General features: G+C 40.0%; 2 protein-coding genes across 3 annotated transcripts in view; both read left to right on the forward strand.

The window, feature by feature from the left end:
• Positions 1 to 1,107, forward strand: part of CAV2 (caveolin 2) — a 7,717-nt gene extending 6,610 nt beyond the window's left edge. The window contains exon 3 of the mRNA XM_045495386.1: positions 1 to 1,107. This exon is cut by the window's left edge and continues 1,139 nt beyond it. The gene's annotated coding sequence lies outside the window, so the exon portion shown is untranslated.
• Positions 1,108 to 24,781: 23,674 nt separating this feature from the next.
• Positions 24,782 to 59,869, forward strand: CAV1 (caveolin 1). Of its 2 annotated transcripts, none has more exons than XM_045495387.1 (3): positions 24,782 to 25,108; positions 26,543 to 26,707; positions 57,654 to 59,869. In XM_045495387.1, the coding sequence occupies exons 1-3, from the start codon at positions 25,079 to 25,081 to the stop codon at positions 57,993 to 57,995; spliced, it is 537 nt and encodes a 178-aa protein (XP_045351343.1). In that variant the 5' UTR covers positions 24,782 to 25,078; the 3' UTR covers positions 57,996 to 59,869. The 2 variants fall into 2 exon arrangements, with proteins under 2 accessions (XP_045351343.1, XP_045351344.1); XM_045495388.1 differs by lacking the exon at positions 24,782 to 25,108 and adding an exon at positions 25,713 to 25,823.
• Positions 59,870 to 60,948: the final 1,079 nt, after the last annotated feature.

A 60,948-nucleotide genomic window follows, 5' to 3' on the forward strand; every position in this document is an offset into this window, starting at 1 on the left:
ATACTGGTGCTATTTAATAACACTCAACATAAAGACTATTTTTGACACTTAAGTACTATTTCAACTACAGTGATTCATGGAGAAAGACTTATAGGAAAGTTGTCAATTTGTTGGGCCCATGCTATTGAGTTCCATATATATAAGTTAAAGAGTAACAGATACAGACTTTGAAGATGTTATCTGATATGGATTTTGTTAGTATAAAATTATTCTTATCATTTTTGAACTGTAAAGTCCTATTCAGTGTTATAAGTCACTATTCTTTTAAAAATCTCATTATCCAAAATGATAGGCATGTACAAAATATGTTTATGATATAAGTGGTTACTATAATTTACATATCATAAAAGTCTATAAATGCTCAAATTTCAGAATTATTATCAGAACCTGAATTAACATTCCTCTGAACATCTTCATAGATGATAAATCTTCATTCAGTGAATATTAATTTTACTTTTCCAAATTACTAGGACTAGTGAATATAAAGGATGACTGAACTGGAATACTATTGGGGCCAAAGTAAACAAATGATTAAATTATAAAATTCCTATCCTTTTGAAGATAGCTACAAAAGAGACTTCAAAATTAGAAAAGATTCTCATGATCATTACCTTAAAACATTACCACTCTTTTGACTATATAGATTTTATTATGTTAGTTAAAAAGGTCAGTCTCATGACTACAGTTATACTATAAACAATACAACTATGTATTTGAAGTGTTTTTTTTTTTTTTTAATATTTGGATCTGTTGATTGGCTAAAACTATTTGATTAATAAAATATGTATTTAAATAAATCATAAGCTTAAATAAATCATATCTTTCCAAATAGCTATCGACAAGTTTTAAAGCCAAAATAAATACACATAGTCATATAACAAAACCTATTAACTTTTAACAAGTGAGATATATGGCTTCCTTATTTCTGAATAGCATTGATTACTGTCAAAATGAATTTTTACTGAGACTTGCCATTAGCTATTTTATTTCATAGACTGAAATTCTGTACCAACTGATCCAGGTTTCATGTGCAAACATGTTAGTTCTTTTCTTCAGGGGTGGGGCAAGTAGGCGATGAGTCTCTATAATAAACTTTTTAAAAACCCATAATGTGTTCATTGTTTTTATTATATTAAATACAAAATTGATCAATAAAGAACCTTTTTAAACCTTGTTAAAACCCCATAATAGAAAAAAAATATGAGTTATTGCTTATTCAGGAATGTATTTGTGAAAAATTATGGGATTGGTAATTTGTTTTCTCAGCACTTAAACTGGTTCCCTATAAATTTTTCTATCATTTGATGAACAGTATATACAATGAATTGTTCACAAACCCATCATACTTCATCTTCCTCATGAAATGAAAGTCTCTTGCTAATCCTAAATAAACTGATAGTTCTGTTTTCAATTTTTTAAATAAGAAAGTAAAACAACATAAATCACATGTACTTGGATACTGGTGCCATGAAGCCAGACTAGAGTTCAAAATTATTTTTGGAAAGTGAGTATGTGAAGAGTAGCTGCTGATATTGGCATGGATTTTCCCATCAGTTAATCTGGAAAAATGACCAGCTTCTAATAATAAAGCAGGTGTTTGGCTTTTTAAAATGCTTTTTATAGTTTTGAAAAATTTTCCTCTTTTCAATAGTCATCCACATCCCATTGATTTATTTAGATGCCTTTCTTGGGAAGCTGTTACAGTGCAGTGAAAAGGGCCCTGCCTTCCAGGCTAGGCATCTGGATTCCAGTCTCAGCACTGCCATTACTGAGGTGTGTCACCTCCTGCAAAAGGTTTCACCTCGGGCTCTCAGTTTTCTTATCTTTAATGAAAGAATTGAACAAAAGGAGGTTTCGGGAACTTCCTATCTCATTGCTTTCTGTGACATCAGTAGGATAAAGCCTTGGCACTGTATGCAAACGAATCTAGCTGTTCAGGAATTTTTTAAAAATTAAAAATTTTCTGTCAGAGGGCTGATGTGCTATAAATACAATAACAAATACATTCACTTTTCACTCTTCAGTTGACTGTGAAGATGAGTGTGTGGCTTTGATTCTCTATGACAAGGATTCCTAGATTTTTAACAATTCTGAGGATTATTGTTACATTTTCTCTGAAAATAATGTGTTACTCTATTTTTTTTAGTTAATTAAAGTGTATTGTATTTGAAGATGTTTCTGCCAAAATCACTGCTATTGCCTTCTTCATCTTTTGCCTGGCTAGTTGCCACAGATGCTTAATGGGCCTCACCTCCAGCCTTCAATATTATCTTCTCTAATCCATCTTCCCCTTCAAAAAATAGTGATCTTATCAAGACTCCCATGACATTCTCCTGTGTTAAACTATCAATTGTATGTGGTTGCCCTTAGACTAAAATCCAAACTCTTGAGCTATTTATTTTTTTTTTTTGAAAGTGAAATTTTTTTTTTAATTTTTTTTTCAATGTTTATTTTATTTTTGGGACAGAGAGAGACAGAGCATGAACGGGGGAGGGGCAGAGAGAGAGGGAGACACAGAATCGGAAACAGGCTCCAGGCTCTGAGCCATCAGCCCAGAGCCCGACGCGGGGCTCGAACTCACGGACCGCGAGATCATGACCTGGCTGAAGTCGGACGCTTAACCGACTGCGCCACCCAGGCACCCCACTCTTGAGCTATTTAGACAAGGCCTTCACTACCAACCCATTGCTGTCTACTGTAGCCCTTACTGAAGTGCCATACTGCTCTTAAGTGCCCAACTCTCTCTTCTGTCCCCATGCCCACATCACTCCTCTCCTCATGGCCTGTCCCATTCCCACTTCTAAAATTCCCCCACATCGAGTGCCTCTTCTGTGTCTTCAGATAAAATCTTATGCAAACCCCTATTGTTACTTCCCACATGGTAAAACTAACCCTGTTAATCCCCTCTAGACTGCTAGATAGGTCGTTGAGAACCAAAAACATGACTTCCTCTTTGTTTCCTGGGATTATGAAATGGTGCCCAGCACATAGTGAGCTCAATCAATATTTTCTGAATGAATGACTATGTGAATAAATAGTTGAAAAAAACTTGGAATGACTACAGAGCTGGAATGGGGATCACATTTCAACTTCATAATTTTCTTTATAAAGAAAGAACCAAATTTTCTTTATTTGCAAGAGAGGTTTGAAATGCACTGATTCTAACAAGATTTCCTTTCTCACCATTTTCTCATTCATGAATCATCAAGGTGGGAAAACAAAAATGTATGTAAAACAGATATATTTCATCCTTGTCTTGTGATGCTTGTCTTTACTCTTAATTCTCTTATCTAAAATGTATTTTCATTTCTGAAGTGTAGGAAATACTAGCACTTAAAAACTCATTTGGAAACATGCTTCCTGGTATTCTAATATATTGCTATTTCCTTTACTATCCTATTTCCCATTTTGAAATGTATAATGCTAAAATATAGTTTTATGGAGTTTTACATTTTAGAAAACCCAGTCCCATATGTTGTCTCATTTGAATCCCAGGACAAAACAGCATGGCAGAGAAATCATATACATAATGGCTCAGTTTTTTTAGCTTGCAGCTTTGTCATTTTAGGATGTTTATTTGAGATAACATGAGCTTAAAGGATTTTTACAAGGCTACACATTAAGAAACTAAAAAAAAAAAAAAAAATGTAGGTACTGCTACAGTGAAAAATTACCACCACAATGCAACTTATCATAAACCAGGATTTGGTATATTTCCTTCCTTCAAGGTATATATGTGGGGAGGACAAGGGAAAGAATTATAGGAGAAAACATCAGAGGGTAAAGATATACTAGATATTCAGGCAATAATTTGTAGGAATCAGAATAATTTGGGCTTCCACAATTTAATCATCACAATCTCCTTTCCTATTCATCCCCAAACAGCAAATGAGCAAAAGAAGGCACTCTTTGTTGTATTTTACAACATTTTTGTACCCACTCCTCAGCCTTTTTCTTTGGACTATATCTGAACTGTCACCAATAGAACATTACACTTTGATGCTTGCTTAAGTAAAAAGTACCCTTGGGTAGGGTAACATTTACATCCATAAACAGTCATCTATTACTTTCATGTGAATAAGAAGGGCATATTGAAAACTACATGAGGGACCTGAGCATGAGGGCCTTGACCTGAGTTCCATATGTGACTACCATATACTGATTAAAAGACACAGCACCAAAGAGAAAACTGGGACAGGAAAAGGGAAAATGGAAGGCTCCCATGATACAATCATCACCCATCACAGTTTTGCTTTTGGACAGCCCTGCCCCAAACCTCTAGTGAAGGGGGACAATGGAAAATGAGCAGGGATAGAGGGAGTTGAAATCATCTAAAGACTTTCCTTTCCTTCATAAAGAAATGTTATTTATGTCTTATTGAATGAAAAGGGCTAGAAGGGGTTGTGAGGGCTTTGCTACCTCCATGGGCCCTAAAGGCAATGCAGAAAAGCAAAAGTTAAAGTATAAAGAACACTACAAAGTCTGACTATCTGTCTCTCTTCCACCTTGCCTCTCTGTGCTGTTGACTGTTGCCATGTGTCCGTAGCAAAGAAAGAAGACCATGCAGCAGTCAGAGAAATCAGAGGACACCACTTCAACAATTATCCAAAAATAGGACAGAGACACCTATCTGCCTGCACTTGGACGTGTTAGGTCACTCAGCTTGGCTGCACGGCTGGAGAAGTGGTTTTTGCCATTATAGGAAAAGGTAGGGGTGGAAAATGATGAGAGAAAGGAAGAGACATGACTCAGAGTGGGAAACAGCACGTAAGCAGGGGAAATATTTCTCCCAGACATAAATGCATCAGGAAGAGATTGGAGCAAAAGGTCATCTTTGGAGCATTCTTTTCTTTCCCTGCCTCCTAGTAGCTTGTCATCCAGCACCTGCCAGTAACAAAAGGGGAGGGAAGGGCAGTAAGCAGGACCTGCTTCTCTAGCTGAATGGCATACCAGTTCCAGCCAACTGCTGGCTCAGCTAACTGGGACAGTGAAACAAGGAGTCATTTGGAAAGTTGCAGGGATAAACACACAGTTTCCCAGTGAGGCAAGTAGCAAGGATTAACCTGCTTCTTTTACTGAGGGGGAAGCTGGTTGGAATCCTTCATGCCTTATATCAGCAGATGAATTCTGATCTCCGATACAAACAATAACATTTACATTTGGTGAGCATTTATTACCTACTAAGGTTTTATTTAACCTGCACAACAACCCAATGATATAGGTTTTATCATCATCCCCATTTTTCAGGAGAGTAAACTCATGCTCTGAGGTTGAGGGATTTTCACAATGGGAGTCAGAATTTGAGCCAAGACAATGTGACACCAAAGTCTAGGCTCTTAATCACTACAGAGATGATTTGCTATTTCTAGCATGTGTCATAGCTGTTCTAATGATTTGTTCTCCCTTCCAGCCAAATTCTTCTTTTTCATTCATCATTCAGTCATGTCACCTTCCCTGCCCTGAGAAGCACCTTTTTTTTTTCCTTTCTCCCATCAATGGAGTCAGTTCCAAGTCCTCAGTGGTAAGAGCTCCCCTCAGGCTGGTAACTGAGTTCCCTGTACCCTCTTCACTCTGCCCCCTTATGATCCCTGAGCCCTCCCCTAGCCTTAGACCATGCTCTCCTGAGCACACCTTTTCCTTCCCTTTATGACCTGTGCTCTAGGCCCTACACTCTAGCTTAGGTCAGAAAAATATTTTTCAAATATCATTATTCTTACCTTTTTTAAATTTCATAAAATTTCAGTATCTTTAACAAAGACATCCTTAATATGTATCAAAAGCACAATGATGATATTTCTCCTCAATACCTGACAGCTTGACACATATTAATAATTACAGTAATAATTTCTATTTAGACTAAGCATATATTTTTCTTTTTTTTTTTTTTTGATGTTTTTTTATTTATTTTTGAGACAGAGAGAGGCAGAGCATGAGCAGGGGAGGGGCAGAGAGAGAGGGAGACACAGAATCCAAAGCAGGCTCCAGGCTCTGCGCTGTCAGCACAGAGCCCGACGCGGGGCTCGAACTCACGGACTGTGAGATCAGGACCCGAGCTGAAGCCAGACGCTTAACCAAGCGAGCCACCCAGGCGCCCCTAAGCATATATTTTTCTAAACAGAGGGCATATTTTGTATCTTTTCTTATTTGGTTGGAAATTTCTTGTCAGTTTGTACATCTTTTAATATGTTATCCAATCTTGGGGCGCCTGGGTGGCGCAGTCGGTTAAGCGTCCGACTTCAGCCAGGTCACGATCTCGCGGTCTGTGAGTTCGAGCCCCGCGTCAGGCTCTGGGCTGATGGCTCAGAGCCTGGAGCCTGCTTCCGATTCTGTGTCTCCCTCTCTCTGTGCCCCTCCCCAGTTCATGCTCTGTCTCTCTCTGTCCCAAAAATAAATAAACGTTGAAAAAAAAAAAATTAAAAAAAAAAAATATATATGTTATCCAATCTTATTGGCAGTTGTTTAATCTTGGAAATCCCAAAGAAAACCAGATATAAATTTGTTTCCTCTTATAGCGTAATTTGCTCATGATAAATTTTCAAAAGAAGAAAAACTGGATTAATGTATACAACCATATTAATGGTGTAGTTGTATATTGTCTAACTGCTTTACAATAGGTTTGTACAAATTAAAATTGCAATAGCACTATGTGCTAGTCAGCATTTGTATATATATATATATATATATATGTGTGTGTATATATATATATACACATATATATATTAGTAAAAAGTTATACATGTATATGTAATTTTTACTAAGGTATTCAGTGTTATGTAGAACAAAATTGTAGTATTCCATTGTACCCAAATAAAAATTTAGTAAACTTTTTTTTCTATAGTGATAACAAGTATTGTGACCCTGATTCTCATTTATCCCCCTGAGTTTTCACTCATATCTAAAATAGTAATGCTGTCTGTGCTTTGCAATAATAGTTATCCTAGAGCCTACCATAGGGCATGGACTTTATATTTCCCAGTATTGGCAATGGCTAGAACAGATCTGCCCACTCTTCTCTTCCTTTTCTCTTTCTTCTCTTCCCCTTTCCTGTCCAGTCCAATGAATTGAACACTTTAGATGGTTTACAAAGTTTTGCTATGAGACAAAGAAAAACTAAATGGACGATACAATATGATCTTGATGTTTTTAGAACTTTGTCTTAAGTTATTTAATTTAACAAAATTTAATATTCTTTCTGATTAAAACTTTGTAAACTACAATGCACCCAAGTAAAGAAATCACCAAATGAATATGTCTGTAATGGCAAATATTTTTTACATTCATATTTTCTCACAAAGTAACAGCCATAAACTAATCAATATTAAAATAGGGAGCAATATTGAAGATGAGAAGTCGTAACACTGGAATATATAAAATGAAGCATAAGATAAACTGAACCTTCCTCTCCAGTTTAGATATGATCTAGCTGAGGCAGCCACAGGAATAGGACACATCATTTGGGGTTAAATAATATAAACAAATAAAAACAATGTGGGGAAATCTCCAAAGAGTATTTAGCATACTCAACCAATTTCATGGGCTCCTTGTGTAGGGGCCATGCAGATGGTGGAAACGGTATGAAAAGGGCATAATCAAAGCATCAAAAATAAAAGACCAAAAAATCATTTGCTATCATGCAAAAGAAACAAGTGAGCAATCAACTGAATTATTTATATACTTTTTTTTTAATGTTTATTTACTTTTGAGAGACAGAGCATGAGTGGGAGAGGGGCAGAGAGAGAGAGAGAGAGAGAGAGAGAGAGAATCCAAAGCAGACTCCAGGCTCTGAGCTGTTCAGCACAGAGCCCAATGTGGGTCTGAACTCATGAACCATGAGATTGTGATCTGAACCGAAGTCAGTAGCTCAACTGACTGAGCCACCAGGCGCCCCTTTTCTATTGAAATTTTATTTAAAAAATACTCCTTTAGAAAAACTACCACAAACTCGTAGTTTATAAGCCAGTGATTCTAGGATATATCTGTAATGATTTGCCAGCTTTTACTTCAGAGACTGGAATACTTAGGGTATAAAAGTCAATTGTAATTATTATTACTTTTTAATTTTTTAATGTTTATTTATTTTTGAGAGAAAGAGAGACAGCACAAGCAGGGGAGGGGGAGAGAGAGAGGGAGACACAGAATCTGAAGCAGATTCCAGGCTCTGAGCTGTCAGCACAGAGCCCAACCTGGAGCTCAAACCCACAAACTGTGAGATCATGACCTGAGCCGAAGTTGGATGCTTAACCGACTGAGCCACCCAGGCACCCTACATTTTATTTAGATGAGAGGAAGATCCTATCATAATTAAAAATTTGAAATAGACCACTGAAAAAGAGCCAGTTATTGGTACTATTTACTCTAAAAGTGATTAAAGGGCCACATGAAACATGAAAGATAACGATTCTATTAAAACTATTTTTTTCTGAGAGAGAGAAAGCCTAAGTGGAATTCTCTTAATGAAAATTCTATTACAGTAGATATATACACACAATAAGATTGTGATAATAAATATATTCAAACAAAGGGAAATGGTAAAAAGAATATTGTATAATATTGTATATATAATATTTTTCCTGCAAGAACTTTGGGGATGATGAGCATTAATCTATCTGGGACAGATTAAATGTAGGCAGGTTCAATGCTGCATATTCATTTAACTAGGGATTAAATAAATGAACCAGGAATTCTGAGGTTTGCCCAGCATGAAACACTTCATGGTTCAAGACGATGTTGGGCTACTTTAAAGCAGTCCCTGAGAAACTGCTCTGTCTTCTTATAAAGTTAACAGGCTAGTTCTGCCTCAACTCTTATTACTGGCCAATACTTTTTGGGTGTGGCTAACAGGATAGTTTAATATAGCTCAAGACCTTCATAGCAAAAAAAAAAAAAAAAAAAAAAAAAATCATGTTGGCTGCTACCCAGTTTTTAATTCTTGATTTCACAATCCAAGAAGACTTCAGTTTATAGAAATGAAAAGAACTGCCAGTTCTCTGCAAGCAACTTGGCCAACTAAGCCTGTAGGGTTCCCCCTTAAATGATGCTTCCTTCAACATGTTTACAAATATTTCTTTAATAGTATGTTTGTTACTTCCTCTTCTGGAGTTGGGATTCCCTGTTAAGTCATCTAGGCTTCAGTTCTACTGTTCTTCCCATCACATAAAGGTTATTTTTGCATGTAATTGTGGTGGTGGTGGTGGGGGGGGGTCTTCAATTATAGTTCTTATATTGGAAAGTAGTATTTGCTGTCATAACTCTTGCTTTTAAAATGCCCTCAGAGGAGTGTGCATTTTCAAGTTTCCCCTAGATCACAGCTTCTCATAGTTTAAAGTGCATACAAATAACCTGGAGACCTTGTGAAAGTCAAGATTTGGATTCAGTAAATCAGGAACTGAGCCTGAGATTCTGAATTCTAACAAGTTCTCAGGCCATGCTGATGCCAATGCTGTGGCTCCCTGGACCGCGCTTTGAGTAATATAGTCCTAGTAAAGCTTGAGTAAGACATGGAGAGAGAAGACCATGAAGCAGCTGCAGACAGAAAAGAAGAAACTGACAGAGATATTTGTTGGGCCCTATCAAAGGATTCTACAATCTGTCCATAACTATAATCCCCCACACCTGCTTTTAAAACACATTCACATTTCCTCTGAAGTGAGCTGAATTGATTGAAGGCAAAGCCAGCGTGCAGAATTAATCCCTTCCTCCAGTATGTGATTTGCAATCACAAATTGTCTCTGAAATTAGTGAAAAAACTTAATGGTCAAATTAACTTATGTGTGTGTGTGTGTGTGTGCATACACACACACACATTTTTTTAAGAGTGAAATGTTTTATGATTAAGCATCATTGCTTCAAAGGAGTGGCTGTAGAGATAAATTTCCCCAGGTAAAAGCAACTCCTGGTAAATATTTTATTTACTAGGGAAAGGGCCAAAAGGAAAGAGAGTTTCCTTTGTTATATAATGGAGCTCTGACTTAAAGCCAGATGATTACAAAACAAAGGGCTTTTGTGGAGGCATCCTCCCAAATATTTACATTAACTTAAGAAAAATATAGCATCTGTATCTCCTTATAATTTTTAGTAGTATTCAGGGGATAATGTTATTTTATTCTTTATCATTTCATTATAGTTAAAATGGAATTTTTAAATTATTTGTAAAAATAAAATATGTGATATTCTAATATGCTGTTTAAACACTCTAGCAGTATATTATAAAATGGTAAATATTGCACATATATGTTATATTACTTTATATCATATTATATTTCATTATCCTACTAGGTTTTTCTATGAGTTAGTCATAAGTTGGATAAGACTCATAGAGTTTCCATATTTCTAAAGGGTGCTCATAATTTTGTTTTGCTTGAATAGAAGGAAATGTAGTCATTGTCCCCATCTCTAAATATTCTACCTCTTCAATTAGATGTAATGTAGTAATCTTGTTCACCACTTGACCCCAGTTTTTCTGAAAATTGCTATATCCAAGCATTACATTAAATATTTTCAGTCTTGGATTAGATAAGACTGGAATTACTACTTTTATTATTGGTATAAATCTATCTAGATGAAAAAATGAGCCAAATATTTATTTACCTCTTATTTCATGCTTTCAAATGCATTATGCCTAGGTTATATTACCATTTCGCTCCAAGTTTGGACTAAGATTTTCCCTATTTAAAGAATACTAGACCAGTTATTTTCTTAGGGCTATTATAATCTGGTTATTAAAATAGTCAAGGTAGGTAGATAGCTCAATTTCACAGCAGTTAATTTGATTTCTTATGTCATCATAATGAGATCCTAAATTGAACCTGGAATTTTGCATGGATCTAAGCACAAATTAAAAAGAACTCAATGTGATTTGTGTTTGCTTATAATTTATCATTTTCTCAATATTTAAATTTACTTTGAAGATGAAAAACCAGATTGTTCTATGATTTTGTTTTTAATATAATTTGTTAAAGACAATGTCTCAAAGAAAAAATTTTACAGGTAAAAGAAAATGTAAGGCTATAGGTTTTGAACACCTACTTTTAGAGATATTTTGCTGCATTTTCAAAGAAAACCACAAGTTTCATCAGAACAATAATAATAAAAATAATCCAGAACAATTAATCCAGAATAATAATAATGGCAATGGCAATGATAACAAGAGATAGCCTAATGTTTTGAAACTGTCAACTATCTGGAAAATCATATTCTGCTTTAAGGCAAGAGAATGCATCCTGTGACTGGTCTAGGCTCCTTTCTGAGGCCTTCTGTCAAGCACCATATGTGAGAATCTTCATATAGAAGTTTGCATTTGAGACTAAGATATTTTTTTGTTACCAACTGCTTAATGGGAAGATTTTTAATATATAAAGCTTTATGAGAATTAAATAAAAGATAGCAAAAGGTTATAGCTCAGAAACTAGATTAAAACATGGAAAATTGAAAACCAAAAACCAGTCCCTAATGACTAATACATCTAACGTAGATTTGTGCTCTTCACACCTTCCTGTATTCACATCCTTGCTATGACCTCATCATTGATGAAAGTCGCTTGACTTTAGGGGATGTCATGTGACTTGCCTTGGTCCACAGAATGGGGCAGAAGAAACAATGTGTTATTTCCAGCTCTAGGCTTCTAGGAACCTGTTCATATTTTTCCTTCTCCCTTTTTGTAGCTGTGTTAAAAATAAGCCCATTGACACAATCAAAGGAGGGACACGGAGACTGGGAGCACAATGAAGGGAGGCTCTCATCAACGTTCTTGCAAGAGCAGGTATCTGAAGGACAGGCATACTCTGGGCAGTTAGGGCTGAAAATTTATCTCCTAGTGTGCAAGTCCCTCCCCTGGTTCCTCATTGGCTGAGTACTACAGAGGTTACAGCCTTACCAGGAAGTTGCCTATGCCAATCTAAGGCAAGAAGTAGTCAGATTGGAATAAATGTACATTCTCTAAGATGACACAGAGATTTTCAGTCCCTCCTCCCTCTGTTCTTTGGCGCATGCTCATTGCAATGAATATAAGCCCTGAAAATGGAGAAGGTAAGAAGAACCAGAAAGTGAAGTGTCCAAGGGTTTGGAACTCCATTTGAGGTCGGGGCAGTTTGTACATATTTCCAATAGGTTGCAAACCTATTGCTAATTAGACCAGACAGCTTTTATTTGGTATTTCTGAAAATGAATCATCTCCCTTACTTCTCATAGCTGCTACTTCTTGATCATGAGAAGAATCTTATCCAATAGCTTGCTGGTCCAAGGAGGACAGAGACATGGAACAGAGACAGCACAGACTTGGAATGAAAAGCAGAGTTGCGGGGCGCCTGGGTGGCGCAGTCGGTTAAGCGTCCGACTTCAGCCAGGTCACGATCTTGCGGTCCGTGAGTTCGAGCCCCGCGTCGGGCTCTGGGCTGGTGGCTCAGAGCCTGGAGCCTGTTTCCGATTCTGTGTCTCCCTCTCTCTCTTCCCCTCCCCCGTTCATGCTCTGTCTCTCTCTGTCCCAAAAATAAATAAACGTTGAAAAAAAAAAAATTTAAAAAAAAAAGAAAAGCAGAGTTGCCCCAGAGCCACCTTACTACTTCAACTGAGCCCCAGACCACCCAACCCGTAGAATTACATAAATAAATGGTTGTTCTTGAGCTACTCAGTTTTATAGTTTATTTATGTCCAATTATTGTAGCAATAGTTGATTGAAACACCCTAAAATTCAGTTTTAAAATATGCATTGGATATATGATGACAAAAAAAGTGTTGGTTGAGGGGCACATGGGTGGCTGTCAGTTAAGTGTCCGACCACAGTTTGTCAGTTATGATCTCACAGTTCTTGAGTTCAAGCCCTGTATCTTCTGTCTCCCTCTCTCTCTGCCTCTCCGTCCCCCCAAAATAAATCAAATTTAAAAATAAACAAAATCTTAAAAATTCTTAATTTTTAAAAAAGTTTTAAAAAGTATTCATTCTCATCATCTTTCACTTTTAATCAGCTATTGTGATATCACTCAGACATAGCCATAAAGCTTCACCTGCACTGATTTAGTGTGTACAATACAACTATACCTTTACCAATTTTAGTTAGGACACAAAAAAGAATTGTATTTTTCTACACAGGATTTGCTACCCAAAAGTTTTCCCAAGAATTAATCTTCTTTCAATCATATTACATAACCAGCCAGATTGATTTGGTCTTGAATAACAAAAGACTTGATACAAAAATTATAAAGTAAACAGACATGATAGCTAAAGGCCAGATATATAATTCCACCATCAATATTTTTAGTTAGTTGGATAAAAGCCTTAATGCAAGGCTATCAATAAAATATAAATATTGGCAGAAGTTCTACTATATTTAAATTTTGAGTTTTAGGGTTTGTTATAATTCAGAAATACCAGATAGAATTTAAGAGTAATGTTACTGGCAAAATCTTGGCAGGATTTGGTTGAAAGGAAAAAAGAAAACTGAATGATGACACTTTTGAAATTTTAACTTAGGTTCTTTTCTGGATGCCCCTGGAGCCCTCCCCTGTCCCCTCCCACATCATGCCTAGGGAAGGATCTTACAGCAGAAAAGCAGAGATAAAGCTTTTCATGACTCCAAAAGCCTTGGTGAATGCCCTGGGGGAATTCAGGGCATGTAAAAAAAAAAAAAAAAAAAAAAGTTGGGTGTTGATGTAAGAAACAAAGACGGAAGGAAATGGCAGATAAAATTAAATTTCCTTATAACCTGCAGCCTACTGACAAATACTTGGGGCAGTTGGAGTATAATATTTCTCCAGGAACTCCCTACTGTCTTAATGTTAATGCTTTGCTAGAGGGTGAAACAACCTTAGCTTGACAATAGGTAGGCCTCCAGGATCCTGCGAGTCTTCTTTAGCATATGAAAATCCTTTTGGAAGCTTCCTCTTGACTTTACCTCCCCCAACTCCCAAGTATATAACCAGTTTCTCCTCAAGGTCCCAGAGTAGGTCTTCCTGCCCCTGGGTCCTGTCCCTTTCCTTTAATAAAATCACCTTTTTTGCATCAAAGACATCTCAAGAATTCTTTCTTGGCCATCAGCTCTGAACCCCTGTCACTCCAAAATCCCATCAGGTGATATGTGAGTATGCCTTCCTGTGCAAGAGAGAGGAAAAATAAGCAAAATGATTTTTGACACATGTGTGTCTTTAGCCCAGGCCCAGATAAATGAAGAGGATCTAATAGCTGAGTTATTTGTGCTCAGAGCCTGTGAGACAGCAACCCACTAGAGTTTCTCTGCACCAAGGCAGGGCATTTCTTCTCTACACCACACTCACCAGGGGAGGCTCCATGCTGCTACATCAGCCTGCCCACCCAAATTCATTAGATATAAGTAGAGCCCAAGAAAAAAACAAAAGTAGCAAAAAGTGTCTTTAGTCCTAACAGGTGTATTGAATGACCATGAAGGACAGGGTAGCAGTACCCTGAGTGGACCAATGATTGGGGACAGATAGGATGATGTACCTATCAGCAGATCTAAGATGCACAGTTAAGGAAGAGACTCCTCCATAGATTCACTCTGAGATGCGTTGGCAATTCATACACCCCTGGAATTTAGGCGCAATCCTAACAAAATGACAGAAACCAGAAATGGACTGAGCTGAAGTTTCTGCCATCTGAAGGAATGGGGGTTTGTGAAAGAAATTAAATTCAGTTATGTTGTAGGTTTTTTTTTTTTTCTTTACCACAATACCCACGATTTGTTATCTCACCACTTCGAAGAATGAGAGGTGGACACAAAATGAGCAGTAGGCAAAAGTTTATTAGAGTATAAGATTAGAAAGGAAGAATAGTAGGAAAGCTCTCTTTACCTTCGAAAGTGAAAGCCTCCCGACAATAGGCAAGGGTCCTTGTTTTATAAGGTTCTAGTCGCCCCTCCCCTGTCCTTCCCCTTTGTTTCTTCTCAGGTTTTATCCTTATTGGCTGCATAACTCTAGGTGCTGGGTTGTCCATTCCTGATTGGCTCATTTCCATTGTATGAGGGGTGGTATATGGCCATACCAGTTCTTTGTGGGTCATAGGTTTTACTTACTTTTAGTCAGGTCTTTTGTCAAATTCCTGAAGGAAACCTGAGGGGGAGTCACCTGAAGGGTTTTGCTGTGGGCAGACACTCCCAGCATTGTTCCAAAATATGTCTTTCTCCACCCAGGGACCTCAGGTCCTAATCTTTTCCCTTTCTGCCTATTTTATCCTATTTTTTTTACTATCATAGTTACAAAAAACAGAGAAAGTTACATCCCACAAGGGAATTCAGTAGTATCCATATTTTCCATTTTAAAACAATCTGAAGCAAATAAAGCAAAATTATATTATTTGATCAAACTTGATAGTGGGTGTTCATTACACTATTTGCTGTATCTTGGGTGGATAAACTATTTTACAATAAAAATACTTTAAAGTAAAATACATTTATTTTAATTCTGAATCTGTAGGCTGATATGTGTCCTTAACCCTAGCATCTGGAATGATTTAGGCATTATCCTCAGCACTTTAAATGCATCTACCTCATTAAATGTTCATAGCACTGCTATTGGGTAGATATCAATATGTTTTCCATTTTACAAATAAGCAGAATGAAGTTAATTTAAAGAAATAGTATGAAAAGAATATTTTCTCATCCATTGTGATCAGAAAGGTCTTTAAATGTAAAAATAGTTGTTTATTTTTTAAGAAAATAAATTTAAAAAAATCATTTAAAATACTCAAAATGGAAAGGCCCAAGACAACCCGCCAATGTCAAGAGGTGCCCGAAATATCTCTGAGAGAAGATAGGCAAGAAACAGACAAAGTGAGTGTGTGTCTTCTCCAAATTAGTCCTTCCCTTCCCCCTTTTTCCTCTCTTGTGCATGAAAGTTGTCCCTTAGTGGGAAGAAATGGGTAGAAAGCAGAGTAAACTGATTCCCCTAGAGTGTATGTTGAGGAATTTCAAAAGGGATATTCAGGAGGTTGTGGTATGAAATTAACTCCTGAAAAGCTCCAGACATTTTGTGAAATTGATTGGCCATCATTGAGGGTGAGCTGGCCCTCCAAAGATTCACTTGATAAGGGCCAACACTAGTTGGCCCTAGTGTCCAGGGTCATTGTGGGGGGTCCAGGCTACCCCAACCAATTTCTTTACATTGACTGTTGGCAAGACCTGGTCCTATCCAGGCTGCCTTGGCTAAAAGTCTGTTTTGAAGAGAACTGTAAAGTTATGACGGCTCGTGTCATGGCTTCTTCCAAATGCTAGCCCAAAACTGAAAAACCCATACCATTGGGAGAACCTGCGGAAACCTCACTGCCATATGCCCCACTGTATCCCTCACTGCCACCTGCGCCTCCAGCCACCTCAGCTGCTGAAAACCCACCAGAGCCTTCCCCTAGTCCGAAGGCCTTGCCACCTCTAGCACCACTGGCCTCTCCCGATGTGACTGGCTCTCCCGGACCACCAGTCCTAACCTCATCTACCACTCCCAGAAGGCAGTTAGAAGATCAGTCCAATGGAGACAGTCCCTCCTTGCAGCAACACCAGGGAGCCCTACAGATGCCACTGAGAGAAACTAGGGGACCCATCTATTATGATTAGGAAGGCCATATCCGAGGAGGCCAGAGTGTTTTTGTGGACCCTTTACCACTTTGCCCTTTACCTTTATGGACCTTTACCACTTTACTACTTTGGACCTCCTAAATTGGAAGCACCATACTCCCTCCTATATGGAGAAGCTGCAGGCCATGATTGAACCAATGCAGTCCATATTTCAAACCCATAAACGTACCTGGACGGACTGCCACCAACTCTTCCTGACCCCCTTTGACATGGAGGAGCATTGCTGAATTACCCAAGTGGCCCTAAAATGGTTAGAGGAGAGTGCCCTGGCTGGTATGCTAGACACCCAGGCTTATGCTAGGGCTCACTTCCCCGGGGAGGACCCCAAGTGGGACCCAAATGACTCAAGTGTAGATGGAGGGCTTGCAAAGTCTGAATGGTATCAAGGAACCCTTCTAAATGGCATGAAGGAAGTGGGGAAAAGGCCATAAATATGAGTAAAACATCAGAAGTGCTCCAGGGACCCAAGGAGAGCCAGAGTCAGTTCTGAGAGACTATGTGAGGCATTTCATCTCTACACCCCTTTTGATCCAGAGGCACCATTAACCAGCTGATGGTCAATGTGGCTTTCATAGGTCAGCCCCAAGGGACATCTGGTACAAGCTGCAAAAGCTAGAAGGTTTCGCCAGCATGAATGCTGTTCAGTTGCTGGAAGTAGCAACTAAAGTGTTTGTCAACCGTGACCAGGGGGCGCGGACGGAAGAACACCCAAAGACAAGGGCCAGTTGATTTGGACAAGACTGCCTCAGGGGTTCAAAAATTCCCCAACTATTTTTGGCACTGCATTAGCCTCAGACCTAAGAGCCTTCCCAGCAGATCAACATGGCTGTGTCTTGCTTCAATACGTAGATGACTTACTGCTGGCTGGAAGGGCTCGGAGGGTTGCATGGAAGGAACTCCTTACTCTCCTATGGGAAATTGGCTATCAGGTCTCAAGGAAAAAGGCCCAAATCTGTCAAAAGAAAATCAAGTACTTTGGCTTTTACCTCTCCCAGGGCAGTGCCAACTCGGCCCACCCGGAGAGAAAATAAGCTGTTTGTTCCATCCCCATCCCGTTGACTTGTCAGGTTTGGACATTTCTCAGGTCCACAGGTATCTGTAGAATTTGGATACCTAACTTCCCATTCTTGGCAAAACCCCTTTATGAGGCCACAAAAGGGGGAGAGTGGGAACCTCTGTTATGGGAGCAAGTACAGTAAAGGGCCTTTGAAGAGATCAGATGGGCCCTTGCCAACACTCCTGGTCTGGGACTCCCAGACATGTCCAAGCCCTTCTTCTTGTACATTCATGAATGTATTGGAATTGCCGTGGGAGTCCTAACCCAGATGTTGGGGTCATGGCATCACCCGGTGGCATATCTCTCCAAGCAGCTTGACTCTGTTGCCCAAGGCTGGTCACCCTACCTATGGGCACTTGCAGCCATGGCCGTCTTAGTGTCTGAGGATGACAAGTTAACTATAGGACAAGAATTAATTGTCTGAGTGGCACATTCAGTATTGACATTAATGGAACACAAGGGACAATACTGGCTAACCAACACCAGGATGGTCAGATATCAGGGAATGCTATGTGAGAACCCATAGCGTGGACTCTAAATCCTGCAACTCTACTGCCTGTTGGGCCAGGTCAACCAGATCATGACTGCATTGAAGTCATGGACGAGGTGTTCTCCAACCAACCAGAATTGAGGAACCAGCTCCTCAAGAAGCCCGATACTGAGTATTTCACTGATGGTAGTTTTGTGAAAGAGGGAGCAAGCCTTGCAGGGTACTTCATGGTGACCCTGAATTCTATCATTGAGGTCAAACCCCTGCCAAATGGGACTTTGGCACAGAAGGCAGAGCTGGTTGCGCTAACCCAAGCCTTCCAACTGGTGTCAGGGATACATATTAACATACACACAGACTCTAAGTATGCCTTCATCACCCTCCACGTACATGGGACTTTATATAAAGAGAAGGTTCTAATAAACTCAGGAGGAAAAGACATAAAAGTATGGTAAGGAATTCCTTGAACTCTTAGACATTGTGTGAGCCCCTAAAAGAGTGGCAGTCATGCATTTCCAGGGACATCAAAGGGGTCTCCACGGCTGAATGGGGAAACCATAAGGCAGAACAAGAGGCAAAGCTTGTGGCCTCCAAAGGAACAGCAAATCAGTGGCTTTAAACACTGCACTGTCCCCTAGTCCATTGGGCAGAATGGGACCCTAATTACTCACATGAGAGTACCTGGTTTAAGACTGAAAATGGAAGCTACCTCCCAGGTGGATGGTAGAAATTTGAAGACAGCCGAGTAGCAACTCCTGAGGCTCTAGCTCCAGCTTTTGTCAAGAAGTTCGATCAGGAAACCCATATTGGCCAGACAGCTCTCAAGACTATGTTGAACCAATATTTCTACATCCCTCGACGCTCCAGCATAGCCCAAGAAATATGTCAGTGATGTGAAACGTGTGCCTGGAATAACCCACATCAGGGACCCAAGGCTGCCCCAGGGGTGCAGAGTGTTGGTGGAGCCCCATTTGAAAATATGATGGTGGACTTCACTGAGGTTCCCTGGGTCCAAGATTATAAATATCTGTTGGTTTTGTGTTCACTTTCTCAGGCTGGGTGGAAGCCTTCCCTACTCACACAGAGAAGGCATGTGAAGTGGCCTGACTTCTTCTAAAAGAAATCATTCCTCAATTTGGGATCCCTATCACTATGAGATTAGATAATGGGCCAGAATTTGTAGCTGAGGTGGTGCGGCTGGTGGCAAAGGGGTTAAAGATCACGTGGAAGTTACACACGGCATAGGGACCCCAGAGTTCCTAGAAGGTGGAATGAATGAACCGAACCCTGAAGCAGCAATTAAGCAAACTATGTCAGGAAACCCACCTACACTGCTGGTTGGCAACAATGTGTTGCCAATCACCTTGTTAAGGATCAGGCGTAGCCCCATGAAGCAGATGGGGTTCTCCCCTTATAACATCCTTTATGGGCACCCTGCCCCCATTATCAAGGGCATAAGGGGGGATCTAAATGAGATAGGCAATCTACCCCTAAGGCAACAGATGCTGGCTCTTGGCTCTACCCTAACCACCTTACATCACTGGATTAGGGAGTGGTTACCTTTGAGTCTGACCACAGACTCTCACCCCTTTAAACCAGGAGATGCTGTATGGTTGAAGGAGTGGAATGTCCAGCCCCTAAAACTCTTCTGGAGGGGCCCGTTCACTGTCATTTTGTCCACCCCTAGTGCAGTAAAGGTAGCCGAGGTGGGTCCCTGAATTCACCACAACAGAGTGAAGCCGGCATCTCGAAACTGGGAGTGCGTTCCTGATCCAATAACGCGTTGTAAGCTGACCATATGGAAGAAGCAATTAGCAACTCCAGAGGCTCTGGGAGACTGCAGCCCTGCTTTCTTCACTCCGGAAGCTGACTAATCTACACAGAAGCTTGAGGAATCGACGGCCCAGTGGAACGAATAAACTGTCCTTATTTTCTATATCTGTTTCCTTACTGTGATGAATGTTGCCCCTTGTTTCTCACTGTTATTGTAATTCTTGCTCTACTTTTCACCACAGGATTGGCAGAGGCTGCCCTGACTGGCTGGAAGTGTGGTGACAGGTTTCTGTTAGCATTTACCTTCCCTTTGTGGATAGGATGCTTCATTGGTATTGGTTTCTTCTAATCTGGATCCCTTCTGTAGACCTAGATTCCTCATCCTGTGACCCATGCATTCGCATAACCAGATCAGGCCAGGGAGTCACTATACCATACCCACTTCTCAGGCCAAGGAAAAGTCATAGAGGAGATTACAGATAGAATGAGAAATGTTGCTCATGTCCCAGTCCAGAACTGGAAAGTTTGGGACCCCAGGGAGTTATTTGGAGGACAGTTTTCAACTCTCAGGGGATTCAAAACCCTCAAAGGTATTATCCTCTTGATTTTGGGAGCTTACTTAATCCTACCGTGCCTAGTTCCCCTGGTTATACGGTCTGTCTCCAGCCTCATTGAGGTAATGGTTGAAAGGAAAACTGCCATGCATGTGATGATGTTATGGAAATATAAACCTCTAAACCAAGATGATGCTCTTTGACCCAAAATAGGGGGTCCAAGCATCAAAGAGGGGAATGTGGAAGAGCCCCTCCCTAAGGAATGTGGTGAATACCTTAAGACAAGGGAAGGCAGCCTGGCTATGTGTGTGTACGCGCAACATCACAACTCTAACATAGACCAACCATTCAGACTGTATGTTACCATATATGGGAGACAAAGGAGCAAAAATCGTACAAAAGGCAGCCCCTAGCTGTGCTCAGGGCTCAGCCTTTTGGGTCTTAGCCCACTGAGCCCATGATGGTACGAAAAAAGCTGCCTCCTAGAAAGAAAAGCCTCGGTGTCCTGGCTGTGTGTGAGTCACTGCTACATGATAACCACTGTTATGATGCAAACAGTAATCCCTTTTCTGAACTCACTGACAAAGTCATATTTGGGCAGTCTTGGGCTTCTGAGTGTTGATAAATGTTGGAAAGATGCTTCTTCTTAAAACCATGGATTATATTGTAAGTAGTCAAACCTTAGACTCCTAATCCTAGAGTGGAAATTGATGAAGCCAGTTTAGCATAACAGGACCTCATGGTGACTGGAAAGGGAAGCTGGAGAGGTAGGGTGGGGGGGGGGCAGGAAGGTGGTAGGAGGAGGAGGCTAGAGAAGATAAGAGAACACAAAGGCCAATTAACTTCACAATTATTTTTTAATGTGTATTTATTTTTGAGAGAGAGAGAGAGAGAGAGAGCACGTGTGCCTCTGTGTGCCTGCACTCAGGAATGGGGGGTGCACAGAGAGAGGAGAGAAAGAATCCCAAGCAGGCTCCATGCTGTCAGCTGGAAGCACAGAGCCCAATGTGGAGCTGGATTTCAGGGACCTTGAGATCCTGACCTGAACCAAAACCAAGAGTCTGACGCTTAACTGACTGAGTCACCCAGGTGCCCCAATTAACTTCACAGTTTTACTGTGAGTAGGTCCTCACCAGGCTGCTTAAAAATCCTATGTCCCAGAGGGGTGCCTGGGTGGCGCAGTCGGTTAAGCGTCCGACTTCAGCCAGGTCACGATCTCGCGGTCCGTGAGCTCGAGCCCCGCGTCAGGCTCTGGGCTGATGGCTCAGAGCCTGGAGCCTGTTTCCGATTCTGTGTCTCCCTCTCTCTCTGCCCCTCCCCCGTTCATGCTCTGTCTCTCTCTGTCCCAAAAATAAATAAACGTTGAAAAAAAAAAATTAAAAAAAAAAAAGCCTATGTCCCAGAAACTGTTAATGATAAGGGACCATAAGGCAAGCTGAAAGCCAAGCACAAGCTAGCACACCACCACCCCACACCCACCCCAAGGTGGGATACATGTGATATTCCTCAGGCACTCCTGGTTGTCCAGGAACAAAGGAAAGGACAAAAAACAATTGGTTAAACTGTTAAGAGTCTTCATCGGTTTACAAATAACCTAGTACAATTACAAAAAAAAAAAAAAAAAAAGGCAATCTTTTTAATAACCTGAAGTCCAGGAATGCCCTACTGTCTTAGTGTTAATGCTTTGCTAGAAGGGAAAACAACCTTAGCTTGACACTAGCTAGGCCTCCAGTTATCTATGAGTCTTCTTTAGCATATGGAAATCCCTTTAAGAAACCTCCCCTTGACTTTTTCTCCCCCAAATCCACAGTATATATGGATCGTTCTTCACAACCCCAGTGCAGTTCTTTCTGCCCATGGGTCCTGTCCCCGTGCTTTAATAAAAATCACCTTTTTGCACCAAAGACATCTTCAAGAATTCTCTCTTGGCCATCAGCATCAAACCCCCATCACAAAACCCCATCAGTTAACAGGTGCTCTCGTTATTTATCAACTTTAAAATGTTTCATTACCCCACAAAACTCCTTAAGAACAAATCATTTTCATGTATTTAGACTTGAATTTCCTCATCTCTAAAACAGATGGATTTGGATGAATGGTGTCCCTTTTAGCTCTATATTTTCAGTAACATATAATGCATAAGCTGATCTTAAGGCTGTTTCTTTTGGGGCGCCTGGGTGGCTCAGTGGGTTAAGCGGCCGACTTCGGCTCAGGTCATGATCTCGTGGTCCGTGAGTTCGAGCCCTGCGTCGGGCTCTGTGCTGACAGCTCAGAGCCTGGAGCCTGTTTCAGATTCTGTGTCTCCCTCTCTCTTTCTGACCCTCCCCCGTTCATGCTCTGTCTCTCTGTCTCAAAAGTAAATAAACGTGAAAAAAAAATTTTTAAATAAAAAAAATATATATAGGCCAAATGAGTTGCCACACACTTATTTTTTAGTAAATGATTTGGAGAAAGTTATTGACTTACCTCCAAACCTAAAGTTATCTGCAGGGGTATCAAAAAAAATATTTTGTTTTCTGTATCATCTATTCATTTCAATTATTATACCTATGCTAACAATGTTCTCCTATCTTTATTTCTCATGAAGTTGGAGCCAATTCCCCAATTTAGCTATTACAAACCATATAATCTGTTTCTTTTTGGTTCTAGCTTCTTGTTGAGGCAGGTTAATGAAGAGTTTGTGGTTTTTCCTCTCATTAGGAATTCATTCTGGCATTGACAACGCTTCAGTGATCATTATGATTCCGTGTGCTGCTGTTGATTTGACTTCGCCTTGGATTTCCCTCCGGTGAGTGCTAGTTAAGCATTCACTCACAGGCCTCCCCGGAAAGTCCATTCCTTACTGGAATGCAGGACACACTCTCTCCCAGTTCCTGTTGGCTTTTTTTCACAGTCAAGATTACTCATCACAGCTGAGGACTGAATAACAATAGATGGGAAAGGGTTTCCACATTTTTCCATAGAACATAACCACAACTGCTTTGCAACCAACACTTATGAAGGAAGAGTTAGATGAACAGCAGTTTTTCAGCAATCATTAGTGGTAGACTGGGCACCACACAACACATTGACGCTGACACCACTCTTGCTAGCATATCATGTTTGTTAACACACAATTTGTTCAAAGAATTTAGAAATGGAATTTGGCAGAAATATAACATTTAAAATCCCAATTTTTTAGGAGATCATCAGTATTCTAACAATTACTAGCCAGCAAAATCAAAGTCATGCCAACATTTGTGATGGTTGTCCTGACATGTAATTAAAAAAAATTTTTTTAATTATATTGTTTTTTTGCTATCAACAATAGCCTGTCCTTTATACTTTCTTTTATATTTTTGTATCTTCTCTCCATCTAGATAATTAACTCTAAGGGTTCTGTCTTCTATTCCTCTTCCCCCCCTTTTGTGCCCCCACCTGTATGTACAGACTGCCTTTATTTTTAATGTAACCTGTGCCCCTTCAGATTATTCTCAGCTTTTTTATTTCAAGCCATAATTTTACTTTTGATTGTATATGGAACCTTAGTTAAAATGTCCTTTCTGAATAGCGAATATCTTGACTCATGATAGCTCAAATGTAAAATGACTGCTTATTGTTTAATTCTTATGTTGCTTTATAATAAAGAAAGCAGCCCCAGATTCAGGAAGAGATAGAGCATTTTAATTGCTAACAATTTTTTAAATTTCTAGTCAAACAGTAGAAACACCAAGTCTCCTGTAACTCACAGCCAAGTACATTAGAAAAAACTCCTCTATGATAAACTTGCAGCCCAGTTAAATATTTCTACAATTGTAAATATTTTGTTATTTTGTAAATACGGCATAACGTGTTGGCATAAATTTCCTTTGTTCCAAAAAGAACAGTAAACTTTAACATTTTCATTTATTTCAAAGCATTTGGGAGAATTTCAGAAGTGGTTTGAGAAATATTAAATTCTACATGCCTGCTCCTCCAAGTTTCCATCCACACCGACTAGATGTAAAGGATTGTCACCAAAAGCACACCACACACACGCGCCCACACAAATTCCTTCTTTGTGTTTAGACGAAATGCACCTAAAGGTCCCGGGCCATTTTTCATCCCTTCCTCTGTGGAACAGGGAGATAGCTGTGTCTTGATCAGAGATGGAACGTGGGCGATGGGAAGAAACGGCTCAGAACAGAGCAGAATTCTTTCTGAAGCTCTGGTGCCCATACTGGGCATCTCTGCTTGTGCTCCGTGTCCCTGCACTCCCCACCCCTTCAGGGATGATGCACTGCAAAAACATTCGCTCTCCGCAGGACGCCTCTCAGTGGTTCATAACTGGGAAAATCTTGCCCCAGGTTTAAAATATCTGCCCAAGCAACTCAGAGTGGGTGAAACGCTTTTTCATTGCTCTTTCCTCCCTGCGGGCGCTCCCCACCCTCCGCTGCCAGAACCTTGGGGATGTGCCTAGACCCGGCGCAGCGCAAGTCCCGGCCAACCGCGAGCAGAACAAACCCTTGGCCGGCGGCCAGGAGGCTCCCTCCCAGCCACCGCCCCCCGCCAGCGCCTTTTTTTCCCCCATACAATACAAGATCTTCCTTCCTCAGTTCCCTTAAATAACAGCCCAGGGAAATCTCAGAGCCTTCATCCAGCCACGGGCCAGCATGTCTGGGGGCAAATACGTAGACTCCGAGGTAGGCTTGGGTGGGTGCGCGCCGGGCCCTGGAGAGCACAAGAAGTGTCTCCTTCTGCTATCTCCCACTCCAAATATTCCGACTGCTTTCCTTGCCCCAGCCCTCTCTTGACTTTAGAACACTCCTCTCGCGCTGGCACCTCTGAGGAATGGGCCTGGGCGGGGAGCTGAAGAGAAGGCAGGAATGTTTTAGATTTTCCTATCGAGAAAGGGGCCCTAGGCCCCCCAAACTAGAGAGAGGAGGAAAAGAGGGCGGGGGTCCTGAAATTAGGTCTGCTTGCCGGACCGAGGACGTATTTCTAGGTGGGTCCGGGGTGCTGCTTTATTTCGGGACTCCCACCGTCCAATCCCTGACTGCTGGGAGGCGGCGAGCTGGAACGCAGGGTGGGAAGTCATTCACCCGCAATCCTGGGGACGGTCCCCGCGACTCCCCGCCAGGCACCTGGACCGGTTGGCCGGAACGGCAGAGTCATGTTTGCACTTTACAAAGCTCTTGGGCCACCTCAAGAACTCTTCCTGCATCTTGGCGCCTGGAGGGGGTGTTTGGAGAAGGATGGAGCTCTACTCTCCCCAACTACCACCACCAGGTCCAACTACCCTCCTGCGCTCGGGCTCCGCCCGAGTGTGGAGACCTCGTTTTCCCAAACAGGGCCGCCGCTCAGCCACCGGCCGGCAGCCTAGGAGTGACCTGAGGGTGGGTCGAGGGCGCAGTGCAGGTGAGATACCATTGTTCTAGGGAGTTTAGGGGGGTTGACACATGGCTTGGCCCAGAGATGGGGGCTTTCGGGCTGTGACCACTACGAGGGCGGGGAGAGCAGTGTAGGGACAAAGAGCGCAGAGGGAGATTGGGGGGTGGGGCGCGAACAGGTGCGAGGGATATGCGACCTGGAAGCAACAAAAATGGGGACAGCCCATTTTTGGGTCGGGGGTGTTCAACCTAGATCTGAAAGATAAACTGGAAGAGCTTACTGAGAGGAGGAATGGGGGACGGGAAAATGGGGCAGGTGAAGCACTCGGGGCGAGCGTGGCGTGGCGGAAAGAGTGGCTGGACAGACGTCAGAGATCGGATCCCCTCGCCTGCTGGGGTCTCCGCGGGGTACCGCGGGGTACCTCCGGCAGGGCGCGCGCTGGGCGGGGGCCTGGGCTGACTGCGCCGCGGGGTTTGCCCTGACCCCTGGCGGCGGGCGGGGGAGACAGGAGCTCCCTGCCTGGTACGGAGGGGTGTGGTGTCCTCTGCTCGATCCTCTTAAAAAGCTAGCGGCGCCAAGGAGTTTACTGTGCGCTGAGCCACCGCTGCCGAAGCGGTTAGTTCGATTTTGAGCCTCGAGGTTTGCTCCGCCGCCAGCCTGACTTCTGATCACTTGTTTTCCTTTTTGAAATTTTCTTCCCATTGCCCGGACCACCCTCCCCCCTCCTGGCCGTCTGCCCTCCGCAGGGACATCTCTACACTGTTCCCATCCGGGAACAGGGCAATATCTACAAACCCAACAACAAGGCCATGGCAGAAGAGATTAACGAGAAGCAAGTGTACGACGCGCACACGAAGGAGATCGACTTGGTCAACCGCGATCCCAAGCATCTCAATGACGACGTTGTCAAGGTAAGGTGAGGCGGCCAGCGTATAAAGGACGCCCCCCCCCCACCCCCGCCCCTGAGACGCTGTCAGGGTTGGGACAGCTCTCTTCTGGCAAGCAGGCTGTGCATCCTTCTGTACCTTTGCCACACATATCGTTTTCTGGGCTTGATGTGTGGGAGCTCCAGCAGTTTTCAGAAATGTCACATATCCCCTCCCCCCTCCTGCTGGTTAGTTCAGCCGGAATGTAGCTAATGGAGTTTCATATAACTGCACTTTTCCTACAACTGCACTTTTCTCCTGGCAAATGAACCTCTGGATCTCTGCAACAGATTGACCCACACTCCTTGGGAGGGTGGGACAGTTGCCCTGCAGGTCACCCTCTGTCTATTCCCAGGCTTAACGTCTAGTGAAGGGTGGTGCCCTATTGCACATAGAATTAAAGCAGTAAGGTCATTGCATAAGGTCTTGTGCCAAGATGAGAACCGGAATGCAGAGTGGGCAGATTATCGTAGCTCCAATCAAGATATTTTCTTGAAAATAATACAGTGGGTAAAAATGCTTCAGACTAAGTACAAGTAATACATATAGTACATATTATATATAATAGGATATAATATTATACATATGAAAGGTATTTTAACTGGAAAGGTATTGTACTCATGCACAATCAAGCTAATTTACACAACCAAAAATAATGTGTACTTCTTGATTTCTCCCATAGACACCTTTAGTTAGGTATATAAAATTGTTTCTTCAGTGACTACCTGAGTCAGCCTTCCCTCAGCTAATGGGACACTCAGGTTGGAGTTCCTTTTTATACTTTCAGAATGTTTTTAGTGATTAAAAAAAAAGTTAATTGAAGGAGTTATTGGCCAAATTTAGATTTCAATCAGTGGTCAGTTTTTGATTATCATTATATTATTCAACTTCGACCCTTTTAGCAAATCAAGTCAGAGAAATTTATTGTCTGAACCCATCTGGATTGGGAAATCATGGGCCTAAGCCATTCTTGGCAGAGAGTTTTCTTTGAGGGGTGGGGAAGGCCAAGGAAAATCCTGGCCTGAAAGATTACAGTGTGAAGACCCAATTCTGCATGACCCAGAACAGCCAATGGGGCAGATGAGTGATTTCCACGTACCCAGCCTTCTATCTGTGGATGGGAGGAGCTAGAGTTCAGAAACTGTTCACATTTATGAATAATATATTTCAAAAAGGGAAACAATGTAACCTGTAACTGGAAGGAAAATGTAACTGTCAGAACTGACTCTCTTGGCTTGCTGATGGAGGAAAAAGGAAAACTGGAGCATTAGCGGGTTTTTCTACTAGCCAGATTATGGAATATTTAAAAGTAACAGCAATAACAAGAGTAGTTTATAAACTGGAAATTAAAGTTGATAAAAACTATTTACTAGAAGCATTACTTCAAAGGGGCAAGGGGGGCGGGGCAGGGCATTTTTATTTTTTGCCAGTCTCATGTAGCTTTGGATGAGAAGAGATGCCAGGAAAAGAGGCAGATTTCAGAAAGGGCCAGCTTCATTGGAGCCTCCCTGTTGTTCCACCATAGTGTGAGTGGGGTTCCTGGAGCAAGCAAGCCTCCCAGGATGAGTCAGAGAGGCCAGCAGTGTGGATGTGGGTCTCTACACATAGCATGACTAAGCTGAGAAAGAAAGGCCCCACTGGGAAAAGAGACTTCAACACAGATGGAAAAAAGGCATAACAGGCTTAGAGGAAATAGCAGTTTACAGAATAGCATTTCAAAGAGCAAGTGTGGGGATCCTCATATTAAAAAAAAAAAAAATTAAAAGGAAGAGTTACAGCAAGCTCCTGCTGGCCTAGAGAAAGCAAACCCCTCCCATTTGCTCCTATGAGCAAAACAAGACAGTTAGACAGAAAAATCCACCTTGGGAAGACTTTGGAGACCAGCTGCTTGGTCAAGAGAGGACTTCAGAGAATGCTCTACAAAGAGAGACCCAAGCTACAAGTACAAATTTTGCCCAAAGAGTGCTGTCTGCCAGTAGAGCCAGGAAGGGTGGCCTATATTCTATGGAGACTCCTATTTTATAAGTGTTTTTCTTTGAGTCCAAGCACAGACATAATGACAGAAAGAGGGATGATTCTCTCCAATGTACATGGCAGTAAATAATAAATTTCCCTAAATTTTCCTTTTGATGACACAGACTTCTTAAAATAACAAAATCATCCCAAGTTCTGTGAATGCACAGTAGCTTAAAACTTCATGTGATAATAGAAGAAACAGTGGTCAGGATACCAAATCAGGTAAGGAAAGGCCTGTTTGAAAGGCAAGCAGCTCCATAAAAGCTGCCTCTGCTGAGTCTGTCGTCTCTAGCCTCTTGTGGCTCTTTCAATTTCAATTTCAAATAATTAACATTAAATAAAATTTAAAATTCAGTTCCTCAGTCACACTAGCCACAATCTGAGTTCTCAGTATATGAGGTTACTGGCTCCTGTATTAGCACAGGTACAGAACATTTCCATCATCATGGAAATTGCTTTTGGACAGCGCCAGACTAGTTCCCTGCACTTTTAAAAGTCTCTTATACCAAGTTTAGAAAAATAACTCTAGAAGGAGAAGAAATGAAACACTGATGTACAGTGTGAGGAACAGCATGGTTCATCTGCACAGTGTCTTTTCAGTCTCATAAAACAGCTACTTAGGGAGGAAAAGAAAACTCAGAAGCTGGGTATGCCATGAATTTATATTTCAAGAGGGTAGAGTATTATCACCTATTCCACTAGTGATAATGACATAAATTGGTCTATACAATTCATTCCAATAAAATTAGTTTATCTCACTAAAGGTTTGCTATACTATGAGATATCTGTATAGACATTTGTCCAAAAATAGTAGGCTATGAATGCTTTTTAAAATTTCTTCTGATTAAAGTGATCACAACTTCGGACCCTCATTCTCTCTCTGAGATTTCTGTCTTCTTTTTATGTTCACATTTTCATTTGTATGTTTGCTATGCACTTATTTGTAACTTCTATATAAATAAAATGGGTTCAGATATCATATTAGCCATCAATCAATTGCTTTGTTAAATTCATCATATGCTAGACTACACACTGTGTTACATACTACAAAGGATAATTCCCAAAATAAGTCCTAACAATCACAAGGATTACAGTTAGTGAGACAAGATGTAAATAGATAAAATGTTTAAAAAAATACACACACACCATATCACAATAGTAAATCACTGCCAAATGGTAACTAATGGGTCCTTTTTGCTTTGACTGCCAGGAAACATATAGCTAGATTTTAAGTTTCATTAACCCATGTTACTTACTCTTTCCCACATATGGTTTTGTATTTTCACTTTCTTTTTTAAGACAGGATATTTTATGTGGTGTCTACTATAAAACTTCTCATCATCATTTTGGAAATAGATCAAATATATAATGTAATAAGTCAAAAGTAAGTATTATTGAATATTGAATAATAAAAAGGTTTTTAAAAAGTGAATGGTATTATCTTGATCTTGCTAATCAAACAATGTAGATGTATATCAGATTATCACATTGTACACTTTGAATACATTCACTTATACTTGTCAATTATTCTTCAATAAAGTTTTAAAAAAAGTGAATGATATTGATGTTAAGTGTTAGGGAGACCTTCCTGTGGATAGCACAACAGGGTGAGGGAAGGGAGACGGATTATAGTTTAATAGAGAAGGGCACAAAAGAGTGCAATCTGAGTTGGATCACAAAGGGCAAATAGAATGCAAATAGCTGAGAAAAGCACAGGAGGGCGTTCTAAATAAACCAGGCAGAGATGGGAATGTCTCATATAGGGCATGATGGAAGGTTTAGTAGCCCGTTTTGATCGGAATTAGAGTTCATGTGGCAGAATGATATGTCATAAAGATGAGCCAGATGATCATGGCCAGACGGCAGAATCCTTTATTCAGCACTCATGATAACTTTGGACTTTATCATCTCAGCAGTGAGAAGGCAAGAAGACTTCAAGTTTGAGTATGACATGGTGAGGGTGGGCTTTCTGGAAGATGACTAGTTAAACTATACTATGTAAGGAAAGGTAGACAGTCTCTCAGCTGAGCAGAGAACTGTTAAGAGGTAATTGTATTATGGTCTAGACATGAAATGAGAAAGACGGTATGCAGTGGCACTGGAGATAAAAAGCACAAAATGACAGAATTTTATAATTGGAAGAGAACATAATGGTTACCAGCCTAACTTCCAATTATTAAAGGGAAATTTAAATAAGGAAGTTTAAAATTTTATGCATGTTTTCAAATGATTACTGTCCAAAACAGATATTTTGAAATATAAGGAAGGATAGACAAGATTATGTGATTCTTATAGACTATTGCTTTGAGGGAAGGAATGAATTGAGACGATTCTGAGATTAGTTCTGAGAAAAATCAGAACATATGAAAGAAGAACTTGGTTGGAAAATAAAAATATGCATTTGTAACTTTCTATCCTAAAACTTGAATGTAATAATTCTTAAATATTTTCAGACACAAAATTTTCTTTGGAAGTCAAAAAAAAGTCATACACATGGTAATCAGACCGGTTTTGATTTCAAAATGACATCCTAATGCCTCCCTGATCCCTTTCAGCTAGAAAGCAATCTAGAGCCATTGACAATTAATCTCAATATAAAGGTCATTTTTAATTCTCTGTTTATTTGATATACATATAATCAAAGCATAAAACTTAAAAGATCAGATGGTCTCAAAGCACCCAGTACCCTATTAATATTTTCTTCTGTTGGAGTCGGTTTTGTTGGTTTATTTGTGTAGGAGATAGCTTCACAAGATGGTGATACACATGCTGCCACATAGGACGAGATCATGCATGGAATTCAGAATCTCCAGCTTGTAAAGGAGCATTATGGTCATTTTTGGTGGGAAATTATTCTCACATCACTGAATAAAGAATGATACTAAGTTGGAGGTTATTATTCATTCATAAGCATCTGAAAACACAAGTTTAGCCAACAATGATATACGTTTTAAATGTTTATTAAAAGGAAGTCTTTTTTTCTTCTCCATCTCCTGTCATCAAAAGACTCAAATTTGGTTTAACTCAAATTTGGTTTGGTTATGAAATTTCATAAAACTTACTAAAATTTAGACAAGATACACCAAATGTCTTTGAATTATGAAAAAGTTCATGGTGTGGCTTATTCTTCCAATTAACAACAGCATTGGCTACATTTTAAAAGGGCTTAAAGTAAGAACAGCTGCAATAGTAAACAGCATCTGTAAAGTCCAGTAATTTGAAAAACCACCTGCTTATGCATCCTGCCCACTCAAGTCCATAAAATAACAGACATTTTCATATTCTGAATGAAACTGCTTTAATTTGCCCTACTTTTCAACATAAGTTCTCTATGATGAAACACCCACAGAGAATTGGCCCCTGCAAGAACAGGGCTGCGCGCACTGATCTGTGGGGTTCTGGACCCTTTCATGATACTCCTGGTTTGGTTTGTGTGAGGAAAGGGCAAGGGTGCTGTTTTCATACAAAGGTGATTTATGCCAAGAAACACTCTTTTTTCTTCCACACTCTGGATCTTATATATATTATCTGCTTTACAGTACCCTAAAGCCATAGAGAAAGAGATTTGCTTACTATACTTCTTTCAAAAGAAGTTTCTTAAAAAAAGAAGCCCCCAGCCCCAAGATAAATGCCTGGTGTATAGGTACTCAGAGGCACCTTGATAGAGTGGAAAGAGTATTGTGCCAAGATAAGAAAAAATATTTTTGCAACTTTTGTAACTTTCTTCTCTAAAACTTGAATGTAATCATTCTTAAATATGCACAGACACAAAATTCTTTTCCTTTAACAGTCAAGGGAAAGCATACACATAGTAATCAGATCAGTTTTGGTTTCACCATAATGGCCTAAAACTTTCATGATCTCTTTCAGTTAGAAAGTATCTAGTCCCATTAGTGGAAGACTGGACACCAAGGAAGAAGTAAAGAATGGTGGGGCCAACAGTAGTCCCTGAGAATTGGGCTTATAAATAGGAATCAAACTTGTTTGGCTAATAAAAGCTAATAAACACCAGCCCTAAAAATATTTTGGGCAAGCTATTTTGTTTCTATGCTTAAATTTCTCTAACTATAAAGAAAAGAATGAGAATCATTCTCATATAATAGCATTCCCTCAAAAAGTCATCTACCTTTAAGTAAATAATTATTACGTACTATGCCAGTGGCTACCATATGGAGCAAGAAAGATAGAAGCACTACTCACAGAGTATAAAGCTATTTCCTTGCCTCTATATAGTTTACTTTGCAAACTTTTGCTGGAATTTCTTTAACAAATTCTACTGTCGTTAAAACTTTATAACTTCAGGGCTTATTTCAAAAAATGACTCATTTATAATGCCTCAAATTGTTCCTGAGCCAGTAAACAAGGCATGGGCAAAATAAGGAACATATATATTTTTAAACAATTTGCCTCTGTTTCTGTCCTATTTAAAATGTAATTAAATTATGGAAAATATTTCTGTTCTTTCATATTCTCTCTTCCAGCATTGGCTCTCAACTTCTAATATTCCTATTGAATCCTTAAAATTTGCAGCTCTTTAAGAACCTTATAGCCTCTTTACAAACCCAAGAGGGTTATAAAAATGTGGCTAGGCATCAGAATCACCAAAGGAATTTTTTTAAAATACAGGTGCCCGGGGAGGCTGGGTGGCTGTCGGCTAAGCGTCCGACTTCAGCTCAGGTCATGATCTCATGGTTTGTGAGTTTGAACCCTGCATGGGGCTCTGTGCTGACATCTCAGAGCCTGGAGCCTGTTTCGGATTCTGTGTTTCCCTTTCTCTCTGCCCCTCCCCCACTTGTGCTCGCGCTCTCTGTCTCTCTCTCTCTCTCTCTCTCAAAAAATAAATATTTAAATTTTTTTTTAAAAATACAGGTGTCTGAGCTTACTATAGATCGATTAAGTTAGAATATCTAGAGTTGGAGCCTAAGGATCTATATTTTTCAAAATTCCCTATATGATTTTCACAATGTAACTACATTTTGTATAGGTTTAGAAAGTTTGGCTTAAAGACATACACCATGGATGGCTCTATCCTAAGAAAATAGAGGACTATATAGTAACACTGTATAATTCTAGATATTCTCCCTTCCAGAAGAATATTTGAGGATTAGGCTAGCTTAAACCTACCAGAGAGTTTTGAAACACCATGAAAGGCTCCCAAATCCACTTTGCTCAATGATTCTCCATCCCTTGAGGCCACTTGGGTTTATAGCCAACCATAAACTTAGCACTGCAGGGTGACCTAGCAGTGGGTAGCCACAGGCTCTAGTTTGTCCCATTCAGACCAGTTGGTAGTGATCAGCCCCAAGTAACTATTGGCCTCTTAATATGGCCCTTAATAGTGCCATAATAGGCCTTAATAGATATGGCCTCTTAATAGTGCCCCTTCCACATTCAGAAGTGTCATAGCTTAAGAGATAAATTATATGGTCACAGATGGATTGGCAATGGCCTATAGCTGATTCCTATAACTTGGATTACACTGGAAATCCCTACACACACTAATTTTTAGCAGAATGGGCAAAATTTCCACACGCCAGGCATGACATGCCTTTCTTTCCAGCTGACCCCTTCCTGCCCTTCATCGCAACCATCAAGCTGCACTGTAACTTGAAGGAGGAGCTCTTAAGTGCCAATCTACTCTACTGTCAGCCTTTAGTTTCTCTCCCTGCAACAGGGAGAGAAAACAAGGTTAATGAAACTGATATCCTTCCATCACAGATTTTGTCAATTCCTCCGTCAAGGATTAAAATGTTTAAAATAGTTTTAACTATTTTTCAGTTAGTCCAGGAAACATAAAATGGCATGCTTTTCACATGAACCATTGTTTAGGGTTGGGGGAAGTGTTTTTAATTTTGTCTTAAAGGAAATCTGCATGATCCATGTACTGTGCAACTACCAGGGGAATTCTTTGATAGAACGGATTTACACCTGCACAGAATACATACTTCCTGCCTCTCATGGGAACTATGTTGATGTTTCAGATATAAAATACATCTTGTTTTCTTTTATTGAACCTTGAAAAGATGTCTTCTTGTTGGTCATTATTTCATGGCAGGGGAAATACATATTCCTAAAGGCACAACCAAGCTTCCTCTTCAGCTACTGTCAGCTGTTTAGGTAATTAAGAGCCAGGCATTTTTAATTTGGAGGAGGCGTAAATAAATTTGATGTTGTGTATATGTGCTTAATATTCTATCTTACAGCAATTTAAAAGTAAAATTTTTAAAGCTGTATTCAATATATAAACCTTTCCTGAGCCCAGCAAGGACATTACAGTAAAAATGGACATTGATAGAGTCTATGTAAAAAGATAAATTGTGTCTAGAGCTTGCATTGGATCATCTCCTATTTGTTGCAGGTATCAAACACAATTACATCTTCTCACTTACAATGAGTAACTGGAAAAGATGCTGATATAGGGACCCAAGGAGTTGAGAAAGTGTAAGACTGGGAAAAAAGCAGAGATAGAGAAAAAAAGAAGGCCCCTTCTCCCCATCTTGCCATCCACTCTGTGCTAGAATGAGCTTTGCACATGCCAACTCCAGTAGCCCCACGTCCATTTCTTTCTTTGCACAATGCTGCCATGTCTGATGACACGGTCAGTGGGGCGAAAGCAAGGGACACAACCAATACCCAGATCAGCAGGGTCTTCTGTGCCCAGCCAAGGCATTTGTCCCTTTATAAGCCACAGCAATCCACCAAGGCATTATTAGGCCAGGAAGCGAACTGATGAGATATGGCCTTTACTAATAAAAAGGGCTAAATTCAAGCAGTGGGGCCATCCAAAGGGTGCCAGATGTGCAGGCAAGAGTCAAACAGGAGATGGGATGCTTCTGCCAACATTCCTACACGCTAGCTCAGTGGCACAGAAGACTTACTCCTCCAATGACCCTTTGAGGTAGGGACTATTATTATTATCACCATTATATTCCCTTTGCAGATAAGGAAGCTCAGGCTTATTCATTTACTCAGAATTACATAGGTAAGAAGTGGTTGAGTCAGAGTTTGAACCTAGACAGTGAGATTCTAGAGCTCAGGTTCTTAACCATTGTACTCCATCCAGTGCCTCTCTCTCTCTCTCTCCAGCAATAGATCATAGTCCAAGCAGACAGTCATGTCACCACAGTGCAGAAAGAGATGACTGTGTTCTCAGAGAAGGTGGACAGCATTTGGCAAGGGGGATTCCAGAAGTCCTCTGAGTTGGGAGTGACAGGCCTGTAGTCCTAAGGTCAGACTCTAGATGCTGGCAGGTGAGTTGGGGAAGGAGGGAAAAGGACCAATGTGAAGACTAATGTAAGACCCCAGACCTCAAGAAATCTAGATGCTGGGTGAGTTCCCAGTAAGGGAGGGTCAAGTCCCAAAGACCAGAATTGGGGTACAAAGTGGGGATGTGGTCTCAGTGACTAAAGAGTAATACATGCCCAGAACCAGACAAGATGCAGTGCTGGCTTGTGCTCAATCACCTGGGTCTTTAAAGCATCCTGATTGCCCAGGTTGGCCAAAGTGCCTGGGGTGTGGCTGGTCCTACCTGGATGTGTGGGGAGGAGGAGCAGATGTGAGAGAATGAGGCACGTCCTGACAGGCACTTTCAATTTAACAGCTTTATTTAAGGTTTTCAATTTGCCTATTCAATTTTCTAGACATTTGTGCTGTTACAGTAAAACGTTGTGAAAACAGAAAACAGTTGAGAAAAACCTTAGTTTTATGCTAGTAGGAGAAATGCCTCTTTAATCCTGAAAGTAGTTTCTCTGAGACTTCCTCCCTAGTAATTATGTATTTGTTCTCAAAAACAAATGCCAGAAGTAAGGAACAGACTTAATAAGGCATTTTACAAGGCACCATTAATCTCTCAGAAGAACAATGGGAATGTTTTATCAATCATGGCCCACTGTTGGCCTTTTCTATATGATTAGCAGTAATAAAATATAGCTGGAAATGGGTATACCAAAATATGTCAAGGAAATGGAATTGCATTCATTGTAGATCACCAATTATTTTGGTTAGGTCAACAGATCTCTTCCTTACTTGATTCTGAGCACCATGCTTTTTAATAGGGAGAGAAATTGCCCAAAATAGTTAATAATCACCATTTCACCAAACTATTTTAAGTAAACACCTCCATTACTGTAGTTATAGAGGTGAGAATGAGAGTCATTCTCAGATAATGTACTCCCTTAGAAAGGCCATTTAACAAATATTTAAGAAGCATGCACTCCAAACCAGGCACAAAGCATGTCCTGAGTCCTTCCACACCAGAGTCTTCCTGACAGAACCACAGCCTTCTGCCAGGGCTCATCTGAGACATGGGCGCCTCTGTTAGCTTTTGCTGACCAATCTCATAGGAATTGGTTATCTCTTTTCTTCGCTTCCACCACATTTTGTTTTTATCTCTATTTTGGTATACATCAAAGCCTTCTAAGCATTCTGCTTCTCTATCCCCATGTCCTCCCCACCTTCCCTTTCCACTGCATGCCTGAGTCCTTCAGAGCTGGACAGTGACCCCCTGGTGGCCCCAGAACTGTGGCTGCCCAGTACCCACCCCAGGGCCCCACACTGAGTCTGCCATCAGAAAATGGATGTCAAGTTGTCTGCTGAAATTCTTCTTTAAGTAACTGAATGTCTCCTGCAAGTGAAAGGACAACAGGATTACATTATTGAGTGTCTTCCTTTGCCCCTTTCTCTATGGCAGCCACATTTTAAACCTTCTAAAAAAAAACATATCCAGATAATAAAGAAATCCAAAAATATCAACTCTATTTACTAAAGAGAAAACATGTTCTGTGTATATGTTTATTATTAAAAATTTTATTTTTGTCTCCAGTTTGAGGAGGACACAAATGCATCTCTCCTGAGCCTTCAGTGAGCAGGCTATGGCACCTGGATGGTCTCCCAGGGCCTGGGGGATAAGGATAATCTCCTAAGTTTCTGGCACGTAGGGCAGGCAAATTCCCAGAATGCCAAGAGATGCCATTATTGATGTTTGACATTGCCCACTGGGGCCAGAAGACTGACAGTTGGATATTGGGACACATGAGAAATCCCTTACAAAGAAGGGGGTAAGAATTCCCTGTCAGACCACCCATATGCCTCTGGACAATGGCAAACATCAGAGGAATGACTAAGTCAGGAGACAGCTCTGAAGAAAAATTCAAACCTTCCACACCTGAAGGAGCCAAAAGCTTTGAGAAACCCAAGCTTCTTTTTCCTTCTCTTTGGCTTTATTACTTCTAGATCTTAAGTACATAGAGCTCCGAGATTTTACTAACTGGTAGGTGGTAACCATTAATCCACTATTCCAACAGCATAGAAGTTTCTTTGTACCTCAGAGGTCCTCTCTCATAGGTCTCAGGTTTAAGAAGGAGAAGGAGGAGAAAGAGAAGAAAGAGAAGGAGGAGAAGAAAAATGGACCAATACATATAGATGTCTCTAGAAAGGATCAGACATCATTCATTTCATTGTTGATGTCTGTCCCAAATGAAAAGAAATTAGCTCCTTTTCCATCCTTTCTCTCATCTCCTGTGAGAGGAAGTGGATTTACTGCAATATGTATAAAAGTAAGACTTTTTGGTTTGACTCCAGTTTCCCTATCAACAAGCTAAGTATAGGAGATCAGGATCTTATTTAGTTAAGAATAGATAGGACTAGAAAGTAGCCATCAAAAAAAGGGTGATGATGTGTAATGAGAATTTTAGGTGTGACTGGTATCTAACATACAGCCAAGACCACAGCCCTACCTAGCACATTTAATATTTTATCAATGACTGGAATGAACAAGAGGACTCACAACTTACAAATGACACCAATTACAATGACCTTGTTAATATCTGTGATAAAAATAACATCATGGGGCGCCTGGGTGGCGCAGTCGGTTAAGCGTCCGACTTCAGCCAGGTCACGATCTCGCGGTCCGTGAGTTCGAGCCCCGCGTCGGGCTCTGGGCTGATGGCTCAGAGCCTGGAGCCTGTTTCCGATTCTGTGTCTCCCTCTCTCTCTGCCCCTCCCCTGTTCATGCTCTGTCTCTCTCTGTCCCAAAAATAAATAAACGTTGAAAAAAAAAAAAATTAAAAAAAAAAAAATAACATCAAAGTGGTTGTGACAAATTATAAGTAGCCCATAAATATAGGGCCTATATTTGTGGCCCTATTAGGATAAAGGCCTATACAAAGTGAGATAATGATAAATGACTAGAAATAAAACGTATAGGTATTAAGTAGGAAACAATTTATAAAAATTTTATAAAAATTTATAAAAAATAAGGTAAATTTATAAAAAATAAGAAAATACCAGGAAAAGGTTGTCATTTCTGTGGAAATTTGATGTGGAAAACCAAGCTGCTTGGTGAACATAATGGATATGGAAACCCCTTGTTATAATTCCACAGTCTATAAGGGACCAAGATCTCCAGGGTGATAATCACTATTGTAAATGTGCCCTTAAATGAATCCACAATGCTCCATTCCCCTTGGGCAATAGGGGATGCAAGCTAGTCTACCAGTTGTTCATAAACACTAAACATTTCAGTAATATAATGATACTTTAAAGGAAGTATAACAGATGGAATCAAATGGACAATGCAATCAGAAGAAATGTCACCTACAAGATTCTCTACTTCATTTGCTATTTGTCAGACTTATTAAAAATACATTCTGTTTTGATCTTATGAGGGAGGTAGAGATGCTAGAAAGATCCCACAGAAGAGCAAAAGGAAGGAGATAAGGGATGAAGAGAAACCTCCAGGTATGGCTGAGAAGGGACTTCTTTGTCTGGACAATTTTTTAGAAGAGTTGGAAGGGAACATGGAATGACAGCTGCCTTTAGGTATTGCCAGGTTACTATGAGACTTACAAGAAAAATACTGCTCAGACACAATCACCATTCAGGACAAGGGAAAGGGAGGAAGGGATGTACACTTAAAAAAAAAAAGTGTTAGGTTTCCTGGGAGAAGAAATTTCAAGTAATAAGAGGGGTTAATCCCAGGAATGTGTCACAGAGGTTGTTTTATAATAGTTGTGTGTTAAATTCCTTACTTGTCTATGTAACTTGTCTATGTAACTGCTATGTAACTGCTCAAATTCCTCTACCTCTGCAATTACAAATAGATGTATAACAGCATTGACACACAGTCTTATAATTAAGCACTGGCACACATATGAGCACTTTTCCTCTATTCCAGCAGGATACCTGGTTTGTTTGAGGGCAAAGAGGAGTTGGTACGGCATTGTTTTAAACAGTGGTTGGGAATGCATGTGGTAAACATCTGAAAGTAGAACACTGAAAAATGCATGCATTGTATGTACCAAAAGGTCAGTATGAAATATTATCTCTATGGCAAGCCTGCCCATCCACTCCCACCTACACATTGCATATTCAAACAATTTCACAGTTTGTATAAACCCCTATTGTGATGTAAACTCACTAGACAGTATGGCTTCTGCAAAGGGGTGGCTGTTTTGTGACTTTAGACCACATGATTTAGGCATAAATCATCGGGGGAACATCTCAAAATACTGTTGTATCCCTTCCCCAGAAATTCTAACTGAACTAATTTATGATGGGGCCCAGGCCTATGTATTGTTATTTGTTTTTTTTTTTTCTTATTGTTTTTTGTTTTTTGTTTTTCTGAAAGCTTTCCAGGTTAGGCTAATGTACAGCCAGATTTGAGTCTGGTTTAGAGTCTGAATTTCTTAATAATAAAATTATGTGCCATTATAAAACTTTCAGGACCATAAGGGCCACCATGGGGAAATTATTCCTTCTCAGGGTCTTCATTTTGGGGAATCCTTAGCATTTTTATTGCAGTATGATATTGTCTCTCAAATTCCTATTACAAAAAATACTTTCTGGAACTGTAGTATAGCAACTGTATAAGACAGACTTTGTATGTGGGATAAATCTCGTGTCACTCATGTAATCCAGTCCTGTTGTTTCCCTTTTCTTTTGCTCATTCTTTCTATTCTCCCCAAGAGGAATATCATCTGGTTACAGTGTCATCCCCATTCCCCTTTTTCTACATGGTTCACGGCTCAGGCATACTAAGAATGGAGCTAACAACATGCACTGATTTTCCTTCTACTGGTACAGAGGCCACAGGAAGCTTCACTGGACCTAGCAACAGGCAGGTCTCTGTCGTTTCTCTAGTGCCTGGCACAGAGAAGAGAGAAGTGCTTTACTGATGCCAATTCCTCCTCAGAGCAGATGGGGAAACTGAGCCTCAGAAAAAGTCTGAATTCTACCCTTTCTTGGACACTGACCTCAAGTGTTGCCTTGAGGCTTAGAAAGGTCACTTGGACCCTCTGGACAGCAGTTTCTTCACCTATAGCAATCAATAAGAGACTAGATGGTCCCTAAGTTGCTTTCATTTCTAAAATTCTATGATCCGGTTGACCAGTATTCACAAGAGTGGAAACCTGTAAAGGTATATGAAGTCCATTCAGAGAGAATGGTGGAAGACTCCTCATCAATACTACTTTTATTACTTTCTTCCTAGATTTTACCAATCGTCATTCTCATTCTTAATATTCAGGCTGTGGGATTCAGTTAAATCATCTTTGAAGTACTGAGCTAACGACAGATGACATGCTGAATAAACTACCAATAAATATTTGGTACTAAAGAGATGAGGAGCTGGAGTTCATTTTCCCTTCTCATCTGTGCTCAGAACTGTGGTCTTCCCTTTTATTGTCCTTGCCTCAAAACTGTCTGCTTGTGTCCCAAGATAGACCAGAAAATCAGTTCCAAAGTAGATTACAAACTTTCAGTAATCTTTTTTGTAACCAGTTTATTCCTCTTCATTCACTTAACAGATTACACCCTTACTTACAACTTTAGAGCAATGGTCTTAAAAAAGTCTGACTAAATAAAAAATGCTCAGACTTTCTGAGTGCTGACAGTTGTCAAATTCACCTAGCCCATGTGGCCACATTTCTGAAGTTCTTTTAACAGCCCATCTGAGAGCAATAGAATCAGATGACTAAGAGCTATGCAGCAGAAGCACTATTACTTTGAGTCAGATTTTCCCATTAGCCAGCTATAATTTATTTCTCTCTGATCCATATAAAGGTTCATATTTAGGGCCCTGTATGATTTTAATCCTATCACTTAGCACCCAACCTGTACGATGCCAAAGCTAAACATGAATTCAGACCACCTGAACCTTCTTCAGGAACTAATCAACTCCCTAAGCAAAGCTATGTCTAAATCCATAGGTTTGAACCCAAATTTCATGAGAAGCAAAAATTGAATTAATCTGAGTTTGCTGTTATTAATCACCTTAATCACCTTTGATCACTCTTTCACCAAAATTACTAAGACTGTGTTAGAATAACTTAATGCGATCAATAAATGCAATTACTAACCCTTGGATGGGATAATACCATATTCAGAACTTCTTTCCTAAAGGACATTTTATCAGGTTGGTGCTCTTGTAAATAGAAGAGAGAGAAATATAGCTAAGCAAATGGCAGCATTAACTAATTCATTCATTTATTCAGCAAATATTAATTTAGTACCTAATATATTCCAGGGAGGTGAGAGCCTGAGTGGCTTACTCAAGTGTCTGACTCTTGATTTCAGCTCAGGTCATGATCTCACAGTCCTGAGACAGAGCCCTGAGTCAGGCTCTACTCTGGGCATGAAATCTGCTTAAGATTCTCTCTCTCTCTCTCTCTCTCTCTCTCTCTCTCTCTCTCTCTCTCTCCCTCTCCCTCTGCCCTGCTTGTGCTCTCTCTCTCTCTCTCCTTCCCTCCCACACACGCGCGTGCGTGCGTGCACGCGCGCACACACACACACACCAAACTATATTTCAGGGAGGTTATAGTCTAGTAGCAGAAATAATCTCTCTCTAGCTCTAACCCTCTCTCCCTCTCTCTTTCTCAAACACACACTCACTCAATCAAACCATTAAATAAGTGTCAGAAAGGCTGGATGATAAAACATCCAGGTGAGAAAAGGGGTGGGGACCAGAAAGAAGTCTTTGAAGAAAGAACATTTAGATTAATACATGAAAACTCCAAGCTAGCCAGGTGAAGAGTGATGGAAGGAGAGTTCCAAGCAAAACTAACAGGAGGTAGGAAGGCCCTAAAACAGGGAAGGACTCGGGTCATTGTCCTGAAAGAAATTACTCAAAATTCCAGTCTAAATTCAAATTATTACTGATTTGGGGAGGAGCAAGAAAGAAAATTCCTCTGTTACCTTAATAATAAGGTGGTGCACCACAGAAGGACATCACCCCTCCCTGGTAATGATTCCTGAATAAGCTTGAGCAGCCAGAGGTCATCTCTATTTTATTTGCACTGCCCCCTTTTCAATGACTCATAACCAGCTATGTTTCTTTGTTTCACTTATTCCATCCTCAAAAGTAGGTGTTTCATAAATACTGAACAAATGAATGAATGAATGAATGAATCAATCAATCAATCAACTCATAAGGCCATAGTACTATAAACCAAAAGTGCCTGCAATAAATATACAAGCATTCCAGGCTATAAATATTTCTAAAGTTCAGGTCCTAGCTCATCGTATCAAATTATGATTTTCTAGAGCAGTAGTTTTCAACCAGGGATAATTTTGCTCTCCCTCCTAAGGGATATTTGGCAGTGTCTGGAGTTATTTTCAATTGTCACAGTTTAGGGCGTACTACTGGCATCTATTGGGTGGAGGATAGGGATACTGATAATCATTCTACAGTGCACAGGACAGTACCCCTACTTTCACCCCACAACAAAGAATTATCCAGCCCAAAATGCCAACAGTGCTCAGATGGAGAAACCTTGTGGTAGAAGTTAGGGTCTGTGTCTTGAGAACCACATAATGGCTGTGATTATCCTTGCTTAGACCTGACAAGAACTCTAGTTTAGATCCTTTTCCTTACTTGCCTAGCAATGTTCAAACCTGCAGAGATTTATTTCATTAATTTTCTATTTGTTTAATAAACAGACTCTAAGCACTGGAGGGGAAAATATTCCAGCAGTGAGGTAAGATGAATGCTATTAGTAACCCTAGTTGACTTAACTGAATGGAAGGAAATAACTCCCACCATCAGGAAGTGAATTGTAGAAACTGAAAAGAAGTTAAGAGGGTTGGAAATGCTCTGGTTCAAACAAATGTCTATGCAGACCAATCGGTAGTTTGAAAATGGGAAGACATTTCCGTTTCTTGTGTCTTTGTTAGAATGGAAAGAGCTTTTATTTTCTTTAGTGTGGTAATCATTCATATTTGTCCCATGACACACCCAGAAGTTTAAAGAATAACAAACTCCCAAGTGTAAACATAGAATTTCATGAGCAAGTGAGGCCTCTAGATGAGTCCTTATAAATGCTGTTTGGAGGTAGAATAAGATTTCCATGCATTAAGCAATGCAGGACTTTTCTATTAAGAGAACTTCCAATACTTCCAAGGGCTGAAGTTATTTCTCCTCAAGGATGACAAACAAGAATCCCCGAAGGCACCACTCCTTCCTGTTCAAGTTCACTGCTTCAGTCAATTCTCCTATCACTAGCCCTTACATGGCCTATTTTTACTCTGTTCACTTGTTCCATATCACTTGTTTGGTGACACTCAACATCAGCAAGTGCCACCAAATCGATATCAGAAGACTGAAGATTTAAATAAGGAATCAAAAGATATGCAGTCTGCTTTGTACCAAACCATCTGCAACTAAGCACTTTTTGTGATCATAAATATGTGAGGCCATGTTGACAGAAGAGATGGTTCAGGTTCCTAAAGAAGGTTCAGAGCCAGCTCGTCACAGGTACACTAAATACAGTTTTACATTTCTATCTGGGATCCCCAGAAAAAGAGGGTGGGCAACCTACTCCAGGAAGCATGAAAATGCTTTGGAACCTGGAAATCATCATGGAGGATAGTTTTCAGGAATTTGAAAGGAATGTATATTCATTTCTTAGGGTTATCTTAACAACAATCCCACACAGGGTGGCTTAAAGCAATAGAAGTTTATAGTCTCATGGTTCTGGAGGCTAGATGTCCAAAATCAAGATGTCACCAGGGCCATGTTCCTCCTGAAACCTGTATGGGAATCCTTTGTCTCTTCCTAGTTTCTGGTGATTTGCTGGCAATGTTTGGCATTCCTTGGCTTGCAGCTGCATAACTCCAATCACATGGCCTTCTCCCTGTTTGTCTTCTCATTACCATCTTCTTATAAGGATGCCAGCCATATTGGATGAAGGGCCCACCCTACTCCAGTATGACCTCATCCTAATTACATCTGCAAGACCTTGTCTCCAAATATGGTCACATTCTGAGGTACTAAGGATTAGGATTTCAACATGTCTTTTTGAGGAGGACACAATTCAATGCATAACAAGATGCAAGCTAGGAATGTATATTTTTGTTATCAGAACAGAGAAATTTAACTTAAAATTTTAAAGTGTAATACAAACCCTAGGGTAATTCTTACTTCCTCCTAAGAAGAGCAAAAGATGGAGAAACCTGTTGGTTACCTTCAAATGACTGAAAAAGAAGAAGGCAAAAAGGAATTAATCCAAAGCAAAGAGAGTCCCATTACTTGGTGTTGGTGCCACCTTCTGACAAATCCAGGAGCTCAGTCAGCTGGGGCATCATCTTCCCCAGGATATATTTGGTTGCTGTGTGCCTCATGTTTATAATAAACTCCAGAAGGCTGATGCACTTGATAGAGATGAGTGATGCACTTTGATAGAGATGACTTAATCCTTCTTGTTTGCATAATGGCAGGATGCAAAATAAGCACTCACCTGCCTGAAACGATTTCAGGAATGCCAAGAGTTCTCCTTTTCCAAAATATTTCCTCCATTCTCCCAACACTGTTACTGAAATCCCTGACATTTCCCCACTTCTCCTGGTTGGGATTCTTGGACCAGAAGCTCCTGATGTAGCACTGACCATTGCCCCCAGGCACTGTCCCAAACATTTTGCATAAGTTAAGTCATTTAGTACACAGAACAATCCTATGAAGTAAGTACTATTTGACCTCCAATTTACAGATGAGAAACTAAGAGAGAGAGGCTTAGAGCTTATGTAAGATAACATAGCAGAGTTGAGATTCAAACCTAGCTTTCATGCTATGAACCAGGGGAGGGGACAATATTGCCTCTCAAAAGTAGGGAGCAACACAGTAACTAATCTATTATCATGCCCACTCAGAACTGTCAGATTTCTCAGACACTCAGGTAGGGAATGAAGTAGGGAATGAAGCCTAAGGCAGCTTTTGTTTCTCAAAGTATCTTCCCCAGACCCTTTGCATTAAAATAGGGGAGGGAGTACAGATACCTGGACCCTACCCTCAAACCCACCAATCTAGGATCTCAGGGCTCAGGAATCTGCATTTTAACAAACATCACCCAGAAACTTCTTGAGTGTACTAATGTTGGACAACAACTGGCCCTACAGGAATGGAATAAGATACCATCTTATGGTAAACATGGAAAAGCCAGAGAGAGATGACAAGACAATGGGGACCCTGGTGACCAGTGGTTAGTCAAATGACCCACGGGTCCTGGGTATAAAGGAGCTTGGTTGCTGGGGAGTGAGGGTAACCTCATTTAGCATGGAGGTTTGACAGCAGGAGGACACCCACATCCTCTGGCTTGGATCAGATGCCCTGTCCTGGTGAAAATGGTGATTTGCTGAGTCAGAGAAGCATTCTGTATCAGTTTGGATGGGAAGCATGGGTATAGGCAAGGGAGAGCAACCAGACATGTGGACTCAGAAATTCCTATGTGACTCCACTTGAATGAGCAGTATTGCATAAACAAAATGAGAATTTTGATGTGGGGCTGAGGAGAATGGTATGATGAATTGAATGAGGATCCTGAGAGACAAGTCTTGTATTTGATCCAGTCAATGATTACAACCTCCTTGAGGCTCAGTCTCATAGTCTGTAAAATAGGGAAAATAACTCCTGCCTTGCAGCTAGCTCCTCACATACAGGATGTGATATGAACCGAGAGGCATATAGTGCTATATAATGTAAGTTATTGCTATTCCAAGGCCTCTGTAAAAGTCTGCTGCCTCAGAATATACAGTTGACCCTTAAACAACATGGGGGCTAACAGTGCCCACACCCTGTGCAGTCAAAAATCCATATATAACTTTTTTTAAAGTTTACTTATTTTGAAAGACAGAGAGAGAGAGAGAAAGAGAGAGAGAGAGAGAGAGCATGTGCTAGAGCAGGTGAGGAGCAGAGAGTGAGGGAGAAAGAATCCCAAGCAGGCTCCATGCTGTCAATGCAGAGCTTGACGCAGGCATTGAGATCGTGACCTGAGTCAAAACCAAGAGTCAGATGCTTAACTGACTGAGCCACCCAGGTGCCCCTGAAAATCCATATATAACTTTTGACTCCCCCAGAACTTAACTACTAATAGCCTACTGTTGACCAGAAGCTTTACTGATAACAGGAATAATTAACGAACATGTTGATTGTAATATGTATTATGTACCATATTCTTAAAATAAAGTAAGCTAGAGAAAGAGAAAATGTTATCAAGAAAATCATACAGAAAACACATTTATAGCGTGGTACTGTGTTTACCCAAAAAAATCTGTGTAAGTGGACCCAATGGTTCAAACCTAGGTTATTCAAGGGTCAACTGATTCTGCCACCCTAATACTCTGCCTTTCTCTGTATATTTTCCTACATTCCTGCTAAGAAAGTAAACAGAGTCCCTTAAATGCATTCTGAAGTACAAATTAGTTGTAGGCCTCCTTTCCTGAACTGGGGACACACAAACACACATATATGCAACAGGAATTCATTGGGAAAAGAACAAATTCACTCCCTCCCTATCCATTCCCCACTGGGGTGCTCTGCTGGTCCCCTGCAGGGCTGGGCCTAGCTGCTATTCCTGTTTCCACCTTTGCTTTCTCTTGGTGACGCCTCCTCACCATACTTCAGTGCACACCCCCTGCGTTTGGGCCATGTTTACATAATTGTAGTTATTCAGATCATTGGGACAAAACCCAACCAAGCAAAAATATGTTTTAATCAACATTTTCTAAATCATTTTTCCTTAAAGATGAAGACTTCAGAGCTTGGATTGCCCCTTTCCATGGTGCCCAAGTCACCTAAATGATAACCACTTCATTTTGATCAAAACGGTCATGGCAATATAGGGTTGTGGTAAATAAGAACATTTTGAACAAAATGAGATACCAAAACAATAGATAAATAAAAGCGCACTTGTGATATCAGGTAAAGAATTCATAGGAGATAATATGATGGTTAGTGAAACGTTATATATGCCTACATCCTTTCGATGGACATTTATAACTCCTTTAAAATAGCATACTTACTGAAGAAATGTTTATTTGATAATTGTGGGTGCATAGTACTACTAGGTATCATGGAAGATATCAAGCTGAATGCAACAGACACAGACCTCCCTTAAGTCCTGGTTTGGTCCAGTCACTTATTAGTTAAATGACCTCTTCTTAGTGGGAATATAAAAGATTTTTTTCCATTCTTATTATAAAGATAACCTAGAATTTCACAACTTTTTGAAAGTTGGAAGCAGATGAGTGAAATAGGGCACTCATGTGAAATGTCATTATTCTGAGGCCTCTGCAGTGTCTGGAAAGCAACAAGGGGGAGGTCAGTCCAAAGGGAGAGACCCAAAGGTCCCAACTGGAGGCCCAGGTCAGGGACTGCAGATCTCCTCCAAATTCCTCCCCCTGCACCCACACCATCTCCTCTTGTTCACAGAAGTAGGTAAATACCCCCCTTACCATCTTCCAGCTTGAAACCATGATTAATAATGCAACCCTCTCCTTCCCTCTCCAGGAGGCAATCCTTTGTTTTCTGTAAGGTCAAGTTGCCTAGTACCTACCACCCCAAGGCAGCTCAAAATACATCAGTGTTCCACCCCAGATTTACATTTTTCTTAGGGCTGTGTGTGGACTCTCTGGGAATCCAAGTAATCGCAGGCATCCCAGCCTGCCTATTTTCAGTTGAGGTTGCAAGAACACTGTAGCCTTTTCCCTCAGTGGTGCCAGTCTGGCCCAGTGAACACATGGGTATTTGCCCTTGCCCCTGAGAAAACACATGGGCATTAGGGCAAAGTTCCTACATTCTGGTAACATTTAATTGTGCTAGTCCTCAACCCTCTCTACACCCACACATTCATGCACATGTATTCCATCAACTTCAAAGGCTGCTCAACATGTTGGAAATATACATGAGAACAGTGAAGTGAGCTTGCAATCAGTCTAAACCTACTCTCTGTGTGACCGGGTTTGGTACATACATTCGGATTTTAGAAGTACGTATTTGATTTTTTAAATGTACTTTTGTTTATACTGGGTTTAGCATCATGAAAATAAATCAGGATTTCTATTGCCAGTTAGAGTGTTTTTCATAATAAATAAGTCATTCATCCTTGTCCAATAATACATATTTATAGGATTAAATTAGGAAAAGCTTTCAAAGAGCATTTCCATTCATTATCCACTGACTTCCATGTGCCATCCAGCAGGAGCTCCCAAAGAAAAGCAGAAAGCAAACTAGGACTTCACGGCATGGAGGGGAAAGAGTAGCATGAACAAAAAGGAGCTATCACTAAATCCAAAGGGGCAGGGCATAACTCTGGTTTAGTCTTTTGCATGAGAAAAGAAGAGAAAGCTTGTTAAAAATCAGACTCCGCAGGCCCCACAGGAGAGAATCTGATTTGAGAAAGAAATGGGACCTGAGAGGCTTTTAAAGAAGCACTCTCCTCCAGTTGATTGATTCCTTTGCTACATGGCCCCTGCTAAGAACTCCTTGGAATTGGGGATCCCTGAGTAGTTCACTCACAAGTATTAAATATAAGAGTCCATGGGCACCTAAGTGGCTGAGTCAGTTAAGCATCTGACTCTTGATCTCAGCTCAGGTCTTTATCTCATGGTTGTCAGTTCAATCTCAATGTTGGGCTCCATACAGGGCATGAAGCCTACTTAAAATATAGATAGATAGATAGATAGATAGATAGATAGATAGATAGATATAGAGATATCTCCAGATTTGGTGATGGACTTTCTAGATGGAGTAGATGAAGCTGGCTCTTAGTCTTTGGTGCCTATTTGGTTATAAATCCAACCCACTTTAGGTAAATGAATGATGGAACCATAAATAGCCTAAAACTTTTCTAACATGCTGTTTGACATACATTGAAGAAAGTTGAAAATGCTCTTTCCTTTTCATATATTCCTGAATTTTTCCCCAAGACTGAATTCTAGTATGTTTATATACATACGTTGCTTGTAATTTTATTTTTTTAATGCTTATTTATTTTTGAGAGAGAGAGCGGGACAGAGCATGAATGGGGGAGGGGCAGAGAAAAGGAGACACAATCTGAAGCAGGGTCCAGGCTCTGTGCTGTCAGCACAGACTCCGACGTGGGGCTCAAACCCACAAACTGCAAGATTATGACCTGAGCCAAAGTTGTACGCTTAACTAACTGAACCACTCAGGCACCCCTATAATTTTCTGTAAGTATGGAGAATTGAATTAATAGAAAAGAAAAATAAAATATAAAATAAGAAATGATAATCAAAATAAAGGTGGTTTGTTTTGGAATTGTTTTAGTTATCCAGGGTGGCATAACATTACCCCAAAATTCAGTGGCCTAAAACAACAAACATTATCTTGCAGCGCATCAGGAGTCCCAAGTGTGACTTAGTTTAGTGGTTCTGGCTCAGGGTCTCTAACAAGCTGCAATCCAGGTTATCAGGGCTGAAGTTACCTCAAGGTTCAGCTGGGAGAGGACCCACTTCCAAGCTCACTCACATGGCTGATAGCAGGATTCAATTTCTCCCAGGCTGTTGGACTACAGGCCTCAGTCGCTCAATGATTGTTGGCTATCATCCTCCTTCATTTCCTTCCACGTAGGCCTCTCCATAGGGCAACTCACACCTGGCATCTGGCTTCTAGCAGAGTAGGCAAGCAAGAGAGTAAGAAAGGAAGCAAGACAGATGCCACACTCTTTTTTAACCTAATCTTGGAAGTGCACCCCATTACTCTTGCCATGTTTTTATTATTTAGAACGAAATCACTAATTCCAGCCCATACTCAAGTGGAGGGTATTATATGAGGCATGAACACAGGAAGTAGGGGAGGAGAAATCATTGGGATCCATCTTAGATGCTGTTTATCACACAATATGTTCATTTGTCTCTTTCATAATTTATCATCCTATTTGTGCTTTACTGAAACTAAATGTTAATGTAAAGCCAGTATTTTCTAACATAGGTTAGTAACATATTCTGGGAGTAGTCTAGTAGTGTTAGAAAGATACATTGAGGTTAGAAATTGAACTCAGGTCTCTAAATGTGGAGATATACAACTACTATGTCAACCAACAGAAGAGACTATTAGTTACTGTATCACTTAGGGGTGTTTTCTGCTATAGGAAACTGAAAACCTGAATAGCTGTGGCTTAAAATAAGTGTATATATGTGTCACATAAGAAGTCTAGAGACGGAAAACTATTGGCATTGTTTTTATAGGCTGATAATGACAAAAGCAACATCTTCTATACTCTTGGCCTTTAAAATATACACGTCACTTCATCACAAGATGCCTTCCCTACATTAAGGCAACACGTCATATCCTAAGCAGGATAAAAGGGGAAAGGGCCACATCATGCACCTCTCTCTTTTAAAAAGGAAGATAAAGCTTTCCTGGAAGTCCCACACAGCAGACTTCCACTTATCCAGAACTGGGCCACATGTTTTCCTTAAACCAATCTCTCAGCAAGGAGACTAACACTACCATGGCAAGTCTAAACCAACCATGTCTTATCTCTGAGATCAAAGAATTATTGCTAGTATCTGAATAAATCAGGATTCTGTGGATGTTGGGCAGACAACACACAAGTCTTTCGTAAACATCTTGTATATTGTTATTTATGTGTTCTTTATAATCACAATTTCCACTAATAGTCTAAAAAGATATTTTCCCATAGAAACAATATGTAAGCTTCATTGCTTATGAAATCCTAAATGTACTTAAAGTTTCTTTCTTAAAAAAATCCTTATTCAGAAATAAAATGTCAGATTTTTGAGACAAAAAATGACTCTGTATTTTATTAATACTGTGTACATATAAATTTTTAAAAAAAAAAATATTGCCATGACATACTTTTAACAAGATGAAATCTTTTTATATTTATTATATTAGTCAAGTATGATCAAAACACAAGACAGATTGTTTTCCTTAACACCTGCTGCTAGATTTTTGTTGACTTATGTTTCTGAAATTATAGCATCATAAGTCAATGTTGCACAAAGGAATTTAATGTCATTTATAAAAATCTAGTAGTATAAACTGTTGATTCCTTATAAAACATCTATTAAGACACAGAAATATCACTGAAACACATTTATGCCTTTGATCCTGAAGTCTGCATATGATTCTTTCCAGAAGGACAACTTGTTCCATAGATTATATAACAAAAATCAGTTCTTGGAGGTGCAGGTCAAGCTCATCTGAGGCATTTCATTTTAAGAAAATAAATGGCACCTGCACCTCTTGGTTTTTGTTTTAAAGCAAATCTCTAATTCCTCTTCTGCTCCAAACCTAAGTGAGCAGATAAAGTCCCACTCTTGGCAAGCCCTACTCTCATGTAAGAGGAGTAAGTCCCTGAGAAAATGAGACTTCAGAGTGATAGTTTTAATGAGGGATAAATTAACCAATGATGGATGTAAACAGTGAACACATTGGAGATTGTCAGAGAGAGGTGCTATCATTCATTCAACAATAGATCTGTGGGACCTATTGAAAGCAAGATGATGTTTAAGTTTAGATGCAAGTCTAGCTGTCTTGCTGTCTTGCTGGCTACAGAATGTAGCAGCTAGATTGACTAGTGATGTGTAGTGATAGCAGAGAGTAGCAGAGGAGCCTGGAGAATTCCTAAACCTGAATTCTAATCCTGTGTCTGCCATTAAGTGGGAAGGTATCCTTGATCCAGTCATCTGACAGTTTTGGCTGTCAATTTCTCAAATGGGACTCCATTTCTTTTAGGATTCCTTCAGCTCTAAACATCTATGAAAATGCTGAAGCAATTATGCTTTGAGTGATGGGGATTGTGAACCGACTTTATATGGAATTACTGATTATCTAGCAGAACTTTATTGGGGCTCAATGCATTGTGAATACATGTCAAAATGAAGATATTTTAAAAAATACTCCCTCCTGCTTATGTCACCCTAGATAAATGTACAAAAGCATTCATCTTCACATTGCTAAAGGACATTTCTCGTAACCTTACATGGAGATAGCTTTCAAGTCAATGCCTTAGAATGTAATGAGAGACTTACAGGAGACCTAGAGATATGGATGGGGTAGATGGAGAAGGGATATGGTGAGACAGATGTAATTCCTAGGGATATAGTGTGGAGCACAGGACTAGACGTAGGCCTGGGAATCGGGAAGTTAAAGTTCTAATTGCAGCTTTTCCACTAATTCACTTGGGACTTTAAGAATGTCTGGCCCATTTTAATCATTCTGTGCCTCAGTTTCCTTATCTGCCAATTAGAGTGAGAGTTCTTGGCTGGGTGCCCAGGATTGTGAGAACATACTGTGCAAGGCCAAGAAAATGCAATCAGTACCAAAAATGCAAAACATCCTAGTTACTAGATGTCCTAACTTAAAATGGAAACACTATCAACAATAATTCCTTTAATAATCAAAATGTGAATATTTTGAGAAGCATATCTATCTGGGTCAAAATTAAGCAAATGAGACTAGTATAGGGACTTGTAATCCCAGGTACACATAAGCAGAAAGAGCTTACACTGGAAGTTGAACAAGTTCCAGCTTTGCCACTTAACATTTGTGTGACCTTGAGTAATTTCTTAACCTCCCACACTACCCTCATCTGTAAAATGGGAAAAATGGCATGCATCTCAGAGGGTTGTGGTGAAGATCATTATAAATGGAAATTACTTCTTTTGAATCACTTGTGCTTTGTGGTTGATAGCTTCAATAATAATAATAACAACTGTCAATTAAAAAGCTTAGCCAACCACAGCAAGGAATTTTTTGAATGCTACTATTTATTGGGCATTTGCTATATTATAATGCTCTATCCTGTACTAAGACTTTACGTACATTATCTCATGTACTCCTCACAAAAACCTATTATTATTACTGTTGTAGAAATGGAAGTAGAGAGAAACTAAGCTTTATTTCTGGCTCCAGTGTGTTTCCTTTACCTGCCTTGCTTTCTTTTTCTCAGCTGAATCTAAATGGCTATACTTTTAGTAATCTTTAGCCACTTAAAAATTTCAGGACTGGGGCGCTTGGGTGGCTCAGTCGGTTGAGTGTCCGACTTCAGCCAGGTCACGATCTCGCGCTCCGTGAGTTCAAGCCCCGCGTCGGGCTCTGGGCTGATGGCTCAGAGCCTGGAGCCTGTTTCCGATTCTGTGTCTCCCTCTCTCTCTGCCCCTCCCCCGTTCATGCTCTGTCTCTCTCTGTCCCAAAAATAAATAAACGTTGAAAAAAAAATTATAAAAAAAAAATAAAATAAAATAAAAATTTCAGGACTAAAGCAACAACTAATTGAATATACTTATATAACATGTTATTTTTGTCATGTTGCTGTCTACCCCTGGAGACCAGCTCTAAATTCACATGCAGATAAATCATGCTCACTGGCAGTTAAGAATTTTCAATATGTTTGTTGAAAAAAATGAATTTATAGTTAGGTTTAGAAAATAAATTTATTATCAAGAAATCTTACCCACATTCATATGTCCATAGATCTTCACTAAGGACCAACTGTATATATGATGTATATAACATCATTGTTAATATCATCCTCAGAGACCATACTGTGGGAATTCTTACAGTTACCAGAACCGTAAAATTCAGCAATTTTATATTTTTTGTTAATGTGCTTTTTAATTATGAAATACTATAATTGCCTTGGAGAAGATTCAAAAAATATTTTTTCTAAAGTGATATGTTGAAGAAAGTGTATCTTTCAGACCAGATTCAAACCTCAAATTTACCTCTTATCTATCTGGACAAATTATTAACATTTCTGAAGTTTGCATTTTTCCTGTAAAATGGGAATAATACATTAGGAGTTGATGTGAGTTAAATTGAGAACAGTGTCTGACATAATAGCCAGTCAACAAATGTTAGTAACTCTCCCTTCCCTAGGAAAAGAATCTCAAGGCAGCCATGCTTCAAGTCTGCTCTGTAAAGAGGTAGGAATACCCTACTCTAGTAAAGTGCTTCCTGCCCTCCTTTGATAGTAAACTGTTTTTATTTTTTAATAAAAGTGAGGTACCCTCTCCCGTTGTACACTCAAAATGTATGTTCCCATTTCTGGGCACTCATGGACCACCACTGCCCATCTTTTAACCCCATATTAAGAATGTCTGCTCTTGTGTATTAATTTTGACTTCACAAAATCCTTTTACAAAAGAAGGTCACCTTTTAAAAACAAAACTATTGGGTATCTTGCAGTTAGATGAAGAGAAACCACAGACTTTTATTTCTTTTTAATTTTTTAATGTTTATTTATTTTTGAGAGAGAGACAGAGTGCGAATGAGGGAGGGGCAGAGAGAGAGGAAGATACAGATTCCAAAGCAGGCTCCAGGCTCTGAGCTGTCAATACAAAGCCAGACGCAGGGCTTGAACCCATGAACCATGAGATCATGAGATCATGACCTGAGCCGAAGTCAGACGCTTAACCAATTGAGCCACCCAGGAGCCCCCACAGGCTTTTATTCTTAACAGCTTTGGGAAAATACAGTGTCAAAACAAAACTTGACAGTAGACAATTAAGTAAATTGCACAGATTGATCTGACTTGCTACCTATCTCATACGACCTTTTAAAATTTTAACACAAGTAAATGTTTACTGAGTCTAGATCTAAATCAAAGAAAAAATTAGAACAATAAAACTGTTTAACTTCATTTACATAATTGCGGACATACCATTTTTACATATTACATTATTAGGACATTGGACAATAGATCAAGAAACAGAATGTTCTAGAAAATAAACTTTATTGGTAAGCATCATGTACTTTTTCCAAAAGAAGTTTTATTGTGTTGAATCAATTGTGGCTTCTTGGCACTGAGAAGCTCCAGAGAGTCACCAAGTCCTCATTCCCTAATCCTGAGCTTGCCTGGGTTGTTGCTGGCAATCATCAACTTGTCTGGATTTCAAACTACATTAGATCCCTTCATATACCTGCCTTTGCCAAGCAGTTTAGTTGGCTCTGTCCTACTGTTCTATTGTTAATTTTTTTTAATCCTATACTTCAGTTAATTTTATATAAATCCTTGCAGAAAGAGAAAAGCTCCTGGGAATTCATTGGTAACATGTACTGTAGGAGAGAATGCTGTTAGGAAAGGTGTTGAGTTTGCATTCTGGTCCCAACATTGCTGTGTGCATCACATTAGCAAGTCCCCCTCCATGTCTCTGAACTTCTTTTTTTTTTTCTTTTTTATGTTTATTTATATTTGAGAAAGAGTGAGAGAGAAAGAGAGAGAGAGAGAGAGAGAGAGAGAGAACACAAGCAGGGGAGAGGCAGAGAGAGGCAAAGACAGAATCTGATGCAGGCTCCAGGCTCTGAGCTGTCAGCACAGAGACCAACGTGGGGCTCAAACTCAGGAGCCGTGAGATCATGACCTGAGCCGAAGTCAGATGCTTAACCAACTGAGCCACCCAGGCGCCCCTCCGTGTCTCTGAACTTCCGGATCTTCTTTTGTAAAGCGATACCAACCTACCTTCTCAGATTGGTTTGAAACCCCAGGTCATATGGAGACGATGCATGTAGAAGCACTTGGTTACTATTAAGTGCTATATGACTGCAAATTCATTTGATTACTTCCTAGTGGCCACCAACAGGGACTACCACAGCATTCACTGCTGTGGACCACTGATATTTGCATCTGTCTTTATTCAAAACTTTACATATTTTTGAATAAATATGTATTTCCCTTACCATGTTTTTAACTGTCTTCCTTTCTAACTTTCTTCTTGCTGTTAATGTCATGTTGGTTTCCCCTAGCAGGCAAATCAGAATCTCAAAGCTCAGGGCTCATTTTAGGTTTTTCTCTCTCCCTAACCTTGAAGTAACCAAATCTTGTGGGGTCTTCCTTTAACATCCTTGAAATTCATTCTTTTCTTTCTTCTTTTTCCTGGCTATTCATTTTGGGCCCTACCATCTCAAACTTGGGATATAGCAGTCTCTCTGCCTTGAGTCCCTTTTCTCCAGCCTGCACACTGCTGTTAAATTCATCTTGATAAATGGCTGCTTTCCCTGCTCCAGTATCTTCAATGGACCCTCCACTATAGGTAAAATAAAATCAAGATTGGCCTCGACCTGTCTTTCTAGCTGTGCGTACAGGTCTGTCTGCCTATATACTCACTGTATCACCCTTCCTTATTCCTGGGGTCTTGCTCACACCATTTCCAAGGTCCCTTCTTCCTCTCCAAATCATACCCTATTTTCCAAGCCCTGCCCAAGCCCCACCATCCCTTGAGTACTCATAGCTTATAGTGAACTAATTTGAAGAAATTCTATCAACTGAGTTTTCAAAGAGCCACTTTTTGACTATACAATAGCTCCTTAACACTGTGTGTGTAGTTGTGTTGGTCATGTCATTTACAGTTTACTGTGTACCTTGTATACTTATCCATGTTGCCAGGTTTTACTTGAAGGCAGGAATTTTAAAGAAATATCTACAGAACATGTTAAAAGTTCTCCTTGATTCCACCCCCAGAGATGCAATAAGGTCTAGGTGAGGCCCAAATATCTGTGTTTTCTCCAACAGGTTCCAAGTGATGCTAATGCTTCTGGGTGCCTTTGAACATCTCATACAGAACCTGTTAATAAAAACTAATATCTATTTATGGATACTCAATAGTGGTTGCTTTTCTTTTCCTGTATTATAGCTCACATTCTGTCACTTCTTCCTTTTAGATTGATTTTGAAGACGTGATTGCAGAACCAGAAGGAACACACAGTTTTGATGGCATCTGGAAGGCCAGCTTCACCACCTTCACTGTGACAAAATACTGGTTTTACCGCTTGCTGTCTGCCCTCTTTGGCATCCCAATGGCGCTTATCTGGGGCATTTACTTTGCCATTCTTTCTTTCCTGCACATCTGGGCAGTTGTACCGTGCATTAAGAGTTTCCTGATTGAGATTCAGTGCATCAGCCGTGTCTATTCCATCTACGTCCACACCTTCTGTGACCCGTTCTTTGAGGCTGTTGGCAAAATATTCAGCAATATTCGCATCAATATGCAGAAAGAAATATAAATGACACTTCAGGAATAAAAGTATACCTGATTCTTTTTTTTTCCTTTTAATTTTCTTGGTGCCAATTTCAAGTTTCAAGTTGCTAGTATAGCAACAGTATATGAATGAGTTTTCTCGGTTCAGAACAAAGAAATCACTCAGTTTTTGTAACTATTATTTGTCTCTTCTGAGCTATTTCATCTATTTTTTTGGTGGTCTCAATTTTTTAAACTTTAAATAAGTTTTTGTCTTACATTCTTATTTGCATGTGGATCACTGTTTTATTGGCTGAGACATGGACCTATTGTTGAAAGGTAATTTGAGAGAAATATGAAGAACTGAGGAGAAAAACAAAAGAACAACCCCAAGTGCCTATTCTAAAATGTTGATCATTTTATGGTAAGGGAAGAATTACAGGCTATAGCCATTGAGTGTACAGGTATGTGGGCAGGTTTTAAGCAAACTCTTCCCCCACAATCTGAAGTGTTAGTAGATTGCTGCCATTCACTTTAAGGATCCAATCAGATCAAGTGATCTTTATCAAGTTAGAAAACATAATCTACATTCACATGTTGCGACTAATGCCTTACACTTCTTGAAATTTTAACCTGTGATACTTTCTGTGCCTGAATATTTGTCATATAATGAGACCTAAGTGCCTTCCTGTTCTTCACATTTTCCTTTTCAAATAGGGTCCAACTAATCAACTTTCATTAGGTCAGCAGCCTCCCTGAAGACCAAAATTAGAAAATCCATTGCCTAGTTCTCCATGCTTGTTTCTGACTTTCAGAAACAGAGTTGGATGAAGTTCATGTCTGCATCTGATTACGCAGCATCTTTATCCATATTGAGTATGGTCTATATCAACCCCATGAAACGAATTAAGGTGGACAAGTGGGACTGAGCCCTCTCTGGGCTGGCAGGAGTGGAAGCCAACTTTCCCTGCCTCTCATCAGCTGAATGAGGTCAGCATGTCTATTCAGCTTCGTTTATTTTCAAGAATAATCACGCTTTCCTGACTCCAAACTAATCCATCACTGGGGTGGTTTAGTGGCTGAACATTGTGTTCCCTTTTCAGCTGATCAGCGGGCCTCCAGGGAAGGGCTCATAAAATGGAGGCCATTGTGTGAGACTGTCAGACTTGTTGCAAATGTGACCCCTTCAAAGTAAAGCACTTGTAACCGTCTGTTATGCTGTGACACACAGCCCCTCCCCCTGCCAGGAGCTTTGGACCTAATCCAAGCATCACTTTGCTCAAAAAGAAGATGGGGAGGAGGCAGTAATAAACGATTGAAGTAATTTTGCTGGAATAAATTCAAATTCTTCTGAACTCAAACTGAGGAATTTCACCTGTAAACCTGAGTCATAAAGAAAGCTTCCTGGTACATCTAAAAGCTTTTTATTCCTCCTGCTCATATTAAGATTCTGTTCTTGGGGACATTATTTTCAACCTTCAGTTATATGCTTATATTTTTATTCTCATGCACCCATTGGGACTCTGCTTGATTTTATTTTTCATCTTTTCTGTTTTCCTGACACTTTAATTATCAACCTGTTACCTATGTTTAAGTTTTGCATTTAAAACAGACACTGGCATGGACATAGTTTTACTTTTAAACTGTGTACATAACTGAAAATGTAGTATACTGCATACTTTTTAAGTGTAAAGATATTTTTATCTTTATATGAGGAAAATCACTTGGGGAATTGCTTTGTGATTCAATCTGTAAACTGTGTATCCCAAGACATGTCTGTTCTAGTCCCTTTTGCAAATCAATTGCTGGTCCAAAAGATTGCTGAAATTTTATATGCTTACTGATATATTTTACACTTTTTTATCTTGCATGTCCTATAAAGGTTACAAGCCTCCACAATAAAAATGTTTAACAGTTGAACAGTCAGCATTATTATTTTTCCCCAAAACAGGCATGTATGTGTCAGTCTCTATGTCTGTGTCTGTGTCTGGTGATCATGTACATAGTGTGTGTATATATTTATAGTATGTTTGTGGGAGGTAATGGGCTTCTGCTTATCGGTTATTGCAAAGTAATTTAGGTGGAATATTTGTTCTAATGCCATCACCATGCATGAGTTACTTCAGATAAAAGTTATAATTAATAAGAATTATTTACTTAGCAGTTTACCCAATGCTTTATTTTTTTAAAGTTTTTATTTAAATTCCAGTTAGTTAATACTCAATGTAATATTAGTTTCAGGTGTATGATACAGTGATTCAACATTTTCACATAATACCCAGTGCTCATCTCAACAAGTACACTCCTTGATCTCCATCATCTGTTTAACTCATCTCCCCACCCACCTTATATGCCAATTAATTTGAGACCCCAACAACTTTGTGATGAATATTAATATTCTCATTTGGTAAATGACACATCCAGGGGCTAATGCTTTGAAATTTGCTGTGTCTTAACTGGGATTTTGTTAAAAGGGCTATTTCAGTCACAGTTTGTTTTTGGCCTTGGTTAAGTTTACTTTCAGAGCTGCTGTATTAGGATTCTCCAGAGAAGCAGAACCAATAAGAAATACATTGGTTGTTTATATTCACAAACATATTGGTATATATACAGAATAATATAAATAGATATATAAAGACATAGAGATAGACAGATAAAGAGATTTATTTTAAGGAATGGGTTTACATGATTTATAGAGTCTAAAAAGTCTCAATATAATGCAGGGTGAGTTAACAAGCTGGTGACCTAAGAGAACCAATGGTATAATTTCTGTCTGAAAGCTGGAAAGTTCAAGACCCAGGAAAAGCTTATATTTTAGTCAAAGTCCAAAGGCAGTAAAAAAACCAATGTCAGTTTGAAGGCAGTCATACAGGAGGAATTCTCTTATGCAGAGAAGCATCAGCCTTTTATTTTATTCAGTCCCTTCAACTGACTGGATAAGGCCCACCTACATTGGGGAGTGCAGTCTGTTTTACTTGGTTCTACCAATTTAAGTGCTA

This window comes from Leopardus geoffroyi, chromosome A2, assembly GCF_018350155.1.
Source record: "Leopardus geoffroyi isolate Oge1 chromosome A2, O.geoffroyi_Oge1_pat1.0, whole genome shotgun sequence".
Classification (NCBI taxonomy): Eukaryota; Metazoa; Chordata; class Mammalia; order Carnivora; family Felidae; genus Leopardus; species Leopardus geoffroyi.

Excerpts from the sequence above, each read along its gene's own strand:
- CAV1 (XM_045495387.1), top strand. The coding sequence starts at position 25,079 with ATGTCTGGGGGCAAATACGTAGACTCCGAG. Across the intron at positions 25,109-26,542 it reads GCAAATACGTAGACTCCGAG|GGACATCTCTACACTGTTCC; the intron begins GTAGGCTTGGGT and ends TGCCCTCCGCAG. Across the intron at positions 26,708-57,653 it reads TCAATGACGACGTTGTCAAG|ATTGATTTTGAAGACGTGAT; the intron begins GTAAGGTGAGGC and ends TCTTCCTTTTAG.